General features: G+C 40.4%; 4 protein-coding genes and 1 long non-coding RNA gene across 7 annotated transcripts in view; all 5 read right to left on the bottom strand.

Moving 5' to 3' along the window:
* Window positions 1–9,768: 9,768 nt before the first annotated feature.
* LOC114547724 (mucin-5AC-like) lies at window positions 9,769–11,934 on the bottom strand. The gene is made up of 9 exons (XM_028567062.1): window positions 11,899–11,934; window positions 11,710–11,772; window positions 11,533–11,620; window positions 11,256–11,418; window positions 11,059–11,169; window positions 10,822–10,953; window positions 10,622–10,732; window positions 10,404–10,517; window positions 9,769–10,299 (listed from the first exon to the last, which is right to left on the bottom strand). The coding sequence occupies exons 1-9, from the start codon at window positions 11,909–11,911 to the stop codon at window positions 9,769–9,771; spliced, it is 1,326 nt and encodes a 441-aa protein (XP_028422863.1). The 5' UTR covers window positions 11,912–11,934.
* Window positions 11,935–25,287: 13,353 nt separating this feature from the next.
* On the bottom strand, window positions 25,288–40,830 carry LOC114548064 (zinc finger protein 184). The gene is made up of 7 exons (XM_028567758.1): window positions 40,672–40,830; window positions 38,322–38,524; window positions 37,496–37,597; window positions 36,325–36,420; window positions 35,869–35,979; window positions 33,712–33,835; window positions 25,288–27,460 (listed from the first exon to the last, which is right to left on the bottom strand). The coding sequence occupies exons 1-7, from the start codon at window positions 40,691–40,693 to the stop codon at window positions 25,476–25,478; spliced, it is 2,643 nt and encodes an 880-aa protein (XP_028423559.1). The 5' UTR covers window positions 40,694–40,830; the 3' UTR covers window positions 25,288–25,475.
* A 1,829-nt stretch (window positions 40,831–42,659) lies between these two features.
* On the bottom strand, window positions 42,660–49,216 carry LOC114547855 (ER lumen protein-retaining receptor 2). The gene is made up of 5 exons (XM_028567345.1): window positions 48,937–49,216; window positions 47,233–47,333; window positions 46,883–47,041; window positions 45,456–45,708; window positions 42,660–43,903 (listed from the first exon to the last, which is right to left on the bottom strand). Exons 1-5 carry the CDS (start codon window positions 49,025–49,027, stop codon window positions 43,869–43,871), a joined length of 639 nt encoding a protein of 212 aa, XP_028423146.1. The 5' UTR covers window positions 49,028–49,216; the 3' UTR covers window positions 42,660–43,868.
* Window positions 49,217–49,636: 420 nt separating this feature from the next.
* mettl9 (methyltransferase 9, His-X-His N1-histidine) lies at window positions 49,637–57,559 on the bottom strand. 3 transcript variants are annotated; one of them, XM_028567343.1, is made up of 6 exons: window positions 57,403–57,559; window positions 57,056–57,211; window positions 54,866–55,056; window positions 53,775–53,984; window positions 51,632–51,816; window positions 49,637–51,532 (listed from the first exon to the last, which is right to left on the bottom strand). In XM_028567343.1, exons 2-6 carry the CDS (start codon window positions 57,143–57,145, stop codon window positions 51,312–51,314), a joined length of 897 nt encoding a protein of 298 aa, XP_028423144.1. In that variant the 5' UTR covers window positions 57,146–57,211; window positions 57,403–57,559; the 3' UTR covers window positions 49,637–51,311. The 3 variants fall into 3 exon arrangements, with proteins under 3 accessions (XP_028423144.1, XP_028423143.1, XP_028423145.1); XM_028567342.1 differs by lacking the exon at window positions 57,403–57,559 and having other exon boundaries at window positions 57,056–57,391; XM_028567344.1 differs by lacking the exons at window positions 57,056–57,211; window positions 57,403–57,559 and adding an exon at window positions 55,304–56,214.
* An 8,746-nt stretch (window positions 57,560–66,305) lies between these two features.
* Window positions 66,306–71,442, bottom strand: part of LOC114548710 (uncharacterized) — a 5,531-nt gene continuing 394 nt past the window's right edge. Inside the window, exons 2-5 of the long non-coding RNA XR_003691393.1 lie at window positions 69,179–69,254; window positions 69,008–69,082; window positions 68,798–68,891; window positions 66,306–66,606 (exon numbers count right to left, since the gene is read on the bottom strand). This is a non-coding gene — a long non-coding RNA (uncharacterized LOC114548710). The remainder of the gene's footprint in view (window positions 66,607–68,797; window positions 68,892–69,007; window positions 69,083–69,178; window positions 69,255–71,442) is intronic.

Here is a 71,442-nt window from a genome sequence, read left to right on the forward strand (position 1 = left end):
CGTTATAATATATTTATTTATAGTGACATTGTGGACTACCAGCTAGTCGGTGATAGTCATGTACCCCTGCTCCGTTGTATAAATATCTCTGATGAGAGCAAGCGTATGCCCACTCTGAGTTACGACAGTCCTCACTACACATCGTTGTCACGCCAACTATTACTGATATTCAGATAGAACTACGAGGCGATCAGAACCAACACATCCCTTTCTCATACGGAAAAGTAATTGTCAAACTACATTTTAGACCTGTGAAACATCATTAAAATGATGAGGAAAGCGTGCACAGCCGATGATGGAAGATATATGCACTATTACATGAATCAAGCTGGTGGAGAGTTGCGGGTTTTCATAGGTGCCAGCACACAATATGGGCATGGATTAGGGGATATTCAGAAATTTATTTCGAATGGCTGTTCCACTTTTAAAAAGGGTTTAATATAGCCAAACCCCATCTGAAAACAGCAGCAAGTGGTTTTATTGGCGATGTTGTGACTAATGTCAGGAACGCCGTGGCATCCAGACAACAGGGCAATGGGCTCATGGTGTACAGACGCAAAGCATTAAAAAGAAGCCCGCCAGGATGTGGGCGTATCCGGACTGTGAACAAAAAGCATAAAAACACCACCAAAAAAACGAAGAATTCTCAAAAAGAAAGCATCTGTCAGTAGGCGCAGAGCTCCCGACACGCTCTCTGTCCCTGACAAAAGACATATTTTAATTTTACAGAATCAATCATGGCGTTTATTCATAATCAGTCCGAAGAGTGTGTGAAGACCGAATTGGACCTGTTTACAGTACCGTACACACAAACATCTATCGAAAAATCTACATTTGTAGAAATCCCACCAATGTCAGCTCTAACGGACGGAGGTCCTATTGAATTTTTTCATTTACCAGCGGGAGGATTATCTCGACCTTAACGATTCATACTTGTATACACGTGTAAGGATTACAAACCCTGATGGCACATTGTTGGCTAACGCAGCCGATGTAGGTTTTATAAACTATCCTGGATGCAGTCTTTTTTCACAAGTAGATATAATGTTGGGTGATAGACTGATCACACAGTCTTCAAATACGTATCCTTATCGATCCGTTATAGAATGTCTTCTGAATTATGGAAAGGACACATTGGCTCGCAATTTAGCACAGGGCTATTTTGTAAGGACACAGCGGGCAAAATGGATGAGACCTCTATCACAGGCGATAATTTGGGGTTGACACAAAGGGGTGAATACACATCCGAAAGCCGTATTGTTGAATTAATAGCACCAGTACCGCAGATTTGTTTTTTCAAGAAAAATTGTTGCTAAATGGTGTGGACATGTCTCTGAAATTCATACGTTCAAAAGATGACTTTGCACTAATGACCCCTGGAAATGTCCAATTAAGCTGTGAAAATAATGTCTGCTAGTCTATTTGTCAAGAAAATATCAGTGGCACCAACTGTTAGACTAGCTCATAGTAGGGCCCTACAGCATACTAATGCAAAATATGCTATTGACAGAGTAGCTCTAAAACCTTCTCAATACCTACAGGCACACGTGTTTGCAACCAAGAAAACCTATTCATAGGACAGATTCCTAAATTTGTAGTCATAGCTTTCGATAATGAAGCATACACTGGGTCGTATGCCCATAACCCCTTTAATTTTGGAAACTATAATACAGAATTTATTAGCCTTTATGCCGATGGACAGCCTCACCCAGCCCGTCCTTTTCAGCCCCTTTTTCAAAGAGGGCAATATGTAATGGAATATTATCAACTGGTTGAATCAACAGGGCGCCATTTAAAAGACAGGTCACTAGCCATAACACGAGAGGATTTTGGGGCTGGTTATACTCTATTTTGTTTTAATTTGGAACCTGACGGTGGGGGCTCAGGAAATGTTTCACTGATTAAGAACGGTAACGTTAAACTTGGAAGTTCGGTTCAGAAATCCACTTCCTAGGACTGTGACCCTTATCTGCTATTCAGTTTTTGACTCTGTAATCGAAATATCTAACAGGCGGCAAGTCCTATTGGACCACTACTAAAGATGAATACAATAGAACTCACCAGCGTCCTTAGAAAAGAATGAATAGAGACACAAATTTCTTAGGAGTAATACCATGCGATCATCTCCCAAAAACAGTTGTTTGTAAATTACCCGCCATGCTCGTTGTAAATACACATCCCAGTAATATGCCGGGTGAACACTGGCTAGGTATTTACATTACAGAGAACAAGCATGGTTTGTTCTTTGATAGCTTTGGACATCCACCTACCTTTTTTTCCGCAGGAAATTGGCAATTCCTCTTAAAGAACTGTGTGGAGATGTACCATTCAGCAATCCAAGTGCAAAATAATTATTCTACAACATGTGGCCAGCACTGCGTCTTCTTTTTATGTCATATTCAGAAAAAGATTCCTTATACAAAAAGTATTGAGCATGTATGGCACTAATCTTGTATGCAACGATACAATGGTCAGCCATTTTGTTAGCAGTATACACCCGTTGTGTGTCACGATCAGAAATTTAAATGTGTACAATGTTCATGTTCCACCTATAGGTAGAAATTGTGTAATGATGTTTCTTTTCAAAAATAAAGAATGTGGAATATACTATTCTTATAATGCCTTAATTTTTTTTTTTTTTTTTTTTTTTAAAACAAATTATACAGAAAAAAAATGCATTCAACAGATAAAATTAATGTAAAACATTCATTTAATGTCACCTGTTTACATACAACACAGCATTTTCACGTAGTCGAATAAAGCCAAACACATGAATAGAAAATTTATGTAAAACACATTCATTTTATGTCACATGTTTACATACAACACTGACTTTTCATATAGTTGAATAAAGAAAACACACCTCAAATAGAAAACACGCCCTCAATAGAATAAATACAAAAACAAAATGAATGAAAACACATCAAATAGAAAACACCCCTCTCAATAGAATAAAAACAAAATAAAAATAGGTTTTAAAAAAAAGTAAAATATAAAGTAGTGTAATAATAGAAATAGGTTTTAAAAAAAAAAAAAGTAAAATATAAAGTAGTGTAATAATAGAAATAGGTTTTTAAAAAAGTAAAATATAAAGTAGTGTAATAATAGAAATAGGTTTTTAAAAACAAAAGTAAAATATAAAGTAGTGTAATAATAGAAATAGGTTTTTAAAAAAAAGTAAAATATAAAGTAGTTAATAATAGAAATAGGTTTTTAAAAAAGTAAAATATAAAGTAGTGTAATAATAGAAATAGGTTTTTAAAAAAAAGTAAAATATAAAGTAGTGTAATAATAGAAATAGGTTTTAAAAAAAAAAAAAGTAAAATATAAAGTAGTGTAATAATAGAAATAGGTTTTTAAAAAAAGTAAAATAGAAAATAATAAAAATATGTTTAAAAGTAAAAAAAATAAAGTAGTGTAATAGAAAATATAAAAAGATTAAAAACTAGACCAGCGAGTCTTAGCAATGGGTGGTGTAATACTAAATGTTCTAGGAGTACTAGTTGCTCGTAAAAGCAGATGGTGTACCATGTGTAAAATACAGGGGCCATTCTTATTGCTCTAGGAGTGCGAGGGGTTCGTGGAACAATCATAGGCGTTTGTGTATTAGTTTCAGATGATGCAACAGTTTTAAAAGCCTCAATAGAACAGGCGTACCCTCGTGTTTGGGATTACGGAGAGTGGCACATTTAAGCTAGCTAACGTTTTTAAAAATATGTTCCACCCTTTTGGTCTAGAGTGTTCTGGAACATTATTATGGGTTGTGACACTTTTCAGCAGATCATACAGATGACTTCCAGGCACATTCTTATTTTCAACAACTATTTCCCCTTGATTTGTCCAAGATAACTGGTCATTGTGTCGGGATAATGAAGCCAATATGTATTCTGCATTTCTTTTATTTCTTATAGGCATATGTTTCAACACTTCTGTCTTTAACATATTTTCTTCTTCATCTTTTGAATCATCCTTTGAATCAACTTCAGGTATTGATAATGTAATCACACTTTTCTCGCTTCACCCTGTTTTATCATGACTAAGTACCGCTGTAGAATACTGGAATATCTTTTAGCTTTTTCATATACATCAATGTCAGGCTGTTTCAATATATCACTCATGGCTCGGTCCAATTCACTTTGTACAGACTGTCGCAGAGATACATTTGAGGAGTCCGTTGTTTGAGGAGGTTGTAATGCCACTAATTGATTTTGTGGAACCAAAAACATTTTCTGCGTGTGTTCCATCTCAATTCCTGTTGATAAGACTTGCTATGAATGGGATAGCGGCACCCAGGAGAGGGAGTAGAAACCCACCTGTTTGATTGATTGTCTTTTTTTTTTTTAAATGTTTAACTTTTTTATCAGCTATTAGTCTAATAACTTTCTTCTTCTTCTTTAACAGTTTGTACTGATTATTAGACAGTGGTATGTGGCCTCTTAGGACGTTCAAAGCTATTTCACAAAGCGCATTGATAAAGTCTGGACTAGCGTTGCTCACAATGACACCTCTCGCTCTGGGTGACGCCTTATGTAGCATGTCTAACAATGTAAAATTCCTCTCCATTCGGCTTGACATTATTACACCTTTTTTCTAGGAACATATACAACCTGCTGTGGGGATATCAGAGCTGTTCTGAGTCTTAAAATATCGGGGGTTGTGGATTTATAATCTATCAATAGATAGCCAAAGGTGTAACTAGTGGCGTCTTTAAAAGCCTCTAAAAAATATTTAGAATTTCCGGGAACATTTGCCGTGCCAGCAAGCTTATTTGATGTTGATCTCTAGCATTTTTGAAAATAATCATATAGTTGGTGTTCAAACTGATTGTACGACTAGCTTTACCTTGAATAAACAGATTCTGCACTAAATATATACAACTAAGACGTCGGTGATGGACATACTGTGTGAAAACTTTTGAACTTCCAAATTATCACAGGCTTGATTCATTAAATCGTCTATAATGAGCAAATTATTCTTAGTAGTAGGCAAGAGTGCCTCGTCAAGAAACGATTCCGGAGACCTTGTACAAAATTTATATTCACCGTTTTAAGCAATTGATCGTATATTGGTTGCCAGCATGAATAGATGTATACTATGTTATCAATTTTTGTGAAATAACAGAGGACATGTTTTCAATAATGTCTTTGACAAAATATGTTTTTCCACAATTCAAGGACCACTGATAACGAGGCTAAAAGGGTGTTGAAGCCTACCATCAAATCCTGAAACATCCCTAGTAGCCATAAGGGACGGTTGTATATAGTCTTGGAGCACACGTCGTTTGTTGTAAACAACCTGTACTTTCCTTGTCAAGGTGTCGTTTTTGAGATGGAACTGTTTTTTGTCGCGCTTTATTGTGAATGCTGTTGTGGTCAGACGGCTAGGATGCTGCTGGTTGGTCACAAAGGATTGAACAAGACCAATTAACGATTCATGTGTAACCACTTTGGCATTTGAGGCATTAAGGGTCACACCCTTGCATTTAACTTGTGTATTTCCTTGAGCAGTCCTATAAGCATAGCATTTAGGACCCCCGGAAACAAACTCCGTTATATAATCTTCGTTAGGAGCCCCACAGACTTGAGCGCTATTTAGTTCATCCGTTAAATCGCCAAGATAAGGCCCTAGAGGGGGGATCCACTCGCCGTCTCTGCTTGTGAACAAAATGCTGTCAGTATCCACATATAAAATACGTTCCTGCAGTTTATCCAACAAATCATATAGCTCCATGCGAGCGTAGGCGGTGGTCATGGCTCCTATAAAAACATTCACATCTTTTACTCTGGATGCTTCGCCATCTGTGTATCTCCACTGGACAATCGCTACTTCTGGTGAGATGAATGAGAACTGGCGAACATCAAAAGTGTCGCTGAACATGAGCTGTGTGAAGCGGGATGGTTCCGTTATGAGCTCAGCAGTAGTCATATTATTTCGCATGGCGAATTTTCCCCAAAGACTATTCAGAAGCAGTTTATTTGTATGCCTGACAGCTTTGTTAAAACATATCTTGGACGGATCAAGACGAATGCCTTCATGTGCATAATAGTCATCTATGTACTTTTGTTTTTCGTCTTCCGTCTTGATATGTCCAGGGTATCCTGAAGCTTCCTGCTTACGTTTAAGAAATGTTTTAACATAGGCATTAAAAAGCTGATCAGTTTTTTTTCTGGGAAATGCCAAACTTCAGCAATGGAAACAATCTTGTACCCTTTCTCTCTGGCTTTCTGTAATTCAAACGTCACCCAAACGCCAGACAACAACCGCTCTCTTGATCGCTATGTGTGCAAGGTGTTGTTTGATTCATCTGAACAGCACACGCAGCACATAGGGGAACATCAGTTTACCGTTACAGTGGTAGGGCAACACAGGGTGATACAGGCCTCTGGGGGGTGCTACTGTACATTTCACAATGCCAAAGTATGCGTTTATGTCATCAAAATCCTTGTGTATTATTTGGGGGTGTCCTATTGGATAATCTCTTTTGGACTGAACAGTTGGGTACAAACTTGTGAAATCATAGTATCTGATCTTTTCATCATTTTCTACCTTGTGGTACAGCTTCATTGCATTTGTGCGGCCTCCAAAGAGGGATTCTCGTGGATTGAGACGCCCTGGTTTTTCATATGTTAACATGAACTCCTTAACGTCAGGGTTAGTGTCCACAGCCTGTCTCCAATCACATTCCCACATCACCACAACTTTCAGCTGATGCTTATTTTTTAGAACAGCCACTCTGTTATGGAACTCCGAGCGCAGCTCACCCTGTGTTTTTTTTTTGTTTTTGGCGAGAGGATTGACTTCACCTGGCGCATAGCACTTATCACAGCCGTGAAAGAAGCAGCCATTAAATTCATAACACGTGTGCGTGTCTTCACAATAGCCATCTACAAAGAACTGACCGAATGACTTTTCACCTCTGTTCAGAGCATGTTGTATGTCAAGGCCCTCTCTGTCTGCAACATACTCAAGCCACTGTATTGAAACATCAGAACATGTCTTGTTTTGCCTAATGTAGGCGCCTTCGTATGTCAGAGCAACAGTGTCTTTGGGAAGGAACAGCGTTTTAAATACACCCATACATGAGGAGGCCAATGTAGCGTATGCAAACGGGTCTAGGCCTGTGCACTCGTGGAAGGCCTCTCTGTATATTTTGCATGCTTTAATCAAAACCGTTACATCGTTAACACAATAGCTGTGCATCTCTTTTCGAAAGTCAAAAGGCGTGTCGCGGACCGTATCGTACCACTCCATGAACGTTTTCTTAGAGGTGTCACTCATAGCATCATAACCATATAGAGCTGGTGCAGGATACGGTCCAATATAATTCTCATTCTCTCGCTTGTTAAATTCATGGGGGAAGAATCCTTTGAGAAGATCAGAGAACCCCATTGCTGCCGGAGTTTTAGACAGAGCCATAGGGATAAAACTGAACGAATCGATCCAACGCTGATTGAAAGTAGAATCGATCATCAGAAGCACCCTTGAACCGCATAGTAATAGTTGGACAAAGTTTCTGACTCACCAGATACTCTAAAACTATATAACTGTCAAAACCTGAAGCATTGTGTGCTATAAAAGTATAGCCTTTGTATTTCTCCTGTCTGTAGTTCTGAATGAATGATGCGGCGCAATTTGTTGTTTCGTAGCAGTTTTTTTTGCCCGTCCATATCCATAATGCATACAAAATTAGCTTCATGACGACCACATTGATAACGTGTTTGAAATCGTAAAAAGAGATACTTATCACTACTTTCTTTGCGTTCTACGGGTTGTATATAGCAAGAGTGCTTAGTAGCACCTAAAGGCTCTCTACAATGTAGGCATTTAGGTTTTTACAGCTGTGTGGATTTTTCGACACACGATATGTTGCGTGACAGGACTCGCAATATTTGTATGTATTGCACGGTATAAGCCCGTGTTTCCCATCGGGTTTTTATGGTTTTCAAAACACTGTTGCGATTTGCATATCGTCTACAGTCTCTGCATTTAATGGTCTTGTCAGGTATACAAGCAGTGTAACACACATTACAATCCCAACTACAATGATGTCCCAGAGGGTTCTGGTAGGTCTTGTAACACCCCTCGCAAAAGCGTAAGACGCCCCAAAAAAGCCGTTTTATTTACGATGAGATAATAATGCTCGTCATGCAAATACAACCACGCTGTTTTCACATCGGGTTTGTCGTGCGTTTTGAAGATTGTGGGTTTTTTACATCCAGCTACATGATGGAATATCACAATTTTCATTTTCAAATGTTTCTGAAATCTGTCAACATCAGAGAACGAAACTTTATGTGTGTAGTCAAAACCCAAATCACTATGCAGCTGCTTGGCATAATTCATCTTCTCATCATGCGACAATCTGCTGTTTACATAATGTGCCAGGCAGAGAGAAAAGCAGAGATTGTCGTTACCAGCGTTATTCTTGGGATTATACAAAGCATTACCTTTTTCTGACAATATTTGATCGTAACCAATGCTTCCTAGTTTTCGACGTCCCCCACCATTCCCTCCCGACATATTGCGCGCTATTGTCACAATTAATTCTAAAGAGTCTTCGGTCAGTGAATTATCGTTACTCTGCATCGCCTGTGCTACTTGCTCCAGAAATGTGTCTGTGTTATAGCCATCGCTTGAATTCAACATTGTTTGGATAGGGACATCTACGGCGGGACCCCTTAACTCAACATTTAAAACACTGTCCTGTGTTGCATTACCCAACGCCCTCTCTATTAAACCTGTTAGGGTGCTATACACCCTTTCAGGAACACTACCAATATCCGTCAAATCAATATTTCGCAAGTCAACATCTTGACGAAATTCAGCAGCATTAAAAAGGGGTATCTGTCTGGATGCTATTTCAGATGTTACCTTAGAAACCCGCCCCGCACCACACTGCACACTACCCTGAGGATTTTCTGAGGGTGATGGAGGGGTCTATAAGCGCTTGTGGACGGTTGGGGACCAGTCTGCTCATCTGTACAAGATCGTTTTGAGGGCTGAACACTCGGAAAAATGATGATGGTCTCTTATTACTCTGATCTATGCCTGTGGGGTCTGTATTTGATGATTGTGTAGAGTCTGTATTGGCCTGTGTATTGCTGGAATATACGCTTGAAGGACCATTATGTGACAACTGCGCAGGAGCAGGTCTATCTGATGTGTGTGTTTTCTCACTGTTGCTTTCACTAGGTCTAGAGCGAGGCATAGATCGGGCCCATGCTTCGAATATTTTTGCATGCATTGCACACAATCGTGCAAAATCCTGAGGATTGTTTACTGCTCTTGTGTAATCGTCCTTGCACGGCCATTCTAGTTCCTCATCAATACGAGCATCACACTCCCCTAGGGGTTCAGATTTTTTTGTTTTTTTGGGTGGGGATGACATTTTTTTTTTTATTTATTTTTTTTTATTTTGCACAAACTATAGACTGTTTTAACACTTTTTTACTGCGGGGTCATATTCATTGTGTTTTTAAGGCATACTATCATAGGATCAAGCATTGAATTGAGAGAGCTGACATGAGAGGCAATAGCTGTGCCAAAGCCTGTGACCATATCAACCAAATGCGTGTTAGCTCTGGCCTGAATGGCTAGCGCAGTCTCAAAGTCTGTGACCAAACCGGTCAATTGTGTGTTAGCTGTTTGCAAGACATCTAATTTATTCATAAGACCATTGTTTTGTTTTCGTAATTCGGCTAATTCTGATTGTATTTGTTTATAAGGGTCAGCGACTGCAGGTTGTTGAGGGATGTGTTAACACAATACTCAAAACTCTGCACTCTGAAGTAATGTTAACTGCTCAGGACCTCCTAGTGCCCCACCTTGTTCAAACCGATTGTTAGTAATATAATTAGGTACTGTTTGCTTATCAAGGAATGGAACGTTAACCTCTAATACATTTACAGGAGTGGTTATGGCGGTATTAGCGCTGTTACACTTTTTATCTGCCACAGTTATAACAGAGGTGTGTGGTATACAGCTGACATAATCGGTGCCTTCCTCGGTGCTATAGATACAGTTAAAGAGGTATTCACCTACATTATATTCAGGGTCCTCCTGCAAAGCAGCCTGACACAGTTGGTGGGGTGTAAGCTGTGTTGCTGTTGGTCCAGTGTCTTCAGACTCTTCTCCCGTAGCTCCCCGATTTGTCTGACGTGATGTAGGGACGGGTGCTGTTAGCTCTGTGTCTTCAGACCCTTCGCCTGTAGCTTCACGATTTGTTTGGCGTGATGTAGGGGCTGTCGCTGTTAGTCCGGTGTCTTCGGATACTTCGCCTACTTCTATGGCATGGATTGTCTAGAGGTATAACAAAATATTTTTGGTTAAATAAAGACACACACAAGCACACACACACACACACAAGCACACACAAGCACACACACACACAAGCACACACACACCTCATCAGATGTCTTTTGTTCCCTCTCAATGGAGACACTTGGTGGCTGGTAGGGCGTTGGTGTACTAGACGACGACCGATGCAAGGACTCCAAGTCTTTGCGTGCCGTTAGCTGCTAAAACAAAGGAAAAAGCCTTTTTAACAATATATACATTTTATTTAAAAATCTTTTATAACACAATGTAAATATATTCTGCTAGCTACAAATGCGTTTCTCACCTCTGCAGTGGTGTTAGGAACACCCGATACAGTGTCTGGGTAAGGCGTGTCTGGAACAAAGGAAGGGCTTCTTCTTTTGGGCGGGAGACCGGTCGTGTATGGCTTCACAGGCTGGAATTAGCATTAGATTAGATTAGATTTTTTTTTTTTTTTTTTTTTAAATACAACACGCTATTTTACTGCTTTCCTTTTAAACTCACCTCAATAGATCTCTTCCTAGATCTCTTCTTAGGCTTGTGTGGACATACGTATCTGCTCCATGGGGGTGACTGTGTGAAATCGTCCTCAGGCGTCAAATACAATGTAACTAAGTCTTCCGTCGCCTTTAGTTGCTAAAACAAAGGAAAAAAGCCTTTTTAAAAATATATACATTTTATTTAAAAAGCTTTTACAACACTATGTAAATATATTCTGTTAGCTACAAAAGGTTTTCTCACCTCAGCTGCTGTGTTACTATCATAAGATACAGTGGTCGGGTAAGACGAGACCGGAACAAAGGAAGGGCTGCTACTTTTGGGCGGGAGACCGGTCGTGTATGGCTTCACAGGCTGGAATTAGCATTAGATTAGAAAAAAATCTTTTTTTTTTTTTTTAAATACAACACGCTATTTTACTGCTTTCCTTTTAAACTCACCTCAATAAATTGCTTCTTAGGCTTACGATGGCGAACGTTAGGCGTAGCAGCTTTCACAGAGAGGGGCATCGAAGCACATGGTCTTTCAACAGGATTGATTTCAGCCACATGGGAGAGCGAGTAGCCCTCGCCCTTGCGGATCCTTTGTTCAGGGGCTGATTGTCTAGACAAAGAAAAATATATATATATATATATATATTAGATGGCTACAAACACAGTGATAAATTAAACAGTAATAAATATTACATACTGAAAGAGATAAATAAACCGTAAATACCTGTTTGCTGTGTTCTTATTCCTTATTAGAGTGGCCTTTGGTTTAATGTTCTGGCGTGTTGGGGTCTGTAGGAATGGGCTACACGGAGCTTTTTTAAAAAAACAAAAACAAAATGAATGAAAACACAGTACTAAATCAATTAATGCTGTAGTGTATAATATATTTATAAGTTTTTACCTTGTGGTTTAATAGTTTCGTCAACTAACACAGCCACGTTATCCCAGCTCTTTGCACGATCACCTAATGATGCAAACTACATTATAACACACACAAAAAAAAAAAAAAAAAAACGTTTTTAAGTCACAAATGTCTGAATGAATTAAATACCTTACAATAAGCTTCTTTTTTTTTTTTTTATATACTCACCAAATGCAGCCATTGCTGTAGAACCGAATCCTCTTTCTTCAGAGGACTTTGTTGAGAAAACGAGGGAAAGTTTTAGCTAGCCACGTAGCTACAAAATGCAGGTAACAAAGTGAGCAGACCCCGTCTTGAAACAAGGGGTTTTAAACACCACAAACCAAACCCCTTTATGACGATTTAACACTCACAACAAAAGACCCCACATTTACAAGCTAGCTACTGGTCTAACACAACTTTTCTTTTTTTTTTTTTTTTTAACACTAGCGTCATGTGGTACAACCCACCAGCATTACGAACACACGATCAAAGTTTTAGCTAATTCATGAATGACTGAATGAATTAAATAGCTTTGAACATTCTTAAACACAAGCTTTACTTACCACTTGTAGGTAGCGATGAAAAAAGAATTAAAAAGTGAAACTCCAGAGGGCTTTTTGATGTGGAAAAAAACGTGGAAACAAGCTAGTTACCAGACTAGCTAAAAAAACATCTAAAAAAAGAGCTAAATAGCAGTAAACAAAAGGCTAAAGAGGGCACTGCTGAGAAACGATCCCTAGTTGTTTTTCACCAAAACATAAGACAAACGCCAGATGGCCTTTTGTTGCGGAAAAACGCAACGTGGTAAAAAGGGTACTACAGGTACTATGAAATCTGTGAGAATACGCCTCCGCTCAAGTGCACCAGACCCCTGTAGTGGTGAAGCGGCCGCCCACTACATACGTCACCACGTTCGCGAAATGCACTCCCATATTCGACCACTAGATGGCTATCGCGGTGTTCCGACATTCGACCGCTGCGTCATCACATCCGCTAGAGGCGCCGCGCAGCATCGGCGGCGGGATGCGCTCCCATATTCGGCCGCTAGATGGCACTCGCGGTGTGACGACGTTCGACCGCGACGTCATCACGTTCGCGGTATGCGCGCGCAACTTCGACGATTAGATGCAATACCACATTCGGCCACTAGATGGCGACCGCGAGTACCAACGGGCACCCGCGACGTTACATGCACGCTCATATGACCAGATTACATGGCGGGTTTGCGCGTGCGTGTGATGACGTCACACATGCACGCGCAAAGACGCCATCCTATTACTACTGACATGCACACAGAGAGACACACAAACAGACAGACAGACACACAAACAGACAGAAAGACACAAACAAACAGACACACCCACACGCGCGCAAAACGGCTGAGCAGAGATACGGAGGAGTGGAGAGAATCGCAAATCGAGAAGAGGAAATAAAACACTGAGAAACATCGAGAGACACTTGAATAGCTAGCTTGGAGAAGATCTAAGTGGAATAACGAAGCTGAAGAGGTGACACTACGACACTTTTCTTGTCCAACAGCAGTGGTTTAGAACAAACGTTGTGCTAGTGTGCCTGGCTAAAGTTGGAGCTAACGGCAGAGAGTTGCTAATTCGGAGGACGCTGATTTTGGACCGGAGAGAACAACAGCGTGTTTCCCTGCTGAAGAGGACTTTGCTGTAGCTGGTGACTGGTTTCGTGTTTGAGCTGTGTTTCTTGGACTAACAGCTAACTGTAAGTTGGATTTCTGTGTGTTTGCTTCACTGAAGAAAACGTCGGACGCATCACACACGAGCTACCATCAACCCTGCAACTTTCTTTCTTTTCCCCCGTGGCGCAGGCGCGCGTGTGTGTGTGTTTGTGTGTGTGTGTGTGTGTGTGTGTGTGTGTGTGTGTGTGTGTGTGTGTGTGTGTGTGTGTGTCTGTTTTTCTGCCAGTCTTTCTGTCTGTCTACCGGTCTTTCTCTCTGCATGTCTGTCTGTCTGTCTGTCTCTCGCTCTCTGTCTGTCTGTCTGCATGTCTGTCTGTCTGTCTGTGTGTCTGTCTCTCTGTCTGTCTGCCTCTCTGCATGTCTCTCTGCCTCTGCTTGATTGATTGATTGATTTTATTTGACACAATAAAGCCCAATGACGTATTTCCATTGTGGTCCCTATAAGGGCAGGGGGAGAGGACAAGTGGCAGCAGATCGCACATCAATCATTCATCATACATTAAACAAATTCATCCATGTTATACAAAAAAAAACCCCAATAAAAATAGGTAATGACTTGCTTGTTTAAAACGGCCTATGCTTCTGCCTGTCTTGAGTGTACCAGGTAACCGTTCCAAAGGGTAGTTCCAGCATAAAGAAAAGACTGTTAGTCTACTGTTAGTACAAAATCTGTTGAGCTACCCCAAGTGGAGTACCTATGAGCTTCATTTACTCTATTAAAATAATTTCTAAAATATTTGGGAATATCTCCATAAACAATTTTATGTACCATACCCAGCTGCAACTGAGATACTCGATCCTCAACTTTCAACCATCCCATCCCTTTCAAAGTGGGAAGATTCCAGATGAGTTCTTATGGGGAGGCCTCCAAAGGGGCTGCGCCTTGGCTGACCTGCTCGGCCTCCGGAGGGGCACTGCCCTCGCAACGTCTTGTTTGGCCGCCAGAAGGTTTCGCCTTCGCCGACGGCTGCCCAAGAGTCCTCGACATCTTGCCTGGCCGCCTGAGGGGCTTTACCCTTGCCGTCCTGTTTTGGCCGCCAGAAGGATTCCGCCTTCGCCATCGGCCGCCGAAAGGGTTCCCCTTTCACTGCTGCCAGCAGCCTTGCTGGCCTAAGCAGATCAGTCCCCTGTTCCCAAGTGCCCATGGTTCCCTGTGCCCTAGTGCCCTCTGTCCCCAGTTCCCGAGTGCCCTTTGTCCCCAGTTACAGAGTGCCCTCTGTTCCTAGTTCCCTAGTGCCCTCTATTCCTAGTTCCCTAGTGCCCTAGTTTCCATAGTCCCCAGTTCCTGAGTGCCCTCTGTTCCCTGTCTCCAGTGCCCTTTCTCCCCATTGACTCTCTGCCTCCCCTGGACCCACTGCGCCCTCCTTGGGCCGTTTTGTTTTTCTTGGACATTTGTTGTTCCTCCTCCGGTCTTCCCTCTCCGCCCTCCCAGGGTTGTTTTTTGTTTTGTTTGGGACGTCTGGGATCCGTCCCTTGAGGAGGGGGTACTGTTGTGGTTTTGGACTTTTCTGTTGGGGTTGTTTATATTTCTGTTGCCTGTTATTATATTCTGTATGTTTTTGTATATTGTTTCTGAGGATCGTGTATATTTCTGTTCCCTGTTGTGTATATTTCTGTTTCCTGTTTTATTGTGAAAGTCTGTTTTTCTGTCCTGTCTTGTCTAGTTTTATTTCCTGTGTTTTCCCGCCTTTTTTGATTGTCCTGCCCCGCCCTAATGTGTTTCACCTGTTGTATCACCTGTTCCTTGTTTGCTCATTAACTCTTGTATTTAGCCTCTGTGTTCCCTTTGTCTTGTGTCAGATCGTTTTGTGTCCGTTGGTATGTTTCGGTCTGTGTGTCTGTGTGTAGTATCTTCCCTGCGGTCTCTGTGTTCCCGCTTTTTTGATATCCTGTTCTTTTGTTTGATATTCATTCTGGACTTAGTTTTTGCCTGCCTCAGTTTGTACTCCTTGTGTTGTTGGTTTTTGCATTTTTGGCATTTTTGGATCCTTTTTGTATTTGCTCAGGTTTTTCTGTTATTAAAACGTCAAGCAACGAAACTTCTGCCTGATCTCTGCTTTTGGGTCCTCAAATTCAGGGCCGGCGATTGCTATAGGCGACCTAGGCGATTGCCTAGGGCGTCAAATATGTTGGGGGCGCCGTGTCGCCCTTAGGTCTACTTCCCATTAATAATAGAATTAGAATGACAAGCGAAATAAAACGTGTTTATTAAACATGATCATCCTAAGGCGCCCCATTAGCCACACGTTTACTTGTCAACCTTTCATTACGCAACGTTTCCAGTCTACGGGTCAGACTCAAACACACAGAGCTCTGAAGCAGACCTGTGCGTGCTTAGTGTCCACTCTCGCTGTAGAAATAGAGACGAGCAGCGGCACAGACACGGAGCTGCTGCAGCGCACCTTCCCTGGTCTGTGCAGCTTCAGGTTTATTATCTGCTGTGGGCATGCTGCGGCCGTTGTGTCCCTATTCCTGCCTAGTTTTGTGTTTCTACCTCCGATGTAGAGCAACGTCCCAAACAGGCCTCTGTGTCTGTCAGGAGGTCTGAGATCTACCGTATCAGCAGAGCAATCACGTAATGCACAGCAGACTATGGTGCAGGTGGATTCTTTTCTGAAATATAGTGACTTTATTCTTGTAATAGCCTATTGTATTATCACTTAATTTTTCTCAAAATATCACGACTCCTCCAAACCTCAGAGAAAACAGATGAGATATATTTTGATTGTGCACAAAGTTTTGAACATGAGCAGAAATCTTGCTCAAACACATCTAAAATATTACAGTCCAGGGGTTTATTAACTTATTAAAATGAATTCATAAATCATTCAGTTGAATAATTGTCACATGCACATTTAAGGAGGTTACTTCCTCAACAAAAGAAGCAAAAGTGGGAAGAGTAAATGTTGCCTAGGCTACATGTGTGCTGACTCAGATATAATTAGTAACATCGATCCAAAGGAGAATAAATAGATGAAAGCAATACAGAATGCCTGAGAGCATTACTGCAATATATTCCATTATGTTTTTATATTTGGATTGTAATCTGTTTCACTTTAGATAAAGATATTTCCAGCATAAATTGATTCAGAAAAAGGTAAAGAAAAATAAATGCATACATATTCACCAGAATGCAGGAAATGAAGTATTTAATGCTCAGAATTTTCACATCTGGCAATGCGAGAAAGGGGGTTGCAAAACTCAATCTTGCCTAGGGCAACCACAGGGCTAGAACCGGCCCTGCTCAAATTCCCCGTCTCTTGACACTTTCAATAATATTTTATCCTTGTCAGAAACAACCAGCGCAGAATCATCTGCATATAAAAAAACACTGGATGAACAAGCAGACTTTAGGTCATTTATATATAGCAGAAAGAAAAGTGGACCCACAACGTTCCCTTGAGGTACCCCACAGTCCATTCCTTTTGGTTGAGACATTTTCCCCCCCAATGTCCACTACTTGCGTTCTATTCTCCAGATAGGAGCCCACCCATTTCAGTGCTAGTTCACTAAAACCCATGGCTTTCAATTTATACATTAAAACACAATGGTCAACTTTATCAAAAGCTTTTTGTAGGTCTAACATGACCATGCCACAGAAGTTTCCATTATACCTCTTTTTTTATATATTCAGTTAGAAACAGTAATCAGAAATCCGTATAGTGTGATTTACGAAAGCCAGACTGGCGCTCATAAAGTAGGTTTTGTGATTTTAAGTAATTATCAGTCTGTTCAAAAATTGTCTTTTCAATTATCTTTGACAGACAACCAAGAATTGAGACAGGTCTATAATTACCAGGGTCTAGTTTACTCCCTTTCTTATATAGTGGAATCATTCTGGCAAGCTTGAGATCATTGGGAAAGTATCCTTGTTCTATCGACCTGTTTACAATATGAGTAATGCTTGGAGTAATGATCTCAGTGGCATCCCATCTAGATTTCACAAATCTAGATGGAATGGAATCTAATCCTGGAATCAAGCCTTTTCAGCTTCTCAAGAACAAGTGCCTCCGACACCTTTTCAAAAAAGAAACTCCCCGCCTGGACACCTAACTGAGAGTAAAAGTCATGCACATAACTTTTACCATATTGACCAGTCTGGCCAGGTAACTTTTCCACAAGCTTCCTGGCAACAGATGAGAAATACTTATTAAAGCTATCTGCCACTATCTCCTTCTCTGATGTAATGTTGTTGCCAAGATCTAGAGTGATGCTAGTGTTTTTTGTTTTCAGCCTTTTACTGTAGCCAAGTTGCTTAAGGGATTTCCATAACTTTCATTTCTGTATTCAGCAATTCTTTTTATTGAAATATGCCTTTTTAGTATTGACCACTAATCTATTAACTTCATTTATTGCCTTTTTATAATCAGCCCAACTCTGCTGATCCTTGTTTTCTCAGAATTTACCATACTTCCTATTTCTTATCCTAATTGCCTCAAGGAGGTCATCATTTACCCAGGCTTCTGTTCTCGGCTTTATTCTAATTTCTTTACATGGGGCTACTTTATCTACAGCGTCTAAAAACATACTTTTAAATGAGCACCATGCTTTGTCCACATCAATACATTGCAAAACCGTAGACCAGTTCATTTTATTTAAACAGCCATTCACTGCTTCTTTGCTATACTTATTCAGTGACCGGGTTTTTATAGAAGTATGACAGTTGAGCACTGCTTTGCTTGATCTTTCTAGTACAGTGCCAGTCCATATGTCTTCGCTGTCTTCATGCATGTATGCATGTCTGTCTGTCTGTCTGTCTGTCTGTCTCCATGCATGTCTGTCTGTCTCTCTGTCCGTCTGTCTGTCTCTCTGCATATCTGTCTGTGTGTCTGTCTCTCTCTGTGTCTGCCTGTATGTCTCTTTGCCTCTCTGCCTCCCTGTCTCTGTCTGTCTGCCCATCCGTCTGACTTCATGCCTGCCTCTGTCTGTCTGTCTGTCTCTCAGTGTCTGTCTGCCAGACTGCCTGTCTGTCTCTCTGTCTGTCTGTTTGTCACTTTGTCTGTCTATCGATCTCCTCCGCTGAGTCTGCTCCGTTGATCAGTTGACTATAGGCAAACATATTTAAGATATAGCAACGTATTTCTCAAACATCTTCTAAACAAGTTGATTTAAATTAAAAACTATTCTTTAGGACACAGAGGTTGGTTTCTGCAGATTAAACTGCTCAACACTTTATAAAGTACTGTGCTCCACCTCAGCCAACTACAGCAGCTGACATATGAAAGCATTAGTGATTAAAAAGCATTTAATGACACCAGGAAAGGAGCCAAGCAGCACAATGAGCACTTTTACTTGTTGATTTACTACTTTTACTGAAGCAGAACAGGGTTTCCTGCCCCGCTGCTTACCAGAGAGCAGGGTCACAGCTCCAGTCTGCAGTGCAGGTAGATGTCACTGACTATCCCAGAGAACTGGAACAGGTTGAAGGAGAAGGAGTTGGATGTTTCCAGTCCGTTTCCCTCCATCCTCACCGTCTGGTCAGCAGAGTTGGGGCATCTGCTCAGAAACAGAAAGTCAGACACCATGACATCAGTTTCATCAGCAGTTGATCCTTACAGCCGCTGACAAAGCCTCTGAGTCTTTGCTCACCTGTTACTGATGAGGTCGTATAGTACACTACTATCAGCTGACGGCTGATACTGAGAAAAAGGAGGTTAAACATGCCGTAAAAACTGCCAAGCTTAAATATAAAAGAAAGTTGAGCAATCATTAAGAATGGGAACCTTCGTTCAGCTTGGCAAGGTCTGAAAGACCGGTCATTCATATATTCATTGGGTTGAATGTTATGTGGAGCAATTGGAAATGCTCTCCTCACTGGATCAGTGGCTGCAGCTGCCCCCTGCGTGGCCCAAAATGGCAACCAATTGCCGGAATCAGCGGATGGTGGAATGTAGCGCCACGTCCAGCATCCCATGGACAGAAATGCTCTCCTGACAGCGAGCTCAAATGGAGATGCCCAACCAAATTAACCTTGCCTCTTCTCACCCTTTGATGAGCTTGAGACGCCGCTGCCACCATCCCGCTCTACCGCCATCTGTAGGAAGATGTTGGAGATAAGCGTCAGGCAATTTCCTGTTCATTTTCTAATCATTTCTCTCTGTCTCTCTTATGGGGCTGGGTGTGGTATTGCAGACTTAGACTTACTGTAGAATATTTAGTCTTGCTTTACCAGGACATTAATTGCCCTGTGTTAAAAGAGATGTTTTGTTTCATGCGTTATTTTCAAGCCTTTGTGCCCCACGGTGCTTAAAGTCCTACAGCAGCACCAGCTGAGAAATCAAAGGCACTGGAGAAGGTTCCAACACGCTTTGAAAATCACAGTCTGTAATCCTACAAACTGGATTTAAATGCATGGCCAAAAACAGTTCAGAGGTGCTTCTGCATCAGAGGTGAGTGACAACTCTACAGTGATGGAAGAAGCCCTGTATCATCGCAATGTGCACACACCAGGCTGTTGTGACTCAATGAGGTGGAAAAATCATGACATGGCTCCCTTTTCAGCACCATACAGCCCCCGCCATGTCCTCGCCTCTTTAGGAGACTAGCAGTAGGTCTGTGTGATGTGATTCCAACAGGTGAAATGAACGTGAACACAGATTGAGTGATTCTTTTGCCCCATAGTCAAAGTAAATATTGGAGCCATTCTTCACTATTCTGACACTAAAATTTCATTTTTCAGACGGACACATCAGGAGAAAATGAACTTTGTTTGAGACCTGTTTCAGTCTCAGGAACAAACTCTAGCGAGATCTGACAACACAGAGAAGCTAACTTCAGATAATTTGTGAACGCCCTAACAACACTAATCTCTAGCTGTGTAAATATCTAACGTTAGCAAAAAACAATACAAATATAACTTTTCATCCATCCACACGACGTTCACTACACGTTCAAATGAGGCCACGCCCCTTAGGAGACAGGAAGTGTGTACCGTTTCATTCCATTGGTGCTGCTTGAAATCAAGGGGGTAAGCTTCGCTTCAGAACTCGAGCCATCTATGGTGCCATTTTGTTGCTAACTGGCCATCACCTCCTGTTAGCATTCCGCTGACCGCCATTTTTTTTTTACGTCACTTGACTGCAAATAACTTTACATCAGAAATGTTTGAAGACTATTTGTCCGTTGTTTAGTTCCAAAGAAACACGACAATGTATAAAAGGCTTCATTACCTTGTACCTCACGTTATGGCTCCGTAGCAGAAGTTTTTGTAAAAATAAGCTAACGATTCAGTTGGAGGCTGCGCAGTAAAGCTAGCCATCACCAGAAAAGTGCTTCTAATAGCCTTCACTGGTCTCCGTCCAGAGCAATGGGGTCTATTGGTCCATTATATACTGTCTATGCTTGAAATGCGCTATCTTTAGTATAGAGGATCTTTGGTAACAATGCTCCGTTTCAGCACAATTGACCGTTCGCAAAACCCCGCCCTCGAACGGTCCTCGTCCAATCCTAGCTCAGCAACTGTAACTAAGGAGAAGGACCCCCGTCAAACATTGCGATTTCAGCAAGATGGTGAAACGATGCGCCTTTGGCACCTGCAAGTCTGACACCAGGTACCCCAAAAGTTTAGAGGGAGGGGTCGTTTTTTTCGCCTTTCCAAATTCCAAGGCCCAAGCGGAAAGATGCCGACAATGGATTAAGCAGTGTGGGAGACCTCACTCACAGCTAAATGCCTCGAAGATTAGCTAATAAGCATAGCTACATATGTCTGCTCCAAGGTAAGTAAAGCTAGCGAGCTAACTTATGGCAGTTCGTGTAAATGTGACGTTATTTGAATCTATTGATACGTGTTCACAGAGACAACACGAAAATGTGATGTAATGTATTTCAATGGGAAGCGTATTTTGTGGCCACAGCACGAAAATGGTAGGGAGTAATATAAAAAGCCGAAAATCCGCGGCGCGTCTCCCGGCGTTTAAGGCGCCCTTTCCCCGTAAGTTTTTTCCTGTCTCCGTGAACACGTATCAATAGATTAAGAATAACGTGGACATTTACACGAACTGCCGTGAGACCGGGTTGCAATTATCAATAAGTAGTTTAAGTAGCTAAGTACATAACAGTTACAATCTATAAAACGGGACTTAAGTTAACAGTTGTGGTTCTATATAGCATTATTATCGAAAGTAGTAAAGTTAGAACATTAAATACTTTATTATTCAGTAGGAAATTCAGGCAACCTGATAGCTGTTAGCCTGTCAAGCACATGTTGCTATCGACACAGATAATTGAAGAAAAAGAGAGATTAAAGAGGTTGACGGTCGTTGAACACATCCCTCCACTGCATATTGCAGCCCTTTCTGTTGTGCCCTGGAGGATATGTCTGCTGCATTACTCCAAAACCAATCACTTATACCAACAGGTATGGAGCTCAGCCCAGCCATGGCTATGTGTCTGGTTCTCAATTGTTTGACGGGCGTAGTAACAATAAGTAGGGGGCGTGGCTTTTGCGAACGGTCAATTGACAGTGCTCTTCTGTTTTAGTAACAACGCTGTTTCCGCACTATGGACAGTCCACTCTGTTTTAGTAACAAGGCTCTGTTTCAGCACCATGGACAGCCCCCCGTAACAAAACTCCGTTACAGCACCACGGACAGCCCCCCTCTGTTTTAGTAACAAGGCTGTTTCAGTACCATGGACAGCCTCCCTCTGTTTTAGGCGTTTCTGTTGCGTGTCAGCTGCGTGGCAGCTGCGTGGATTTTTCTGTCTTTACACACCAGAAAAGTGTCTGACGCGGTGCTGCTGCTGCCAATCTTGTCTGGACACATGTATGTTTCCCATTGATAAAATTAAATACCATGTTAAACTGATTTGATTACAGCAAAGATAACGTTGGCAGAATTGACGGCAAAATATTCTACAGCATATTTCCTTCTATATTGACAGGTGAGAAACTTTCAAACATCAACATGTCATTTATTAATATTTATTCGTGTCTAAATGACATATAAACATCTTTTCCTGTTATATTTTGCCTGGAAACGCTTCCAATACGCTTGTGTGTTGCGTGAAAAAGAGGCATTGGTTCTATCTCTAGCAGGCGCGCATTTTCAGCGCGGCTCGAGCCGCGCCTGAGATGTGCGTGTCACACAGTCAGTGTGTAAGCTCTAACCTGTTAACATGGGAGCCGAAATAAAAACGGACACGCCACGCATCTGACACGCTCACGCGACGCAGTCAGTAGCTAAGTTTCCATCCACTTGTCAATCGAATTATCTGAAGTTCGGTAAAAACAACTCATGCGAATAATGCTGGTGAAAGTGTGTTTCCATCCAACAGCTTTAAAGCGAATAAAAACCTTTACGTAATGACGTCACATGCTTTTTTTGTGATTAAATCGGTATATTGAATTGATTTGAGACTTTTTAAGGTGTTTCCATTCATTTTCGCACTGAATCGCACAACATTCAAGCAAACATTTGCGAACAAAGTTTTCCTAGACAAAAGTAGTTCTTGTTAATATTAAAAGCCAAGGAAGCTACAATGGGCCTTTGGATCTGATCTGAGCCGAGGATCTGATCCAAAGGTGGAACTTGCCTTTTATTTTCCCTCCGGCACCGCTGCGAAACAATTCTCTTTTTTGAGACGTGTATCGCTGTTTGAGCGCCTTCCATTTACTCCGCAGGACGTCCCACGGCTTGTCCTAACCTTTGTTGGTCATTTCCTTCGCAAGTTCTTGATAAATTATGGCATTTCTTAGATTTTTGCTATCTAAAATAGATGTTATATTTTGCTCATAAATTAAATTCAAAAAGTCTCTTGTCTCCTTGTTCGTCCACTTACACCTGTCATGTGTGCAAACAGAGCGGAAATATTGGACGGAAATGAACTAAAACTTATTCTTCTTTGTTTTGTGGCGGGTTGCAACCATAAAATGACCTAAAACTTAATCGCAATTCATTAATTTATTCGGCAAATAATGTTTCCATCAGCGTTTATCGCATAAGCCGTATATCGATCAAGAGAAAACCCGATGAGACCGATCGTATTTCCTTTGAGTCGATATTCATGAAATTCTATCGAATTTTACTGTTTCCATAAGGCCTTTTTCATTCGATATCACTTAATTTGGATAAAAACGTGTGGATGGAAACATAGCTAGTGTGTAACCAGCCTTAGTAACAAGGCTCTGTTTCAGCACCATGGACAGCGCCGTCTATACACTCTCCTACGTGTGTGTTCTAATGTCAATCGCTGGTCTTAAATCCTGCAAGGTGAAATTATCTCATATAAGCCGCCTTTTTTATCTTGAGGGCTTCCAGGGATTTAAACAATCACTTGTTGTCGTTCCAAAGATACCTTTCTTAAGCAAAGCAGAACATTCATTACCTTATACATGTAAAAGCTGTACATTTACACACACACACACACAACTGATGCTGTCGTACAAGGAGCCACCTGCTCAAAACACACATTCACACTAGAGGATGGATACCCGACCTGAGCCCGACGGGACCCAACGGGCCGGGCCGGGTTCGGACAGATATGTAGAAATGATATTCGGGTTCGGGTCAGGCTTGGTCATGTCTGCGCGATAAGGCATTGAACATTTTAAATTTAAAACAGTTTATTTCTTGCCATTCCAGCCGGCAGCAGTAGCAGTGAGCGCAACTTCAGTGCTGCTGGCAGGACCATCGAGCAGAGGAGACAAGCCTCGAAGCCATCCACAGTTGATGCAATCCTTTTTCTGCATAAGAACATGGATTAGCCTAAACTTTGATGGATGGATTATGTAAATAGATCCTATGTTGCAGTTTAGTAGCCTATACAGTTTTCGAGGAACGTTAATGTTACTTCGCTGGGGACACTTGTTTTGTTTTGAATTTCATTAAGAGACCTAGGTCCAAAGAACCTCGTGTGTGATTTTTTTTAATTTTGTTCTGTTAGCTTGGGCCATTTTTGGTAGGCCTATGTTAATTTCATTTCAATTGGCTATATGATTGGACCTCTTGTGCGCGCCTGTGTTAAGGTGCGCTTGTTGCCTCGTGTGCGCTGATGTGCTCATCTGTTGACATTTCCGAATGCCTTCCTACAGTTGCTTAATAAAAGCGGGCTTTCCACACAAACTTACATGTGTCATTAGTATGAGAAAGAAATTTGATTTTAACTGTGTCGGGCTCGGGTTGGGTTCGGTTACTGCTGTGTCGGACATGGGCCGGGCTCGGACAGAAAAATGCGGCCCGATCTGCACAACGCTATTCACAATTCGCCACGGGACTGAATGGGGATTGAACCACCGAGCTTCTGATTGGTAGGTGACGACCACCTGAGCCACAGCCACCCCCCACACACATGGATTTAATGTATGCTTATATATGTGTATATATATATATATATATATATATATATATATATATATATATATACACACACATACATTAAATAAATATATATAATCATAACTATATATATATATATATAAAACTATATACTGTATATATATATATATATATATATATATATATATATATATATATATATATATATATATATATATAAAAATAATTTATATTAAAGCCTTTATAACTTCATAAGACGTATGAAGTTTGGCAATATTTTTTAGCACAGAAAATGCATAAATGCATAGTGCCGTTAAGTATCCCCGACCACTTTTCTTTTTCATATTTTATTTACTTTTACAACATTGGATTCATTGAGGATGTTCTTTAACACAGGGTCCCCAGATAAAAATGATTGTATGGCTAGTGAAAGCAAATCAAACTGTTAGAAATTAACTACAAATACAAAGCACAAACACTGAAGACAGCTTGTTGTAGGCAGATTTGGAATCTTACAAAAAATGTCAGATTTGGAATCTTACAAAAAACTATATTTTCTGGTTGTCTACAGAATACAGATTAAAGTCAACATGATTGAATTTTGTGCAGAATCTTTTTAATTTCAGTTTCAAATATCTCATATTCTCAATATGTCAGGAAAAACAGAAAACAAAGACTAAGCAAGATCAGATTTGACTGATCCAAGACGTATTCTTGGAATAACGTTCAAAAGGTAGCAACACACCGTTGTTGAACTTGATCCGTGTTCATACCATGCAGGGTTAATGCGCTACTAACGTATGTACAAGTTTTTTGTGTCTTTGCATGCTGTAGAGCTTGGGGAAAGCTTTACCGCAGATATGGCAAACAAATGGTCTCTCTCCTGAGTGTATTTTAGCATGTGCGTTGAGAAAACACATTCTTACAAAACCCTTACCACAGACATCACATTTATATGGTCTCTCTGTACTGTGGTGCATAAGGACATGCTTCTTCACTTCACAATTTGACCTGAAGTACTTGTCACAGTCAGGCGCAGTGCATTTGAAAGGTTTCTCTCCCGTATGGATTAATTTATGTCGAGCGATTGTTGACGCTGAGAGCATCTTTCCGCAGTACGGGCACGGATGACGGAACAATTCATTCAAGTGTTTGGTCCTCTGGTGTTTTTTCAGGGCTCCTTTTTCTTTAAAGGATTTCTCACACTCCGTGCAAGAATATTTCTTCTCATTTCGAGACTCGCCGTGGATCAACTTCAAGTGCCGCAACAGGTTGGACTTTTGGGAGAAAGTCTTGCCGCACTCTGCACACAGGTAGGGTTTCTCTCTTGTGTGGACTCTTTCATGGGAAACGAGATCTCCGTCGTTTTTGAATCTCAAGCCACACTGAGCGCACTGGAACGGAAGATGACCCGTATGTTTCCACTCGTGTGCGATTAAGATGCGCAGCTTTGATAAAATTTTCGGACAATGGTTGCATTTAAACGGCCTGCTTATTTTATGGATGTTTTCGCAATGCCTGAGCAAGGGCTTAAAAACAGTGAAGGCCTCCTCACAGCGGCTACACTGAAACAGGGTGTGGGAAGCCTTGTGCCTTGCCAGTGTCGCTGCGTCTCGCAACACCTTCCTACACACACCGCAGTAGAGCTCGTTGTGGGTCAGTTTGTGCCGTTCCAGTGAAAGTTTGTACCTGAACGCCTCTTGGCATTTGTCGCATTTGTTGAGATTGTTGGCTTCGTCCGGCTTCTGCGGGTCGACGTGTTGCTGACTGTACTCGAAGCAGGTTCTGTTCAGGTGCAGCTTAAAAGATGAGAAGAGTTTGAACCTGCCGTCGCATCGAGGGCAGGCGTAATCCCCGGTGGGGAAGTGGGTTTTCATGTGAGCCCTCAGGCTTGTATTCACCTGCTTCTTGCATATAAAACACTGGACTTCCCAATGCTTTTTTGGAGTGCTGGCTTTGATGTTGGAGATGCCTGGCTTCCGGCTGGTAGCGGACACGTCTTTAGGACTGACGAAGGAAGGGCCCTCATTTGACAACAAATCACCTTCAGTAGAACTACTGGCAGGAGTCACAAAGGAAGACTCATCAGAATAGTTGGACCATGAATCGGCCGTACTAAGACTACTACTAGTAGTATTATGGCAAGAGTCGTCATCGGAGTAGTAAGACCATGAGTCGTCGTCACTGCAAATATTGATCGGAGCCATATACGAGTCTTCGTCTTCGCTCAAGCTGCTTGGCTCCTCGCGGTCCGAGACGTGTAAAGGAGCCCTGTTGGAGGGTTTGGTTTTCCTAGAAGCTGATTTATAGGCGTATTCGCAAATACTTCTTTTCTCTTCCAACAGAATGCTTTTCATCCTCAGGCCTCTGTTTCGTCTCACAGGTCGAGTCTGCAAAGACAGTGGCGTGTCCAGTCTTTTTAGCAGAACACGGCATTGTTTTAGAAGGCGAGGAGCATCCTCCACTTGACTTTGAAGGAGGCCTACATTTTCTTCATGTCTTGTTATATCTCCCAAAAGCACCTCTGTTCCTTTCCTCCCAGGGGTCCAGTTAGTTCCATCAACCGTTATCTCACTGGTCTGATCTTCTGTGGTTGTTTCCGTGTTCATCTGTGTTGAATGAGACAGCGTTAAAGATTCCTTCTCCAAACCTGATGTACATGACAGCACAGTATCTGAGATGTTGGTTTGTGGTTTCTCAGTCTCAGTTCTTTCTACAGAGGGAAGTTTGAGAGCTGAAAAAATGAAGGCGCCATCCACGGACCCATCTGAAAAGAGAGAAAAAAACATTGTAATAAAATGGTGAAATAGACTAAAAGTCAACAGCCACTGTTAAGTGTCATTGATTATTCAAATTGCATGCTATATGGAATCTCTACAAGCCAGTGGAGACAGTAAGTAGACATCAGAAGTGCATCACTCAGAGAAAGCTCACACTTAATTATTAACTAAAAATATTCAAAGCTGCTTTCATTTATTTTGTTTGTTGTATAGTTTTGGCCACTTGGGGGCAGCATAACAAGCTAAATGCACAGTACTAACATTATCACCCTACAAAGTAAACTTCTGAGTCAGGTGATAATAGTCTGTGTACGTCACTACGAGCCACAGCTTTGACATTACACAGTCCTGTGATCCACTGCTTATATAAAACATACTGATTAGTGCAGGTTTAATTAGTCAGTGTTTAGAGCAGAGTCCTCGGAGGTCTGAGGGCATTTTTAGACAACTTCGTGAATTCTCCTTTTAAGGGTTTTTGCATTTAACCTGATCCCTGTGTGTTTCATATCAAAATGCTCAGAACAAACTCAGCTTTCTGTATAGTGACGCCCAAAATTGTTCCAAAAGATCATTTGGCCATAAAGCAAAATTATTTGTCAAATCTCTTGTGAAAACATACCTACACTCAACTGTTTTGGTGCTTGAAATGAGTTTACAAAAGTCTTGGGTTCACAAAAGTAGCGTAATATATGAATAAAATAGTAAATAAATGTCTAAAATCAAATTTTGTTATATCGCTTTTTAAGTAGGAGTGTTGTCAAATATCGCTTGGACTCGCCGGTGCGTCATTTGTCCTCAGAGGGTTAAAGACATTTCATTCTTTAAGAGTGATTTATTTAAGAGTGGTAAATAAATACCGTTTTTATTTATTTGAACACTGAAAGTGCCCATTTAGAGTCTGCATTGAAGCGATGTCAGTGGAAGAGTTCCACACAGATCCACAGGCGATACAGTTTAAAATGATGGACACCCATTAGACTTCCCAGCACCAGAGCAACGATCTAAGGCGGGCTGAGGGGAGATGTACCTTCAAAAAAGTATAATGGTGAGGAAAACACGTCAGTTTGAGGACGTGCTGACGTGTAAGGTGAGCGTATTGTGTCACTTCCGGTGTTCCTGTGTTAACAAACGTTAGTTTGCTGCTCCGGCAAAAACATACTGAACTCTGCTTTACTGTTTAAATTAGCGGCTATTTGCCTGGATTGCATTTGAATTACAATTGTAATTGTAATTGTAATTGTAAGCTTCACTTACAGTGACTGACTTGCTGAATTTACAATTATTAAAACGCTGTTAGCTACTTTAGCTTAGCCATTAGCAATGGCTAATTCCTCTCCCTCTCCTGCTCTTTCTTGCTCTGTGTGTCAAATGTTTAGCTATTCCTCTGCGTCCTTTAGTGATAACGATACATGTAATAAATGTAGTATATTCGCTGCTCTGGAGGCAAGGCTTAGTGAATTTGAGTCACGGCTCCGCACCATGGAATCAGAATCGTATGCTTCCGTAGCTAGCCAGCACCATGTAGTTAATGCGGACCACCATACTGTAGCTTCTTTAACTTCTGCTAGCTGTCCCCCGTCAGACCCCGAGCAGCCGGGTGAGTGGGTGACTGTCCGAGGGAAGCGTAGCGTTAGAGGGAAGCGTAGCGTTAGATCTAGACCAGGGAGTGCACATGATGACGGTCGCTCTAAACCGGAGCGTCTTCGCCTCTCTAACAGTTTCTCCCTACTCAGTGATACACCCGCTGAGAAGCCAATTCTGGTCATTGGGAGCTCTATACTGCGATATGTGAAGCCGGCGGCCCCAGCGGCTACAGTACCTACGGTCATGTGTGTCCCCGGGGCTAGAGTGGGCGATATAGAAACCCATCTAGAGCTGCTGGCTAAAAAGAACCGTAAATACAGTAAGATCATACTTCACGTAGGGGGTAATGGTCGTAAATCGGAGATCACTAAATTGAATGTTGAGTCACTTTGTGCATACGCAAAGACAATGTCGGACTCAGTAGTTTTCTCTGGACCCCTGCTAAACCTGACCAATGATGAAATGTACAGCCGTACGTCATCCTTCCACCGCTGGTTGTCGGGGTGGTGCCCAGCTAATGATGTGGGCTATGTGAATAACTGGGGGGCGTTCTGGGGAAAGCCTGGTCTGATGAAGAGAGACGGCATTCATCCCACCTGGGACGGAGCTGCTCTCATATCAAAAAATCTGACCGAGTTTATCAGACATAAACCATGACAACCCAAGTTTGATATTAGTAATCAAGGGTGCAGTACTACGCGCCCCCCTGTGCTTCCGTTGGAGCACTCACCCACTCATAGTCTAATAAGCACGGTGTCTGTTCCCCGACTCAGATCGGTTAAATCAAAGGTAAACAACAGATGCGCTATACTTAACAACCTAATTGGAATTAAAATGACTGCAACGATAGAACAAAATAGGAAAATTAGATGTGGACTATTAAATATTAGATCTCTGTCTTCTAAAGCATTATTGGTAAACAAGTTGATATCAGACAATAATAACACTGATTTATTTTGTCTTACTGAAACCTGGCTGGGCCATGAAGACTATGTTAGTCTAAATGAAGCCACTCCTCCCAGTCATATTAATACTCAAATTCCTAGAGGCTCAGGCCGAGGAGGGGGAGTTGCAGCCATCTTTGATGCAAGCCTGTTAATTACTCCTAAACCTAAATTAAATTATAACTCCTTTCAAAGTCTTGTTCTTAATCTTCAACATCCAAAATGGAAAACATTAGAGCCAATTATATTCGTTGTTATTTACAGGGCTCCAGGTCCGTATTCTGAATTTGTATCTGAATTCTCAGATCATGTTTAGTCCTTAAATCAGACCAAGTACTTATTGTAGGTGATTTTAATATCCATGTGGACGTTGACAATGATAGCCTTAGTACTGCTTTCAACTCATTACTGGATTCAATCGGTTTCAGTCAGAGTGTGCACAAGGCGACGCACTGTTTTAACCACACCCTCGACCTTGTGCTGGCATATGGTATTGAAATTGAGGATTTAATAATATTTCCGCAGAATTCGGTATTATCAGATCATTCTTTAAATCACTTTCGAATTCTTACTACCTGACTATATTAAATTAGATAAAAGCTTCTACACCAGATGCCTATCTGACAGTGCTATAGCTAAATTTAAAGAAGATATTCCAACAGCATTTGACTCCATGTCATGCCTTAACATAACAGAGGACCTCTATGTTAACCTCAGTCCCTCTCAAATTGATACATTTGTAGACGGTGCTACGACTTGCCTACAGACGACCTTAGACTCCGTTGCTCCCCTGAAAAAGAAGATAATGAAGCAAAGGAAATTAGCACCTTGGTATAACTCCCAAACTCGCAAATTAAAACAAATCTTGCGAAACCTTAAATGTAAGTGCCGTTCCACAAAAGTGGAAGAGTCCCGTTTGGATTGCCAAGAAAGTCTCAAAACCTATAGGAAGGCCCTAAGAAAGGCCAGATCAGACTATTACTCATCACTAATAGAAGAAAACAAGAACAACCCAAGGTTTCTTTTCAGCACTGTAGCCAGGCTGACAGATAGCCACAGCTCTACTGAGCCATCTATTCCTCTAGCTCTGAGTAGTGATGACTTCATGAGCTTCTTTAATGATAAAATTACAACAATTAGAGATAAAATCCGTCACCTTTTGCCCTCAACTTCTAACGGTTCACCTTTAAACGCAGAGTCGCTAGAAATAACGACTAGTCTCGACATATACTTAGACTGCTTTTATCCTATAGACCTTCAACAATTAATGTTAAAGATATCCTCAGCTAAGCCATCTACCTGTCTCTTAAACCCCATCCCAACGAGATTACTCAAAGAAGCGTTACCCGTGGTAAACACTTCATTACTAGATATGATCAATATGTCCTTATTAACAGGTTATGTACCGCAGTCATTTAAAGTAGCTGTGATAAAACCTCTTCTGAAAAAACCCACCCTCAATCCTGAGGTCTTAGCAAACTATAGACCTATATCTAACCTTCCCTTTCTATCCAAGATCCTTGAGAAGCTGGTTGCTAATCAGTTATGTGATTTTCTACATAGCAATAGTTTATTTGATGACTTTCAATCAGGATTTAGAAAGCATCATAGCACAGAGACGGCATTGGTGAAAATTATTAACGACCTTTTAACTGCTGCAGACAAAGGATTTGTCTCCATTCTTGTTTTACTAGATCTTAGTGCTGCATTTGACACTATTGACCATTCAATCCTGTTACAGAGATTGGAACACTTAGTTGGCTTAAAAGAAATTGCTCTAAGCTGGTTTAAGTCCTATTTCTCTGATCGATCTCAATTTGTTAATGTTAATGATAAATCCTCCAAGTACGCTAAAGTTAGCCATGGGGTTCCTCAAGGCTCAGTGCTTGGACCAATTCTATTCTCCTTATATATGCTTCCTCTAGGCAATATTATTAGGAAACACTCAATTAACTTTCACTGTTATGCGGATGACACCCAATTATACTTGTCAATCAAACCAGACGAAACCAGTCAGCTAGCTAAATTTCAAGCGTGCATTAAAGATATAAAATCCTGGATGACCTATAATTTTCTGATGTTAAACCCTAACAAAACTGAAGTTATTGTACTGGGACCTAAACACCTCAGAACCTCATTATCTAAAGACATAGCTACTCTGGATGGTATTGCCCTGGCCTCCAGCACTACTGTCAGAAATTTAGGAGTTATTTTTGATCAGGATATATCCTTTAATGCCAATCTAAAACAAACCTCAAGAACAGCCTTTTTTCATCTTAGTAACATTGCCAAAATTAGGAATATCCTGTCTCAAAACGACGCTGAAAAACTAGTCCATGCATTTGTTACGTCCAGGCTGGACTATTGTAATTCCCTACTGTCAGGTTGCTCAAATAAGTCCCTTAAGACTCTCCAGCTGATCCAGAATGCTGCAGCGCGTGTTCTCACAAGAACTAAGAAAAGAGATCATATTTCTCCTGTATTAGCTTCTCTGCAATGGCTCCCTGTTGAATCCAAGATTGAGTTTAAAATCCTTCTCTTGACCTACAAAGCTCTAAATGGTCTAGCACCATCATATCTAGAAGAGCTCCTAATACCCTATTGTCCCACTAGAGCACTGCGCTCCCAGAATGCAGAGTTACTGGTGGTACCTAGAGTCTCTAAAAGTAGAATGGGAGCCAAAGCCTTCAGTTATCAGGCTCCTCTCCTATGGAACCAGCTCCCGATCTGGGTTCGGGGGGCAGAAACTGTAATCGCTTTCAAGAATGAACTTCTCTTCTATTTGATAAAGCTTATAGTTAGGGAGTGAGGAGTTGCAGTGTTCACCTAACTGGCCCACCTGCTTCTCTTCATAATTGTTAGATTAATAATACATAACAAAGTAGAAGGAGGCAGGCCAGCCAAGCCCGATCCGGCAGGGGGAGAGTTCTAAGCCCGAAAAAGCTACCTCTCCTTATGAACTGTCACTCTTAGTTACGCTGTTATAGTTACGCTGTTATAGTTCTAGACTGCCGGGGGACTTCCTTCCTTTGACACACTGAGCTGCTCTCTCCTCTCTCTTTCTATTACTATTACTATTACTATTTGTGTGTATCCCGTCCCAGAAATGCTTGTTACTAATCCTAGCTTCTGGGGAGTTTACTCCCCGGAGTCCTTATGTTTTTTTCCCCCAGCGTATTTCCTTGGAGAACGTTGGCACCAAGATCCTGGTTCCAGCTGTCGCCGTGGTCCTGCTGCACTCCCTGCTAAGCTCAGCGGTGCCCTACAATGTCATGCTGCTTCCTGCTGAACCCTGCTGCGTCCTGCTGAACCCTGCTGCTTCCTGCTGAACCCTGCAGCTTCCCGCTACATCCAGTCACTGTTCCATTATTAATGTGACTACTATTGCCACTCTTCATCACACCCCCAACCGGCCCGTCAGACACCGCCTACCAAGAGCCTGGGTCTGTCCAAGGTTTCTTCCCAAGAGGGAGTTTTTCCTCGCCACTGTCGCACTACTTGCTCTTGAGGGAATTACTGGAATTGTTGGGGCTTTGTAAATTATAGAGTGTGGTCTAGACCTACTCTATCTGTAAAGTGTCTCTGAGATAACCTATGTTATGATTTGATACTATAAATAAAATTGAATTGAATTGAAAAGACTGCATAGGAATGAAAGACCAAATAAAGCCATGGGTCATTGAAATGAATGAGTAACTAGAAAGGCTTGCCATTGTGATCCAGCTGGCTGAGGCCTGTTTGATACTGCAGCAGGGTTCGGAGCTCCTCACATTGAGACACAGAGTCCATACATTCTTCCAGAACTGAGGACACCTCGCCAAACGTGGACACAACCTGAAGAAAAGGAAAGGTAGGAAAAATTTTCAAAGAAATGTACTTCTGTAGCAGGGGTCGACAACCTTTTTAATATGTAGTGCCATTTTAATATGTATATCAGTGTGCCGTATCAACATTAAGCCTGCCATCATCTACCGAGCCTGCTCAGGCAGTGTTATTTTTATTATATTCTGTGAAGAACTAGCCAATCAGAGGCAGAGTAGGGCGGGTCTTTGCAGAATGCGGATGGGGAAACACTCAATCAAAGTACCGTAAATAACAGGCAGTGCTCCTGCCAATGGCTGTAAAAGAGGTCATTTGAAATGCGGATAAGAGTGCTCCATAAATGCACGTCATTGTCTAATACAGTTTAAAATCCAACATAGGCTTCATTGTTCCAAAGAAAGACTACATTAAATATTTTGTAATCTCTCCTCTGTGTGAAGAAAGTGACACTGGCTCAACGGCGCTTCTTGGTAAATGGAATTCTCACTGCAAAAAAAGTGTATCCTCTTATTCTGGAAAAAAAGAAAGAAGTCCCAACACTGAAGTTAAAGATGCAGTAGGTAAGTCTTATAAAACTAACTTTCTGTCATATTTGCTGAAACTGACCCTATGTTCCAGTAGAACTACATGAATTATGTAATATAAAAAAAATCCAGCTCCTCTGGCGTGCGATTGGCAAAATTCCACCGCTCCTGGTTGATTTTCTCCAATCAGGGCCACAGGGGGTGTCTATCTGCCTGTCAATCACTGCTCAGGCACGTACACGCATATAAGAGCGTTCTCCCCTCCCCGCGCACGAGCTGCAGAAAGGTTTCCCCAAACTCGGGTGAATATTGGAGTGGCTTTTCAGAGGTGGCGTGAGCTGCGGGATTTTAAAGATCTGAAGAACGATGCAGATGTAGCCACATTTCTTCTCGACAGGTAACATAATTACCATGAATGATTTATCTTTCACTTGGTTATTAGTAGTCAAAGCTACAAAGCTACGTTGGTGAGGATAATTGTAACGTTTGCACAGTGGTCGGTCAGATATGATGCTGAAATGGCTAACGCTAGCCTGCTAGTTAGCATCGTTTTACTGTTGGTGAGTAAAGTTAACATTGTGTTAGTGTTATTGAAAATGTTGTCTGACATGCCGGCAGTTCTGTCACACTCCCTTGTGTGGGCGGGGCTTAGGAGACGGTTTGGGCTGCAGCAGAAAGGGTGGAGGGACTGAGAAGTTGTCGATGTTCAAATTTGTTGGCAAAGTCCTGGATCTTCACAATCTTACCTACAGCAGCTTTAAGGCTCACGGAGATGATTGGACACACTCCACCTTGAGAGGATCCGGTTCATCCTTAAGGACAAACTAATCTGATTTTACAGGTCAAGCCGAATCCTGATCGCAGTCCGGGGTGGGTTGGTGTGGGTAGGGATTTGGGCCTAATTTTCTTCCTTAAATATGTTTATGTAACAAAGAAGCACTGTAATAACATTTTTGGAACTTGATTTTTGAAATTAAGCTTCATAATAAAAACAACAACAAAGTAACAAAATACAAATACTTTGTTACTGTATTTAAGTAGAACTTTCACGTATCTGTACTTTTCTTCGTCATTTATATTTCACTTTTCCCCTCAGCGTTGTTGTTACTCTTTACTTGCAAAAAAAAGGTTTTCGTACGTTGGAGTGAACAAAAAAATTTAAATTCTGTTTCTGTTTTTCTTTTTGTTGATGTCAGACTTGATATTTAAGAAGGTGTGGAAACCCTGAATATTATGCTTCACTATAAGGAAGCCACAATAAAGTTCATAGTTACTTCTAATTAGTGCTGGCATTTAATGTCATAAAATTACTTTTGATACTTAAGTACAGTAAATATCAGATACTTTAAGACTTCTACTCAAGTAATATTCTAAAAAGGTGACATTAACTTCTACCAAAGTCATTTTCTGGTAAGATACTTGTAATTTTACTCAAGTATTGCTTTCAAGTACTTTATCCAAGACTGGTGATGACCGACATGACCCTAGATTGTAAACACTTTAGGTCTTTTCTTTATGAACCTGTTGGAAAGTTTGAAGAGGAAGAAACTGTTCGAGTCTGGACAGAAACATCCACATCAAGGTGTGAAGTGCGTCATCATAAGTTGGACCAAACTCTTCAGGGAAAACTTTCTGAAAGACATGACAATACATGGTATAATATTTAGTTCCAAAAACTACAATGTTACTCAAGTCATTAAAGAATCAGAAATACAAGATTTTAGACAAAGACACAAGATTCAAGGGCAATAGTCTGACTTCAATATACAGAGAGACACTGAGTTGACATTAATTCAATACACATTACAGTTACATTGGAATATATTGTTGTCATGGACAGGAATACACACTCAAAGCAAGGCTCACTTCTACAATGCTGTGGGTGTCATTGAAACAGTGAATCTGGATGACCTGTCAGCTATTCATCTTGATTTTTTATAAACAGAACAAATGTAAAGGTGTGACAGTAACACTGACCTGAAAGAAGTGGCCCCTTTCGTCTGGATTTTTCAGCAAGTTATACACTAAATCCACAAATTTGGAGTGTGGCCCTTCCATATTTGCAGCACCAGCCTGCATAACATGACATGAGCATTATAAGGAAGCTGCAGGGTTCAAAATGTACTTTTTCATCCACCAGCCTGATGGCTAGTAAACAGGGTTCAAAATTAGCAACATTACCAGCTAAGTACTGGTAAAAGTACTACATCAAACTGTTCTCAACATAGTATTATACAAATCTAAAGACTAAAGAAAACATCTTGGTTCAGATCCTGACAAAAATCATACTTTAATCATTTTAATTTTAATATTTTTTCAATGAAAATGAGAATAATGACACAAATCATTCCCTCCAACATCGTGAATCATATCGCAATCGCAAGATCGGTCAAAATAATCGCAATGAGGGGCCAAGTTAGCTCAGTTGGTAGAGCAGGCGCACACATATACATATATATAGAGGTTTACTCATCGACGCAGCGGGTTCGACTCCGACCTGTGGCCCTTTGCTGCATGTCATTCCCCTTCTCTCTCCCCTTTCATGTCTTCTGTCCTGTGGAATTAAAGGCCTAAAATGCCCCAAAAAATAATAATCGCAATGAGATATTTTCCTCATGTTGTGAGTGAAGCAAAATCTAGCAGGAACTTGCATAGTTTAGTGCGTAACTTTTTGATATTAATGAACATCCGTTACATTCAAGCCATTGCCAAATGAGTTGCTACAAAGCTAATTAAGCCTATCAGCTCCACACAACTCTCTCTGGATTTCTCAGTATGACTATGTTCAGAAGATTGTGGTGTCCGGTGACTTTCCCGCGCAGAAACTCAAGTGAAGATAATGACCTCTTCTGAAGAGTCCATCCATTAATCCTCCGTGTCCTCCTTGGCTACTAGTAACTGCATTGAGGGGGAGGGGTGGGGCAGTGCGCAATCACGGAAGGCTTGTATCATGTAGACGCGCCGACAGTGTTGCTGTAATTACTTATAATTCCTCATGGGGGAGACAGAAACTACGCACAATATATTTAACCACCATTTGGCTGGTAGATGGTGCTCATTTTGAACTCTGGGTGCATGGTTATTTTTAAAGACAACTTTATCTGATTTCTTACAAAGGAATAAAAAAATGCCAACACATCAGACTCACCTCCATTGCCCATGCCTGGCTAAGCGTTTGCACTCTGTCCAGGTGTGGCTGAAGCAGCTCCCAGCCAGATGTAGCTTCACACTGACACAGCTCCAGAATCAGCTACAACCACAGAGCAACATGGTTTCAGAACCACGGTGGCAGAAAACACTTCCTTTAGAAAGATCTCATTTGGCAGTTCCTGCCACAGTTAACCTTTTCGTAAGTTCAGCCAAGTCTGTAAGCTTTATACGCATTACTACATTTACTTCTATTTTTATTGAACCAGTCATTTTCCTAGTGACGAGAAAATTAACAGGTCATTATAAAATAGAATTATCTTGAATGTATTTCTATCTTGGAGAATTCAGACACCAAAGCTGCCTCACAGGTATGAAAAAGGACACCATGTTAAAATTAGGGCTGCACAATATATAATTTTTTTATCGTCACTGCTATCAACTGGCACAATAAACACATCGCAAAAGACACTCAGAGATTTTAGTTGAAAGAAAATATTAGTAGAAAACTGCACTTTTATATTTAACTGTCATTCTGTTTTAGTGCTGCCTTTTATATTCAATTTAATGATCAATTTGTTCAATAAAAGAAAGTTGGAAATGATTTCCTTTCATTAGTTTAAAATCCAACAAGCAGTTTGTTGTATTTTAGCAGAATGCTGAAAGCAGCAGAACTGAGTACACTGTTTATTTATGGCAAGTTATATTGTTATCAAGATATTCAACAACGTTATTGCATATTTTCCTGATATTGATATTGTGCCGCCTTAGTTAAGATTTAAACCCAAATCCCCAGCAGTTCCTATATGACGGCTGCGCCTCCTCACCCGTGCTCTGAGGCCCAGGAGAAGTTGGGCCTTCTGGCGAGTGCTGAGTAGCTCTGGAACAATGTCTGTAACCATGGAAACAAACTCCTCGAGCATCCCATAATCGGCCACAACTTTCTGCTGGACGGTCTGCCAGATGGCTGCTGAGACCAGTCGTATCGGGGGGACCAGGAGTCTCAGAGCAGCGATGGGGAGAGGGGCACCTGCATGGAAACAGCAGTGGGTTATCTTAACACTTTGTTAGGGCTTTTATTTTAGGCCAGGGGTGTCAAACTCATTTCAGTTCATGGGCCACATCCCCCTAATCTGATCTCAAGTGGACCAGACTAGTAAACCTCTCCAGAAAGATCAGAAACGTTATCTGCCTCAGAGTTTCTTGTCAGCTTGATGTTGGCAAACACAAGTAGCTTCTGCTACGACAGAGTTCTAAATGTCACTGTAGGAAAAAAAATGATGTTACGGACCCGGGAGAAAGGGGTAATATTCAGAGAAAATACTCTCTCTGAGATCAAAGTGGTAAATTTGGATTTGGAATTAATTACTTCTCTGCAATTTCCACACTTTGCAAAGTCATCCAGTGGACCTTATTGGACCCTTTGGCGGGCCGTTTCTGGCCCACGGGCCCTATGTTTGACACCCCTGTTTTAGACCCTTTTAGACCAGCTGCAGCTTTAATAAACACATTATCAGCCTAAAAGGACACCAGATGCCCAAAGTGTGTACATTTCAACTTCTAGGTATAACTTCCTTCAAGACTGCTAGAAGTAGGCTGAGTATCACTGTATATTTACTTGTACACCCATGGTTGAATGCACTTATTGAATCAGAATCAGAAAAGATGTGTTGCCAAGTAAGTAGCACTTGCTAGGAATTTGCATTGGTTAGGTGCATACATATAAACATATTTAAACATGAATATAAAATAAACAAATAATAAATACAGAAACAAATAAGACATAACTAAATAAGATTAAGAAAGAAAAAAGAGGATGCATGGATTAGTGCAGGATATGCACAAATATATGAGTGATGTGCAAAGTTTAGGATATAGTTTGTACAGAGGACAGGATGTAGGATTAGAGTCAATGTCAGTGGGGGTCCGGGCCTTGTTGATTATATATCTATATATACACACAGTATCTCACAAAAGTGAGTACACCCCTCACATTTTAGTAAATATTTAATTATATCTTTTAATGGGACAACACTGAAGAAATTACACTTTTCTACAATGTAAAGTATTAAGTGTACAGCTTGTATAGCAGTGTAAATGTGCTGTCCCCTCAAAATAACTCAACACACAGCTATTAATGTCTAAACCGCTGGCAACTAAAGTGAGTGCACCCCTATGTTAAATTCCCATAGAGGCAGGCAGATTTTTATTTTTAAAGGCCAGTTATTTCATGGATCCAGGATACTATGCATCCTGATAAAGTTCCCTTGGCCTGTGTGTGTGTATGTGTATATATATATATATATATATATATACACACATATATATATATATATATATACACACATATATATATATATATATATATATATATATATATATATATATATATACACACATATATATATATATATATATATATATATATATATATATATATATATATATATATATATATATATATATATATATATATATATATATATATATATATATATATATATACATATATATATATATATATATATATATATATATATATATATATATATATATATATATATATATATATATATATATATATATATATATATATATATATATATATATATATATATATATGTATTATTTGTCAGTCACTTTTAATCAGTCAGCTAAATAAATGTAATGCAGATTTTCTGGGTTCGCGGTTTACTTTTTAGCACTTCAACTAATACTTTAACCCTGTCCTCCACTTCTTATTTAACTGCCAGTAACATGTCTGTCAGTAACATGTTCACACCAGAAATATTACCTTTATCATCTGTTTCTATTGTTCAAACTCAAACGGTCATTTCTAGGGCTCAACAGCTAAGACAAGTTTCCTTCACTGTTATCATTTTAGAGTATATGGTATGAGGCTTCTTCATAACCCTAGCCGAACGTTATGTTTAACAACCATAAGAGCTGGTTATGTTTTGTAGCAACACAGAATATTGTTGTGTAACGTTAACTTACCTGCAAAAGAAACAAAATATGAGCAATATTAGCTAACGTTATATGTAAACTAGACGGTAGGCTATATGTTTTCCTCAACAATAAAACAAGGTGAAGTGTTTTAACGTTAGCTATTAAGTCAAACTCAGTGTTTCCGAGAGTAACGTTAACGTACTATAGTGAATAGTTACTCCCAATTACCCTTTGAAATATTATCTTCCATCCTGTTCCTCTTCTGCACTCAGATACCGTACGTTCTGGCATGTGTGAAGATATCCCATGGATGGGATGTAGTTTTATATATGTCAATGGATGTAGAGCATAGACAGTAGAGGCTAAGTGGTACGACTGTGTTTTTCTTCCGGGTTACCCGCACGGGAACGTTTAAGGTGCCTCGATGGTTCCCAGTTCAAGTCCCGACCAACCCACTTCCGCGTCAAATGACAAACAAACGTGTTTTAATATCACTGGTTACTAACTTTATATATATATATATATTCCAAGGAAGGAGAACATGATCGTAAAGACCCTTTACTGGTGTGACCATGTTCGATCTGAAATAAAACGTGCACTTACATAAACTTGTTTGTAGCCGTTCAGAACCCGAACACACACAAAATATTGTAAAGGTGGACTTCGACGTCTACTCTAAATGCGCTCGTATTTATTCAGAATACAGATAAACAAGGCATTTTACAAATCCACTTCAAAAATAGAGCTTTTGCCTCACGTCGAGCATAAAAACAAAACCTAGGAGCTTCTACATAATAAATCAACATAAAGAAGACAATCAATTTAAGAGAAAAGAAATAAAAAGGACTATTTCAAATTAGCTTTTGAGTTTCAAATAAAGATATCAATTTAAGGCCTTTTTTTGTCCTTAACCCGTTTCAATGACTTACACAAAAGATTTATCTCATTCTTCCAATGGATCAGGGAGGGTTTGGTCTTAAAATATCTACATTTATGTATAAAATGTTTTCCTAATAGCACCAACTTGTTGCGAACAAAATCTACCTTCTTATCTTCAATAAAAACACCAAACTGAAATTAGATATAACTTTTCCTTATTTTTTTAACCCCTAAGTCTCCAAATTCTTTCAACACATATTTTCTTCTTATTGGGTTAGGGTAATATTCCTTTAATATAATATTTCTGATAACTTCGATGGTACATTTATAGTCATGGAAATCAATTCCTTGGATGCAGAGCAGCTTCAGACCAGGAGAAACTTTGGAATACCTAATGTCTTCTCTCACCAGTGATTTTAAAGACATTGGTATAGCTTTCGACCATTTATCATAATGCTTGACATTACATTGAAGTTGATATTTCTCACAAAACTCCTGTAACAAGATTCCATTACCGTCCATAAAATGAGAAATTGCTCCAACTGGAGTATTGTAGAGGGGTGGCAGTAGCTCAGTTTGAGGGAGTTGGATTGGGAACCGGAGGGTTGCTTGTAAAGTTCCCATACGGACCAAAGTACGGAGTGTGGATTGATAGCTGGAGAGATGCCAGTTCACCTCCTGGGCATTGCCAAAGTGCTCTTGAGCAAGGCACCATACCCCCCCCCCAACCGCTCAGGATGCTGGTCCAACACTAGCAGACCACTCACTCTGGCATCTGAATAGGTCCTGAGCGTGTGCGTGTGTGTATTTCAGGCCTGTGTGATTTCTAACAGTGTAAATTGTAATTTCCCCAATAATGTATTTTATACAATTAAGTTGCATATTAAACTGGGCCGAATGGATGAAAAGAAAAAGTTATGTTTTAATGTTAAACATACATTTGGAAGACAGTGAATCCTTAAATGCAACTGTTTGGCTATCATAGTGGCTACCTTACCTGTAGTAAGCTTATCTTCAATGTGTAAAAAAAAAATGTGTGCCAATTTATCTTTGCTATTAATATGTTGGATTCATATTAATATTTATTTTCAGACATTTAAATTTTTGAACGAAGAAACTGTCAAAAACATTTTTTTTAAACCCCTGTACTAACTCTGAGGACCCCCTAGGGGTCACTGACCCCCTGCTGAAGATCTCTGCATTAGAGGAAACTGTACAAACTGATGAATGTCCTTGAGTTTGTTTTCTGAAATCTCCAGCAATGTTGTAGGGATGCACTGCTAAATCAGTGGAGTACTTTTTTTAACATCATTGTAACCACAGCATTGAGACAAATGTTTCCCAGAAAGTCTTTATTTGTGGTGGCAACATCATGCAAAAGCTCTGGTAAGAAATTAAAAGAAAGCTTGGAATGATGCGTGGAAACTAAAATAGAAGCCAATATGTCTATTTAAGATTGAGTGTAACAGCTATCGTAGGATTGTGCTCAGATGTTATTCTGCTGTTAAAATGATGCATGACTACGGACTCTGTCTATTAGATAGCAGGAGGACGATAAAACATAAATACATCTGCACCTAAAAGAAAAATGAAAGACTTTCATTTATGTGGTGATAACTCACATACAGCACATTACCAGTGAATTCACACGTCTCAAACACTTAAAAAGGAGCCATCTGAAATGAATGGGCTGGACAGTGATGTATACTTACAGGCGATATACTGTCCTTACTGGCTAATGAAGAAAGCCATTTACACTGATGGGAGTTCATTGGTGTTCAGTTTCAACCCTTTACTTTCATTCACACAAAAGCAACTCATTAACTGTCAATTTTGAAGTCATTTGAACAAAACTTCCTTTTTCTGAAAAGAAAATGTTAAATTATGGCATCTATATTCAATTTATCTTCTACCAAGGGCACGGGAAATTAAAATAGATCGTCTTTGTACATGGGAATGCATAGTGGTCAAAAATAGAAGAGCAAAAACATGAATAATTTGACCACCAAAATTATGAGGATTCAACAAATTCCTCTCCAAATTGATTCAGGAATAACAACGCACATTTATTTAAATTGCAAATACTATTACAAACGCTTGAGTCAATAATATCCCACCACAAGAAGTCCGCTTCAATATCATACAATGCCAAATCAAAGGCAATTTTACATCTTCAGCTCTTATTCACCAATGTGTCAAATCTTCAGAGTACACATTTTTCTGTAGAAAACTCACTGTTTTTTTTTCCCTTCCTTTATACAGAGTAATAAAAAAAAGTTAAGGCAAGATGCATCAAACAGAAATCCAAAGGCCATGGACCAGCCTCTGCAGGTGTTCTGATTCCACCGATTCTGGATCAGAAGAAGGTGCAGCCAGCAGCTCCCATTCGCTCTCTGTCTCAGGCATCTTACACTGGCGGGAGGGGGAGGGGAAGAGGAGAAGCGGTGGTGGAGGGTGGGGTTGGGGGCTTTCGGAGGTGTCCACTGCCACTCCTCCTCCCCTCTGATCCCCCTCCATGAGTCTGCCAGAACCCTCTTCTTTGGCACTTAAGCTGGCAGACTCAGCTTCTTTCCTTTCAGTACTGAAACGAGACAGGACAGCTTCATGTTTAACCCATCAGACGGACCTGCATATGCCGCATTAGTATTTGCATATTTTTTCACTGCATGCAGATAGTTATGGTTTTATGTGCTGAGACAATGGTTTCCAACCTTTTAAACTAGCGACCCTTCATTGCAAGTAGTGTTGGGTACCGAATACAACACTTTTTAGGCACCGACCGAATTGCCTCTAAAGTATTGAGTATCAATCCCTAAGGCCGGTTACACACTAGATGCGTCGCGCAAGCGTGTCAGCTGCGTGTCCGTATATATTTCGGCTCCCATGTTAACAGGTTAGAGCTTACACGCTTGCCTGCGTGAGAAGCGCGTCTCAGGTGCTAACCCTAACCCACTGTCAATACAGAACGAAATATTCTGTAACCGAAAACAACCGGTATGTACCAGAGGGAATGACAACTCAGATTTCGGTGCCTCATTTCGCTGACACTTAAATGCCTGCGCTGCCCTCTGGTGCTCCAAAACAGATGTTACAGGCAACAGAACACATGACACTTGGCAGCAGGTGATGTTAGCCTACCGTTAGCTAGTAGCTGGCTTAAACAGGGTTTAAATGCTGACAGCTAACTGCTCTAACTGTATTTCACTGGAAAGAATTCCAACAGCGGGACGTCCAACAGTCTGCAGCTAAAGACACAGAGGAGACTAGCTGACCTTTGAGGCCACGGCCACGGTCTGAGTTGTGGGCGAAAACACGACGGAACTTAATGGCGCGTTCAATTGCACATCGGAAGCTCATGGTGCATTCAATGTTGTTGTAAAGTAGCCTTCTGCCATCTAGTGGTTCTTTTTGTCGTTGCACATCAGACTGCTGAAATAAGTTAATTACATTTTAAATACATTATTTAACTTTGACCATATGGCCTTAGTAACAAACAAGCTGTTCTTTAATGTCGTTTAATGCTCTTCTTTTTTTTTTTTAAGTATCGGTTCAGGCACCGGCACAGTTTTGAAAGTATCGTTTTAGCACCGGTATCAGAAAAAACCCAAACCAACCCTAATCGTCACACAACTTTTACAGACTCTTTTAATGTTGACAACTGAGTTCATAGTGGTGAATTCCTTCCAGGAGATGTCCCACCTCTATATGATGGCAGGTTTCTCACTCCGCCTGCCAGTGAGGCCTTTCGGATCAGGCATTAACACTTTTGATTTCTGACGCAGCTGGACAATACACGGTGCAAACCACATCTTTCCTAGTATAACCCTCTCTCAACTGGGACATTGGTCTGGGAAAGAGCTGCATTTTTCAATGCATTCCATTCAGTATTTATTATTATGATTACATTAATTAAAATGTTACCGTGCATACTGGGCTGTTAAAAATATTAAAGATAATTTTTGACATTTGACTGTCAGTGTTTCCGGTCTCCAATTTGTCCTCCACAGTAAATACAGCTTTCAGTTGATTAACGGTTAAGTAGCCATTCTATTGAATGTGTAAAGTAGAATTGATTATAAAGCAGCATTGCTCAATTTTTTCATAAAATTGAACAAAAATGCAGGAGCACTCACCTTTCGTTACATACAAATAAAAGAAGTCACAGTAGAGGATGGTCTGTACCACCCCAGCAACGATGGCGATCATGTCAAAGAATCCCTCAAAGTAGAACCTCCATATCCAGTTGATGAGGTAGAGGGCTCTGTAGAGTCCCAGGAAGAACAGGTAGTGGGTGGTGATGGTCTCCGCCTCACCAGTCTTGCTGATCATAAAAAGCTGTGGCAGAATGGCCACCGACTCCAAGTAGATTGAGAACGTCCACAGAATCTGGGCCAAACAAAGGGGAAGAGCGAGTGTAAATAATGGAGCGCTGATATGTTTTGACTGAATTCAAATGCATTTGCATACTTTTTTTATCATCTCCAACGGAACAACATGGCGGTGGGCAAGAATCCTGCTGGGGCACTAGCAAGAGTAGTTTTACTGGATCAAGTTTCAGGCCAGGATGCACCAATGGTCTCTTCTGTGTGTGTGTCATGTATTTCAAACGCCCAGCAAGTGTTGCCTTTAAGCGTTTCATTAGCCTGGCATGTATTATCACTTAACACTCAGGGCATTTTCACACCTGTAGTTCATTTGCTCTGGTCCGATTCAGTTGATGAGTTTGTAAACTCCAAGCGTACCAAAATGTGTCATTAAAAACCATGTGAGAATGATTTTTGTCCATACATGCCCAAACAAACCGTGCCGAGCTGGTAAGCGCTCCAGGGTTAGATTCAACTGAACTAAACAGTGCAGGCGTGAAAAGGGCTGCCACTTCTTAGTCGATTAGTTTTGGTCTTAGTAGAATAAGATTTCTTTAGTCCATTAGTCATTATTTATGCTTATTCATGCTTAATTACTTATTTCCAAGAAACCTCTGAGCACATTTATGGTAAACACAAGATTTAAAGTGGTGCTTTTACAGGATTAATTGTGGAGAAACTCAGTTTTAGAGATGGTTAATTAACTACATTTATATTGTGCTTTTCTAGTCTTAACCACCTCTCAAAGCGCACAGCTCTGTCAGTTAAATCAACTAATCGATTAGTCGACAAAATCGTTTAAGTGTTAGTCGACTAAGAATTTCTTTAGTAGAGGACAGCCCTAGTGAAAACCCCCTTAAACCAAACAGAAAATGGGTTATTGGCTATTAGAAGCTACTTAGGCATGAGTGCAACCAAATCCTGTGTAGACCCACTATATATTCTGGTGATTGTCAGATTAGTTGTTCTTTCTTTGACATGTCATACAAAAAGGAGAGAAAAAGGTGAACCTTAACTTTATTGTGTAATTATGTCATGTAAATCTGTGTATGACTTGACTTTGCCTACAGCTGACAACCAGAGATTGACCTGTGACATCCGTCTGGTATGAATGGAGGTTAACGGCACATTCAGAAACAACAGCATGTCTGCTGTATGAAAGGGGTGTCACAGTGTGTCTGTGCGGTATGTCTGACCTCCAGGGGAGAGAAGTCATGGTTGACCAGGAAAGCCAAGCCACCGACAGGGACAACCAGGAACTCCACTCGGAACGTGTCATGGTTGCCATCATAAGTCGCCTTGAACTTCGCGCAGATCAGGTACACAGTGGCGTACGCACACCCAATGTAGATGATCTGAAAGGGACAGACAAACATGAATGAATACAATCAAGGAGCAACGTCACACAAGTCCATTACATCTCGCTGGAAACCCTCATCCTTTAGCAAACACAGGTGTGTCGGCTTGGTGTACTAGTTAAGCCTTAACACTTGTGTGTTAATTGCAACAGGATTGAAGAATGAGAAGCCACGTGCAAGTGTTTCACCTTCATGGTGGTGTTGTAGAGAGAGATGAAGGAGGTGAGAAGGTCCAGGTAGCGAGTGGTGAACACCAAGGCAAACAGAACCTGACTCTTTCCAGAAATACCTGTGAGGAGACAGCAGAGGCCATGCAAACATGTTTACATCCCAAAAACAGGTTTATCTAACTTCTTGACATTTAAAAACGGGTAACTCACGGAATATACTCTCATCTAGAGGGCAATCTATCCCGCCCAGACAGTTTTGATGCGACTTGCTTATGTTTTTAGGATATCTGCTATAGCTTGTTAGTACAATACACAACATAACATTTGCTTTGTTGTGCTTAAACTTCAAAGAATTACATTTTGAAGCAACATCTGTATCCAAATACATTACTCAAAGTAGGCTAAACCATACACTGCCCCAGAGCTCTCTGGTTCTTTTTTTTTTAACAACGTATGCCAGGTCACTTTATTTCCGTTGCATATTTTGCCAGCATTTGGCTGGTACTAAATTCATTCATAATCCAATGGTCACTTTCTGCAGCCAGCTTGTGTACAGACAATACGAAATATCAGAGCCAAGACTAAGAATACAGAAAATGAAAACTTTAAATTGCAAGCTAAAAGTTTTTCCACATAATCGTAGTTATTTTAGTTAAGGAGCATGTGGTATTACAACGTTACACTGTAGTCTAACAAGGAGTTGGTAGTGCGACTACACAGTCTTCTCCCTCACCTACACCTGTAGCAAGCCTATCCGTGTTTCTGATGTGTTGGCAAGTGACAACACATTCATCTCAGTCACACCCACTGTCAGACTAGGCGGGAGGGGGGGGCATGATCAATGATCACTACATCATTAGTAGCAAAAGAAGTAGTCTAGTGCTATCAGTTATAATACATCATATACACCCGTAGCTGGTTGAAATGTAGTACTTACACTGAAGTCCAATATGCAACTGTTTAGAACAGCAGAGCTTGAACAAGATATACCCGCATGTAGAGCTATCTGCTTTGATCTCAAGTAATACAGCAGTAATGACATAACTCAGGTGACTGCCTGTCTTGCAATGATACAGCCCTAACCTTTGACCGTTGGAAGCACAGCAAGGTTTCAGCATGATAACACTAGCAGTGCTTGCAACAATCAACTATCCCCCTGCAGCCCTGCTGGGCAAATGTCAAAGCATGTATTTAGTGATTTTGAATCTCCAACTGTCAACTACTTAGTGCTGCCACGTCAGAGAGGTCACTGGGCTAACGTAACGTATGGGAATAACTGGGGCCGACGTGAAACGTGAAGCTAGCAATTTCCCCAACATTGAAAATGACGAGGCCCAACCAACACATGCTGTGGCCCTCTGGTCCCCTTATTGCCCCTATACCTGACGTTGTTACGGGGCCCGCTACACAGCCCAGGCTAGCTAACAAGACAGCTGCTGCAGCTGCTGGACTTTACAGGTACTTCTTCCCGACGTGAGCATTTATCAAGTTTCACGTCGCAGTTAGCAATGTTACGGTGACAGAAATGACCAGCTAATGTCAGCGTCACTAGCCAGTCGGCTAATGTTAGCCGAGAAGTGGTTAACTAGCTCCAACTAACCTTACAGAAGAAGTTTCACAATAGAATTTTTTTTCGTCTAGCTAGTTAAACTGTACATTTACACGACAGGACACACTATGTGCAAAGAGGGGCGGTGGAAGTAAAGCTGTGCGACTACTTACCGGCACAAGACCTGGTTTTCCATATTTTTAGCAGCAGGATGATGATTGCTGCTAAATGGGAGAGATCGCCGGTTAGCCGGAAAATGTTCATGTTTATGGGAGCTCCGGCAGAGGTAAGACCCTATAAAGAGCTCCGTTCGTCTCCGGTAACGATGAGTGTACGAGCTGACACCGTGACACTAGAATAGACTGATTCTGGCTTCAGAAAATGGGAAAATGGCGAGCAAAGCGCGACGTGGCTTGGGGACGTGGCCAAGACAATAGTACCCAATGCAAGACGGGAAACGTTCGTGCGCCCAGCCAATCAGAAGACAATGATGCATCATTTGCATAAATTATGCTATATGAATGCTGCCTCCAAGCTCTATGGAAAAAAATTGTAAATGCGTGATTCCTCTTGCCATGTACAAGGAAATGCACCAGGAAATTCCTCCCAGCTATGTGAAGGAAATACAGGACGTCACATGAACAGAGTAATATTTTAATTTAAACCAAAACAGAACTAATGTTGCATCACAGAAGTGTCAATATGTTATATTATGAAACAACTGCCTATCTGCGTGGGGTCCCTGGAACTCGGTTTGGATCCACTGCTACAAACTGACTAATTCACACGACAAGTCTACAGTATCTAAGATCATTTCAAGTAATGACACATCACATTCATTCAGTGACATGGAAAAATGAGCTGAGAAATGCAGAAAATTATGTATTTTTTTTTTTATTATGGAACCCATATAACACACTTTCAATGCAAATATTGCAATAATTGTGGCACCTTTTTAATAATCCGTTGTGCAGCACTGATGTAAAGCGAGACCATGTAACTTTTAAAAGATTAAATAATTACGTCTCCCTCTAAAAAGTTGAATTCCAAAGTAATAAAACACATCCTTGCTTAATTCAATACACTCAGGAGTTTTGCTGCTACAGTGCTAGCAGTAGCTTATGGTGGCGAACGTTGGTTAGCTGTGTAACTGACAGTCAGTTTGGCAGCTTTACGGCTTTTTTCTACTTGTTCTACGGTTACACTGTTTCAGCATTAAAGCTGCACTAATCAGTATGTTTCATTTAACAATGGGTCAAATGACTACATGTAATGTCAAAGGGGTCGCTCGTAGTAGGTGTATTGCCGGCGTGAACCTCTCCCCCATCCCCCAGCTTTACGGCGTTTGGGCCATTCCACCAGCAACTTCAATTCCAGCTGCAGCTGTATTTCAGCTAAAAAACGCAGGGTTTCCCCCCAGAAAAGTTGTATAGCCCGGTGGCAAGTGTATTTTTTGGACGAGGGCCCAGCTGGGGCCGGTCCCAGACTGATGGCAGCATTATTCTAGGCCCAATAGTTTCTGTGATACCAAATAATGGTCGGACTCGCGAAATTGATAATTTAAAAAAGCTATAAGACAGATGCCATAGGGCCCCACATTAATAAGTCAGTGCTAAAAGCTAACTGGAGATTTGAAAATATATCTAAGTTTACAAAGTGAGTTGCCCCACTAACTGTAGTTAAATGTATTAAAAATACATAAAAAATAATTCCCAGAAACTTAGATTCAGGCCACCGGGCTTGCACTACACTGTGGGGGGGACACTGAAACAGCAGACAAATAAAGTTAACAAATAGTTGATGAACAATTGCCTGATTTTCACTGCATGGTACGACCCGACTCAACTCACTTGGAACCAATCTTTTTTTGGCTTTCCATTGGCAAAAGTTGTGTATAGTACCTGGTACTTTTTTGTTACCACTGAGGTTCCAAGCGAGTTGAGCCGATACTAAAAGGTGAAGTTAAAACACTGCAGAGCAGCTTTAAACATTTTTCGGCAATGCACAGGTTCGCTTTAAGAAGGCCTCATTTTATTTTGGTTATAACTAATGAAAAGTAAAAAAAAATTAAAGCATTAAAATACAAAAGGCCAAATTCGGAATGGTTGAATCAAGTATGTGCATACACTGATACTTTGCATCAGAAACTGAAATAATTAAAGTGCTAACTCAACCATGATTATTCCAGTAGATATTACAGAATGATCAAACAGTAAACACTTCCCACAGATAACAGACTTTAAAGAACAAACACCTACAGGATGGCGATATGACCTAGATGATTTGATTTTTAGTGGCATTTCAACATAGGCAAACTGCCATTCAGTTATTTTTTGCTTAAAAAGTAGAGGTATCACCGTCATACAAGATGGCTGGAAAATGGAGGAACTACAGTACCTGAGCTTCACAGCTGACACCATTTCTAAAGAAATCCAGTCAGAAATACTGTGTTTTATGAATAATGATTATGAAAATTGGGTCTAAAATCCACCTACCAAGATAAAGTAAAAAAAAAAAGCCTCTGACGTTCCCACAGTGCATTTGGAACTCAGGCAGACTTATCCTCTGAGGCCTTGAGGACAAAAACGGCATCGTCTAGGACGTAGTAATCGTTATACATGTCCCCTTCACAGAGGTATGGCAACCGGGTCACAGCCTCCACCTCAAACCCCGCCCTTTGGAAAACATCATTGGACAGGTTGGTCACTTGCTCCTCCCATGTTTTTCCTTTTACTTTTATATGTTCTTTGGGACGCTGCCATCTTCCTCCTAAGAACAAATTGAGACCGAATGGTTTGATTTGGAATCAAAGAGGATGTATATCAAATCGTATACGTATGAGGCAACTTGTACTGATTCCCAACTTACCGACTTCCACATACGGCTGGAAGGGAAGCACTGCAGCCAGGATGAGTCTCCCTGTGTTGGGAACGAGCGATTGCCTGATGTCCCGCAGGAGATGCAGAGGATCGTCACAGCGGTCCAGCAGGTTCAGACAGCTGACCACATCGTACTGGAAACCAGCCTGCTGCCACTCATCTATACCCAGCAGCCTAGGCATGGCAGAAAAAAACCCCAGCATTTTCAGAAGGTAATAAGTTACTTTTAAGGGTACAATAAATCATAGTTTTACCAGTTTTTATTTATTAATTCTAAACGCTTTTTCAAAGGTGTCTTTTGTTTATTTTTTACTTTAAATCCAATTTATTACAGATTACACATTTTGTCAGTTTCACAACCTGCATCATCACTATACAGTATATTGTGGAACCATTTACAGTGAAAATTGAAAGACACAGAACAGAAGACTTATCTGCCTTTACAAGCTTTTACGTTGAACCCTGTCCTCATATTTATTATACAATAATATTGTATATTCTGAGTGTATTTTAAAAGGAATAGTTCAACACTTCCTAGACTGGAAAAAGCCAACATGCCCTGTCCAATTAACACATTTTATTATGTTCGTTTAATCTGTACAAATGCAACAAACGATGTCTTGATCTTTTCCAAGACGCAGGGATACTACCCACGACTATATGTTTGCACATCATATGTTAAGCCACTGCACATGTATATGTATTTCCAAGTGTGCAGGGATTTGTCAGGGCTTTTCCAAATTGATTTTTACACTTGTCCAATTAGGTAATTATTGCCTCGTAGTTTACGTTGGTGTCTTTTTGATCACTGTTAAGCTATTGTAAATTAAACTAAAGTCTTCTAGCCCAGACAGTTTATCTGCAGGAACTGTTGAGTTTAATCAACTGTTGCTTAACAGCAATAAAAAAAAAAAAAAAAACTAGTACTGCAAGCAGTTATGATGGGGTCCAAGCCTCCCCGGCGCGAGTCGCCCGGAGACTACGGAAATTAGTTTGTTCATAATTTGGGCATTTTTGAACAGAGGAAAATTCTTTTGATACATTTTTGTTAGGGCCATGTGAAGATGCTGTACGCAGAGTTTTCGGCAGATCAGGCGAAAACCCCAGGAGGAGTTGCAAAAAATACGTTTTGCACATTCCACGATTTTGCGAGAATAAATTCTGCGTGGAAATGTGATTTGGCTTCATTCATGGAACGCGTGGCTGTAAGGTTTTTAAATGTGAGAGTTATAGGCCAAAACTCATATGCCTTGATTATAGCGCCACCTAGTGGTCCACATGTGTAATATTCGGTATGTGAGCAAACGTCATTGTATGTCTACGCTGTAACTTTTCACATTATTGTAAGGGGTTGAATCCAAAAGTGGGTCAAATAGACCACGCCCAATTTGACGAATCAGTACACCACTGTAGCCTCAGGAGTGGCCCTAGATGGTACCCTCCGCATTTCGTAAAAATCGGACGAGCCCTCAATGAGATACAAACTATTCGTATCTGTAGCGCCCCCCCCATTGGCCGATCTTTGTCAAATTTGGTCCAGAGCCACCGAATGGCATGGCAAACAAGAAATGTAAGTCTCACGTTCTTAGCATTTCATTTGGCCGAAATATGTAAAAGTTTGTATATTAATTCCACTCCCGACAACACCACGAAAATGATTTTTTGAAACAATAATATTTCTTTAGATTACTTTTTGTTAGATTGGACGCACGACCCGAGAGGAATTAGAAAAAGTAGGTTTCTGATATTTTTTTGTTCAAACTGTCGCTATATCCTGACAGTACTACGTGAATCCGATCACGTTCCTCCGCCTCCTCCTGGTGCTCCTAATGGCATCACAGAAACAACCAATCAGAGCCCAATGACTGCGGTCTTGTGTACTGTCAGGATATGACAGTTTGAGCCAATCTGACAAAAAGTTATGTACTGAACTTTTAACACCGAACCAAAAAAGAGCAAAGTGGAAGCGACAGAATTGATTAGTGAATGCAACAGTATTTCTGTTAGAGAAGAGCAACAGAATGATGGATATGACATTAATCTGTTGTACTGATGGAATTAGTGCACTGGATTGAGATTGTTTATTGAGAGTTTAAATCTAAATCTAAGCCTTCCTGGTATTTACTACTTACTTGTAATTCCTCCTCTGAAGATGCCATCTCATGGGTAATGAGACCTCAGTTGCATAGACATCTCTGAAGTGGGCTCCCATCACCTCTGTGACCCCTCCATCCCCAGCGCCGAGGTCCAGGAGTCTGTCAGCCCTCCAATCCGGGCTGATGCCGAGTAGCCTCTGGAACTGCTCCTCAGAAAACACAAACATAGAACCGCGACCCAGAAACCTGGAGACAGAGAACACGTCAGAGGAAGATACGCTACCGGGGAAACAGAGACCAAAGGCAGATTTATGCTTCTGTAGTGGCTTTAAGCCTGATTTATGGTTCTGTGGAGGCTCCACGCAGAGCTTTCGCCGTAGCCTACGTGAGTGGCCTGATGTTTATACATGTGCGTTGGTGTCTGCATCGATCTAGCGAATAGCAGGGCCAGCATGTGTGTACATAGGAAGTGTGTGTGTGGGGTAGAGCGAGTGAGAGAGTGACGGCGATTATCTTCAGAGCGAGTAGTGACTCTAGAGTCATAGTGAGAGAAGCCAAGTGTCTCCCCTGTTCTTTCTGACCACAGTGGGAAATCTGGAGCAGGAAAAGTTAACCCTCTCCTTGATTTTATGTTGTTTATGGAGAAGGAAAACCAGGAAATGAGTCAGGGGAAATGCAACGATAGCATCTCACTTCTGTTCTATCTTTGTTGGGAGTCCCACATGCGCAGTAAGTACTGCTAGCTTGTCAGTTGCAGAGCATGAGGGAGTGCTATACTAGCAGCTAGGCGAGCATTATAACGTGTGTTACAAAGTGACCACGTTTGTCTCTGAAGTAAAAGGCTGGATTACAATAGAGCTGTTTGGAGCAGTTTGTGAACAGTGTTTTCTGTTGGAGATGTTAAGTCCCTTTGGGGTGGACTTTGGGATTTTTCACAAAAAAGATATACAACACAATAAAGGAAATGGAAAAAGCCAAAAAGCATAATATGAGCACTTTAAAAGAGATTGACGCACACACCAACGCACAAGTATAAACTTCAGGCCACAGCGAAAGATCTGCGTGGAGCCTCCACAGAACCATAAATCAGGCTTTAATTGGCCTAAAGATGTGCCTGTACTACTCACCCATTAATGGAGGTGCGTGAGACCAGTGGGCTTAGGACTGTTGATGCAAAAGAGTGGTAGAGCTGGGTGAACAGCCAACCAGACTTCTCCACGCTCTGCTTGAGAAAAGCCTTGGTGCCTGAGTCCAGGTGGCTCTGGACAAACATGGGTCGCACCGATTCTCCCAGCAGCTCAGGACCGCACCGGTACCACTAGGGCCACGGGGGAAAAGATCCATTCAAATTTTAGACAGAGAATTGAAGAAACTAGGACACTTGGATCTACTTCCATAACACTTTGTACCTTCGTAGCTTAAATGTGGATCAAACCTTGCCTGCAGGCTTATCTTGCAACTGTATATATGTGTTCCTTTAACCGGATTCCTTTTGGGTTTTGTGCGATTGAATGATTTTAAAAGTGCATGTTCACATCAATGTTTATTAATGTCACAATAAAAACCTTAAGGGAGTGCAACTTCCAGTGTCTGAATCTCTTCTGAGTTGTTGGTTTCAATGGGAGTGCAGTAGGACTGGAAAACGACATATTAGACACATTAGACAATAACTTCTTCACTAAAATGTGAGACTGGGATGTGCCAAGATAAGAGAAATATATTTAAAAACAACCAATATTATTTTGTATAAACAAAACAACGTAACAAATACGTATGTGAAGGTGTTTAAAATAAACCACTTTTTGGACGATACCCAGCCCTATAGCTGTTTAACATGGACAGCCTCATGCCAAAATCCATTTACAAATGTGACAAATGTGTAGCTTGCTAATTGCAAAAGGTGTGAGTCTAGTCTTCACAAGTGAACTGGCTGTGGTTAGTCTCTAAGAACGGGCACCAGTTCTGACCATGCAATTCAAAAAAATGCCAAAAAATGCATTCAGTCGGGCAGACTAATCATGAAGAATGCTTTTTTTATTTTAATTTGTTTTGTTAGGCTTTTATTTAGACAGCATTCAAAGACATGCAGTCAGAACATAAAAAAACAAAACATACATTATGTCAGGGGGATTGCAATTAAATAAAAAAAAATAAAAAAATAAGTGTATGAAGATCTTGATTGACGGTTTTAATAGCTTTTTTGTTTTTCGAAAACTGAGTAGACCAAATGTAATGTTTGAGTTCATTTTCGAATATTAAAAAAGATGGTTTGTGGTTGGCAAATTAAGAGCTAATATGAAATTTAGCAAGTAGAAACTGTATCAAATTAATGGGTATCTATTATAATGTGTAGGTCATTTCTTTGTGTTATAAAAGTTCTATCAGAAAAAGTATCGTTCAGGAACCATTATCAAAGTCACGGTATTGGTATCGAAACTAGAGGTGTTGAAATTAATCGAATAATCGATGCATCGAATCGTGGACATGAACAATGCTGCATCGATAATCAGCCGGCTCATAATCGATTATTTCTGTTTACAATTTAATGTAGGCCTAACTGTTCTGTTTACATATTCTGTTATGTTTTGCACATTCAGGAAGTGCCATGTGCTCAGTGCTGTAGGTTTATGTATCCAATTTATTTAGTATTAGAGCACGGCAGAATGTTTTGTTTTTTAAGCTTGAAAAGCTATTAATTAAATATCCTACATGGCTTTAATAGAAAAATGTATTTGACGCATCGTGATGTATTGAGATATCAAATTGAAGACATGATAATCGTAACCGAATCGGGTAGGGCTGTGCTCGATTGAAGAAATTCTTAGTCGACTAACACTCATTCAAATGTATCAACTAATCGATTAGTTGATTTAATCGACAGATCTGTAAATTCTCCGCAAATAGTCATGCAAAAGCACCACTTTAATTCTTGTGTTTACCAGAGATGTGCTTGTACGTTTCTTGGAAATAAGTCATTCAGCATGAAAAAAAGCATAAAACATGACTAATCGACTAAAGAAATCTAAGTTGACTAAGACCAAAACGACCGATTAGTCGACTAATCATCAGTGAAGATTCACACCTCTAATCGAAACCGAACATTTTTTAACGATACCTAGTCCTACTTATATGTGTAACATGGACAGCCTCATGCCAAAATCCATTTACAAATGTGTGTGGCTTCTAAATTACAAAAGGTGCACACAGGAGTCTAGTCTTCACAAGTGAACTGGCTGTGGTTAGTCTCTAAGAACGGGCACCAGTTGTGACCATGCAGGTCCACCTGACCGACTGATCGTGTAGAAGGCAGAGCCTACCTCCTGGGTCTCCGCCGCGTCGTTCTCGCTCACCATGTTCATAAACAGGGAGCGCACGAAGGGACTGCGGACGTACTTCCCCGTCCACATCCTCCTGATGGCTAACAGAAAGGCGACGTAACCCAGCAGCCACGCTCCGAACACCAACGTCCTCAGCTGTAGGGGACACATAACGTTAATGGACAGCGGACAGACAGCGACTGCCGTCCTGAAGAAGGGGACAGACTGGCCTGGTGACAGCACTGAGATGTAACGTTAGGAATGATGATAGAGAAGAAGGGAATGGCAGCCAATTGTAAAGCAACACGCCGGCAACAGGGCATGTCTCCGGTTCCAAGACAACAAACCTGAGGGTGCGGTGGGTTTAAGAGAGCCAGCTGCTATGTTTACTCGCCCTCTTAGTCCTTTGAATCCATTGTCTTATCATTTATTGACTTGGGTGGTCTCTGCCCATTGTGACAACAAAAAACACTTCCGCATAGTCTGCATTTCCTGAGTTACCGCTAAAAGTGTCCCCTCCGGAACTATCTGAATGCTTTTTTATTTTTTTATTTTTTTAAAAAGCACCAACATACAAAACTCTCTTTGGGGAAAAGATATACATGCTTATATATACAATACAAATGTTGTAAATGTACAAGAAAGGATTACCTGAGAAAAAGAAACAATAAAGAATAAAACAAAAAGGGGGAGCTGCTTAAAATACACAAGTCAAAAGCAAAAAGGCTAGAGAAAGTAAAATTAACATTTAGAGCGGTAGGCCTACACAAGGAGAGACTAATCAAAATAGTAGTTTCCTAGATATGTCACTACACATTTTCCTTGCAATCTTAGTAGATTTGATCCTTTTAAGTGAGGAAAAAAACTATTTAAAGTAATTTATAAACCAAACAAAGGAAGGCTTAGATGATCTCCACTTACTGCAATGAATATGATATTTACCCATTAGAATAATCATATTGATTAAGTCTGATACTGATGAATCTATATTATCCATATAAAAGAGGATGTGTGGCAAGGTCAGATTAGGGATATTATCCATCTTAAGTGACAGCCAATTATGTATCTCAGACCAGAAGCAGTTGGACATGGGGCAAAAACAGAACATGTGATCCAGAGCCTTATCAGCCACCTCACAAAAAACACGAGGGTCTACATCAAATTTGAATCTTCTTCTAAGAAAGTCAGCGACCGGATATATCTTGTAGATTATTTTAAAGTGAGTCTCTTTGACTTTTGGGGAAATGGGCCATTTAATGAATTTAAAATGTGCTTTTTCTATGGACAATGCGTCCATGTTCGGAACTTGTACACACAATCCTCTGTTATAACCAAAACATAATTTTGATTTCAAAGCACCACTAATATATTTATTATTACATTTATTGTCAAATAAAGTACAATCATTAATGACTAAATTTGGTAAAGTTGGTAAAGGTCTTGTTCTTGCATATAACAATGTGTTTTGAATTAACTGTAATAATGGTAAAGGTATTGCTTTACAGATCTTATTGTATTCTCTATATGTACAGTTTAAATTATATTTGTCTAAAAAAGCTTTATATTCCGAAAAGTTACCATTATCATCTATAATATCATTCAAAAATACAATGCCCTTTTCATACCAATCATACCTGAACAATGATTTCCTATAATGACCCTATCATAAGGTGGATCCATGAGGAGAAAAGGTATGGGTAAATATCATTTTCCAATATTGGAGAACTTGTTTGTGGAAGTTTGACAACTTAACAGGAATTTTGGTCACCTCAAAATCACATTGCAGAAGAAAATCAAGCCCTCCTACTTTCTTAAATAGATGTCTGGGTAGGTGAAACCACATAGAATCTGTTTGTGATAGATATGTTTTCAACCAGTTAATCTTAAAGGTACCCAACAATAATTCAAAGTCCAATGCTTTAATACCACCCACATCATACTCTTTAACCAGCTGTGATTTCTTATATATTTCTTATATATAATGGGTTCTGTTTTTCCACAGGAATTGGAAAACAATTGAATTTGTTTTCCTAACATTACCGGAAGAAACATACAGGGAGTGACATGGATAAATTACTTTGGAAATACCTTCTGATTTAGACAGAGTGACTCTACCAAAGATAGTGAGGTCTCTGCTAAGCTGGTAAGATTTCTTCATATCTAAATGGTTAGAAAAATTAACATCTTACCTTCTAATAGCATTTTTAGATAAAACTATTCCTAGATATTTCACTTCAGCTTTAACCTCAATTGATGAGATGATGGTGGGGAGCGATGTGACTGTTATCGAGGCATAGTATCACTTTTTCTTTTAAAGCCAACCCCTTTTCTCCCCCTCGATAACCCTCGCCCTCTATGCCCTCTTCTGCTGTACAGCCGTTACAGATACTGTCAGCGGAGCGGATGGTTAAGCCTATATTAAAGGAGTTATTTCAGATACTTTCCTATATTTAATACTGTAGGTATTGAAACATTATAGGTTCAAATATTATAAATATTATACTATAAATTCTAAATATTATATTATCAGTAATATTATAAGTTCAAAGGAGTTAGTTCAGATACTTCCCTATGGTTTAGATTATTTTTAGAGAGACACACACACACCCGCAGTTACGTTTACCCGCGGTTAAAGAGGAGTCTCCACACTTCCCCTTTTAGGGTGTTCCCCGCTCACACGAGGGAAGTGGAGGACAAGGAGAAAAAAAGGAAAAAAGTCTTCTGAAAAGGAAAAAAAGACTTACAAGGTTTTTTGGGTCCCCTTGCTCAAGACGCACAAAGGTGGTTTTATTTTATTTGAAGCAAAAAGTTGACAAGAAAAACAAATAGGCAAAAAAATGAATAAATGGAAAAATAAACTAAGTTCAATCTCCCAAAAATGCTCCAAGACACAGGATGCCCATACAGCAAGGGTACAGGTCAAGAGAGCCAAAAGCCACGAGTCAAAAGGCAAGGGCTAAGAGCACTTTCGTTTGCAAAGCATCTATTTATATGTACATTTTCATAGGGTTCAACCCGTCATCACAGTGAGGTCTGTTTTACCATCTTATTTTACCTTACATGGCAATACAATCTTAATGCAGCTATCAGGCTGGTCATACGTAAAAACATCTCCTGTGACGATATTTTCTATATACATATGCAATTATCATCTTAACATACAATCTAACGGCTCAGTTCATCACTAGGTCAATGCAGCCATCTTACTCCTGTGTGCAGCTGGGGTACTTCTTCTTTCCAGCTGCAGGTTCAAGCAGACAGTTACACAACACACCTTATCTATCTGAGACCTCTTGCAAATACTTCCTCTCTACGGCTGCAGGGTCAAAGGGCAGTTACACACAGTAATTCACACTAAGATGTCTCTAAGCATGTTTTATAATAATATCAGTAACTCAACGTTTAGCATGATTATATTTCTAAGCAATCATATAGTTTTAGAAGTGAATCAACACTCACAAACCAATATCAAAGGCAGTATTATAGTTTCAAGAGCAGAAATATATTTTAGCTGTTTTTGGATTAATACAAATACATTTCAAAAAGCAAATATATTTCAAAAAGCAGGAGTATAGTTATAGCTGTTTTTTTGGATTTTCACATACTGTTGTTCAACAATGGAATCCGTTGAGTGAATGGGAAGTAGCTCACATTTTTTAATATTGAGGGTTAATCCTGAAGCTTTAGAGAAAATCAATACTGAATCAAGGGCAACATCAACCATGAATTTATTCCTTGCAAATTGACTAATTTTAAATTCCTTGTCAAATATTGAGATCACTATCTGAATGCTTCTCCACTGTAACTGCAACTTCGTCGTTTGTTGGCATTCATTTTGCTGAGAAGAGCCAAAATATTCAATTCAATTCAATTCAATTTTATTTATTGTATCAAATCATAACAAGAGTTATCTCGAGACACTTTACAGATAGAGTAGGTCCAGACCACACTCTAATTTACAAAGCCCCAACAATTCCAACAATTACAGTAATTCCCTCAAGAGCAAGCAGTGCGACAGTGGCGAGGAAAAACTCCCTCTTGGGAAGAAACCTCGGACAGACCCAGGCTCTTGGTAGGCGGTGTCTGACGGGCCGGTTGGGGGTGTGATGAACAGTGGCAATAATAGTCACATTAATAATGGAACAGTGACTGGATGTAGCGGGAAGCTGCAGGGTTCAGCAGGAAGCAGCAGGGTTCATGCAGGGTTCAGCAGGAGGCAGCAGGGTTCATTTGTTCACTGTAAATGAGCATTATATAATTGGACCTTTAATATCAGTCTATTCTCCTGTTTGCCCAATCACAGCACATGTATTTTTCTATTACCTGGAGGAGCGTAGGACAAAATTCTTGGCCCCGAAGAAAGGCATTCTCTATGGGCCCCTCCCCGCATCCACAGCTATTTGTTCTAGCATCTTTTTCTTGGTACTCCACCCCCGGTCCAACACCGTGGTGAAGTTAGTTTGATGTTGGATATTCGACAGATATTCGGATATTCATTTTGGGTTCATTAGCAGTTCCTGCTGTGCTTTCACTCAGTCTTGGCAGAAAAATATAGGACACCCATTTACTCCTAACTGTTTGCTCCTGCTTGGTTTTTACTTAGGGACCGTCAATAAATTACGTTCTGAACTTCATTTATTTCCGATAGCTTGTATATCAGATGTTCTAAACACCCCAGACAAATGCATAACTGTTCTTCAATGTGGTACCAATGAGACACACTAGACTATAAATTTATATTTTGCATCTCCTTTTTTTATGAATTATTTTAAGAACCCCATTCATTTCCTATGGAAAACGGCTTTTTGCTGAAGAGTTTCCATGTTATTGGACCCAAACACTCCAGACAATGCAGAACTGTTCTTCAGTGTGGTACCAATGAGACACACTAGACTATAAATTTATATTTTGCATCTCCTTTTTTTATGAATTATTTTAAGAACCCCATTCATTTCCTATGGAAAACGGCTTTTTGCTCAATAGCTTCCATGTTATTGGACCCAAACACCCCAGACCAATGCAGAGCTATTCTGCTATGTGCTTCAAATGAGACACCCCTCTCTATGAATTAATATTTTGCACCTACTATTTTATTTACATCTTTTTAAGAACCCCATTCATTTCTTATGGAAAACGGCTTTTTGCTCAATAGCTTCCATGTTATTGGACCCAAACACCACAGACCAATGCAGAGATATTCTGCTATGTGGTACTAATGAGACACATCTCACTATGAATTAATATTTTGCATCTACTATTTTATTTACCTTTTTTTTTTTTTTTTTTTGTCGCCTTTTTTGACATTTCTGTCACATTTTCCGATTGTTTTTTTTTTTTACAACAATGTTTCTGCCTAAATATGAAGGGATTTCTGAGTCTCAAAGTCGGCAAATCTGCCAAATTCTGCTTGGAGTGTCGTGCAACTGCAGTTAAAAAAAAACCACATTCCCGCGTTTTTGGTTTTGGCGCACAACTAGGTGGGCCAAAATCTATTGTGAAACTAAATTAATATGCGGGCCAGATCATAATCTGCAAGGGGCCGGATTTGGCCCGCGGGCCTTGAGTTTGACATGTGTTGTAAAGAAAGCAAAATATGAAGCTATCCCAGGCCAGTCTCACGGCAGCTTGTGAAATGGTCACGTTATTGAATCTATTGATTCATGAACAGGACAAGATTATGTTGTTTTTTTCCGTGTGGTGATTACGAATTTTAATTTAATGTAATTTAATGGGAAGCATATCTCGTGATCACAGAACATAGTTGAGCATTCGGCAGCTAAAAAGCCAGATATTGCTCTCACGAGTAGGCCTGTAGCAATAGTCAATACATGGACTAAGCGCACAATATATGGAAATGAGCTCGGAAGCTTTTGGTGACGCAATATATTGCAATCGATAATTTGTATAATTGAAAGATTTATTTATTTTGACATACAAATGAATGTTACCAACATTTTAGTCGATCACTTCGGTCATCTCGTCTGCTATCTGTGTCGGAGGAAGAGGCCGGTCTCAGGCATATCATTAAACCAAAACTACATGATTTATTGATTATTCCTAAAACAAAAAGTAAACTGATAATTGATCTTTACCAAATAATTTAAGTTTGTAGCTGATTTGACAATAACCAGTGTATATTCAGCCCAGTCTCACGGCAGTTCGTGAAATGGGGACGTTATTGAATCTGTTGATCTGTGAACAGGACACGATTATGTTGTTTTTTTCGTGTGGTGAGCAGGAATTTTAATTTAATGTATTACATATATGTATTGTATATGTAATTGGAAGCATATTTCGGGATCCTTTCCCAGTTCTTCTTTTCCTAACCTCAACTGTCCCGTTGTTGTGGCTGGCGTGTGGCGTTTCATGTCCCTGTTGTTGCGTGCCACAGAGACCGCGTGTGGCGGTCCGTCCTGTTGTTGTCGCCGGCATGTGGCGTTTAATTTCCCTGTCGTGGCGTATATTTTCCCCATCATGGCGTTTCTTTTCCCTGTTGTTGCATCCCCCAGAGCAGCCCAGTGTCATGGCAGTTTGTGAAATGGTAACGTTCGAAAATCGTGACCTGTACACGAATCAGTAAATCAAAATAACGTGACCATTTCACAAACTGGCGTGAGACCGGGTTGCTATATTTTAAAGCATTTCTTCTTCATAAAACTCTGTGTTTGAAAGGCTCTGTGACACTAAATAAACCTTTTTTGTCTTAAAGTCTAAAGCTACACAAGACTCGTAGTAAACCTGCAAAATGTCGGTTTGATAGGTCGAGTTGCAGCAAAAAAGCCATCGCTAAGATGTCAGAATAAGAAAAAGAGGCTTGCCTGGGCCAAGAAACATCGTCAATGGACTACTGAAGACTGGAAGAAGGTGTTATGGACTGATGAATCAAAATTTGAAATCTTCGGTTCATCACGCAGGATTTTTGTACGCTGTCGAGTAGGCGAAAGGATGGTTCCTCAGTGTGTGACATCAACTGTCAAACATGGAGGAGGAAGCATGATGGTCTGGGGCTGTTTTGCTGGATCCAGGATCGGTGATTTGTACAGAGTGAAAGGCACCCTGAACCAAAACGGCTACCACAGCATTTTGCAGCGCCATGCAGTACCCTCTGGTATGCGCCTAGTTGGTCAGGGGTTCATCCTACAGCAAGATAATGACCCAAAACATAAGTCCAAGCTATGCCAGAACTACCTGAGGAAAAAAGAACAAGATGGTAAGCTTAAAAACATGGAGTGGCCAGCACAGTCACCAGACTTAAACCCCATTGAGCTGGTTTGGGATGAACTGGACAGAAAAGTGAAAGCAAAGCAACCTACCACACATTTATGGGAACTTCTGCAACAGAGTTGAGAATAACCTTCTGAAGAATATTTGATTTCCATTGTAGAAAGAATGCCACAGATGTGTTCAGCTGGTATAGCTGCCAAAGGGGGCTACTTTGATGAGTCAAAAATTTAGAATACATTTGTTTGACCCAGAACTCAGGGCATGTTGATCTTGCTTCGTAGTACAGGCCTCTGTACTAAGATCAACATGGCCTGGATTTCTTTCAGTAATCCGGCTTCACTAGCCCTAACAACTGCGGTCCCGGATAACCGGTGTCACGAAGGTGGTTATCAACTAGTTCAATCAACCCAGGTTTGTCCAATCTAGAGATGCGCGCGTTCACATAAAAGAGGCGGTGTTTGCGCACCACAACCAATCGCAAACATCTACCAGAGCCGCATGTTATATATAAGAAGAGCAAATTATAATTCTACATAAATATGAAGGACACAGACTCGGTTTTCCAGGGAAAACGCAATACAGTCACTGCTTCCTAAAACAGGAAGGAAAGCTGGCAAAAAAAATAAATAGCCGACGCTGTGGATGTTTAAATCATAACTCCAATATCACTTCCCCATCAGTCAGGACCAAGTTCTGGCCATAATTACACTTGGGCTTTCCATAAACTGTCGTTGCTTTAGCCTATTATTTCAGTTGCAACCCTGGCAGTGGGAAGCGATCGTGAGAGCAAATAAAAAATATAAAAACATAATTCAAACCGATGTGCGCATTGGCAACACACGGCTCAAGAAGCCGATATGTAATTCCCTCCCATTAAAATATATAGGCTATATTTCATAAAAAATACCCATGTTAACGGGGTTGTTGGTCTCTAAATGTTTTAACTTTTATGAGCGCACCTCTCTCTGCACCGAGCTCCGCCTGATCCTCTATAAGAACGGTGACACCGTTATCAATCGACCTATTGATTGGTCAGTAGGCGGTGCTTTTACACCGGTTGATCTCTGATCTCCAACTTAAACTGCTCCCGACCAGGTTAGGTGTTCAGCATGAGTAACCACGGCGATTGAACCCAATGACAACTGATCCACCTTCGTAGTACAGAAAATCCTGGGTTGAGCCTTAAATTAGCTCGTTAACGCCAAATCCTGCTTCGTAGTACAGGCCTCTGGGCATGTACTCAGACCAAACTATTTTTTACTATTTGTATGTATATATACACAGTATATAATATACTTAAAGTACTCATTAAGCAGATTCTCTATATTATTTAGATTATAACAATCTATGCATAATGTATACATCCCTTTATGTTCAAGCTGGTAAAGGTAGAGATTTTAACTACTGTATCTGCTGGGTAGTTTAAACATTTGCACCGGGTAGTAGATCAATTTAATCTTAATCTATATTATTACACCATCATTTATTTGTATGTAAACATGTAAAGTAACTACAGTTGACAAATGTGAAATAAGAAGTACAAAGTGAGTTGAAGTATAAAGTAGCAGGAAATCAAAATAAAGCAAAGTACCTCAAAATTTTACTTAATCTGAATTTCACATTAGCGTAAAAAATGTGGTCATTGTTTTGGGTGCCTAAATAGTCCTGGTAAGACATGAAAACATCAATCGGAAAAAAGTGCTGCATCTAACAATATACACAAGTAGTTCCCAAAGTAGTTTCTTACAAGACTTGAAACATTTTCAATGATTTAATATAGTTCTTAAAACATTTTAATCAAGCTGCTTAGACATTTTTAATAAAACACTTTGTGAGTAAGTCTGTGGGTTCTTAGCAGTAGCTTTGCCATGCTATGCTTGTTACGTTTTTGACAGAATAGAACCCAAATGCAGACACAACGCAGAGCCGGAGTAGAGTTAACAGGTTTATTCCAAAAGTTCAAAGTTCCAGGTTTTAATAAAAGGGGATAACAAGTCCAGGTCCACAGAGGGGTACAGGTCCAGGGTTCAGAGCAGGAATAATACCGTGTAGTCCAAGTGGTGGTGTCGAGTCCGTTGAGGTCCAGTTGCGGCAAGCAGGATAGGTGGGTGGGTGGCAGGAGTGAAGTGGAGGCAAGAGTCAGGAGTCAGGTTCCAATAACGTGGTCTAGACTATGATCCGACGAGGAGTGGTAGGTTGACCAGGTATATGTAGCAATTAAGGACAGAGAGGGGAGGGGGAGAGCAGAGACAGAGAGCTGTCTAGCAGCAGCCACAGCAGCCTAACAATGCTCTGTTCCACAGCAGTCTGCAAAGCCTGTACTGTGTCTGTGGATGACAGACAAACCAGAATTAAAAAGAAATAAAAGTAAAACATGTATCCACCCAGATTTTGGTCCTTTACTAGTGCAGTTGTGTCCTGGCACTTGATCTCATGACATTTGATCTAGTCAGCACAAGGAGTCTCCTGCGTCTCCGCTGTTCAGCATGCAGTAATCACAGGTTTGCTAGATGAACTATTTGAAAGAGACCATACAGACTACCATTGCCCCCAAACTACTACATAGACGCCATTTGAATCCTGGGGCCTGTTGCACAAAACCAGGATAAGGGATTAATCCGGAATATTCAGGTTATCCTGGATGAATTTAGCTTTGATTTGGTTGCACAAAAGCAGGTTGAATTAAACCCAGCCAAGTAACCATGGATATTTATTATTTGTAGCTAGCCTGCTCCAGAGCAGGCTAACAGGCAGGCTAAGATTTATAGATTTATCCTTTAGTCTGATGTGTTAAATCAGCTGCCGCTCTGATCCGAAATAAACGTGTTTAACAGTTATTCCGTTGTCTTCTGAATGTGTTCTGCTTCATTTTATTAACATGCATTACTTGTCACTATTCCTGTCACGAGTTTGATTTAAATCCTACTATTGCAGTTGTTTAGATGGTAAGAAATGGTTGCACTGGCACCCTGAGATAAACTGGGACGATACGTAGGAAATGGGCTTTTCCTCCGCTGCTCTCCCCGTGAAATGTGCCCCGTGCAATGCGGGGAGGCAGGGGGATCCTCCCACACCGTGCAGTGGGCTCTAAAAGGGGACTTTTAGCGTCAATAACAACAACAATGGCGCCTGATCAAACGTCCTTTTTTTTTAACCAAATGGGAGTGAGAATGTGTTGGAATGCCACAAAGCTTCTTAATCATTTTATTTTGGTGCTGTCACTTGTCATCTTCGAGCTTGGGAGTGAGAAAAAAACATGAATAATAACGGCTACATTGTTTTACAGATATGCTTACAGTGTGTATTGAAGTCACTTCTTTTTCTAGTTTTTGTCCAGTCATGCTTGTTCTGTATGAACATTAATTATAGAAAGATATTTAGAATTAGACCTAGCTTATGGAGATGTGTGCATATGGTTGTAAAACATATTCTCGCGTTATGAATAAGGGTTTGAAGTTAAGCCTAGTCCTTAGGGTAAATTTCCCGAGGAACAAGAATTCCCTCTGCTCACATTTAAGGCAAAGTAGGCTAAATAATACATTTTATTTATATAGTGCTTTACAGGCTACTCAAATACACTTTACACTAAAACCAGCACATTTAGCACATAAAAACATACAGCAATAAAACCAACACATAAAACAAGCATATTAAAGCAATTAAAACAGAATGTACAACTTTGTAAAAACTTGGAGTGACTAAGTAGATTTTTTCGGTTCGCTATTGTCCATCGGGCTTTTTTTCCCCCGTTAACTAGTGATGGTCAAATGAAGCTTCGCGAACCAGTGTCTTTACTTTCTGAGCTCACTAGATGGTGCTGTCTGTTCAACAAAGGGTTTGAAAACCCATTGAATTGCCATTCATTTAACCTTTTTTTTTAACAGAGAGCCCCATCTAGTGAGCTCAGAAAGTAAAGACACTGGTTCGCGAAGCTTCATTTGACCATCACTACCGTTAACAGCCGTATTTCCCTTTTTGCATATTAGGCCTACATGTTTCACCTCCTCGTAATTTTCCATTAGAAGCTGCTGCTCAGCGGGTGAAACATATGCTGCACCCGTCTTTTCCACTTCTGCATCAGTAAATCTGTGATTGATACCGTGGTATATTTAAGAAAGCTGTGAACGTGCAGTTATCCCAGCTATGTACACCTGGCTTGACATAGCTTCACCTACTTATCCTGGCTCGGCAAACGTGCAACCGATTAAGCCGCGATGAGCGGATCACACTACGTCAAGCTGCGCTTTTTCAGTTATCCTGGATATCTTCATTCTACTTTTGTGCAACAGGCCCCAGGAAACGCGCTCATACCCAAACATTCAACATTTTTATTTAACTCTGTGTTTGGTTTTTTTTTCCACAAAAGTGCTCTCATCTGGTCCAAGCCTCCGTGAGAATATTTGTACGGTTTGCTGTGTTATATTTAATAGCAGTCCAATAAGATTGCATTTGATTTATTTTGTAGTAAATTGCTAAACAGACAAAAACAAACAAGATCAAGCTGTGGTTTGTACAAACCCATTAATTTATTTGCATGATCCATCAGGTCAGGGAGTACCTCCTCAATACTGTAATAGGTTTGGCTCATTGCATTGAAGAGTTCCTTGGCCATCTGAGAAACAAGTTTCAGGACTTAAAAAGCAGATTTAAAAAATAAAAAACAAAATACATAAAGGATTATCACTATTACTGTATGCTGTAAAGTAGAGCCGACTTAAGAAAAACTACCTGCAACTGTACATAGACCTCCAGATCTGCCACTTATGATATGGCATCATATACACTGGCATCCACGCCAGATTCCTACAACACACAAAAGCAAACGGCAAAAACGTTAGCAAATGAAGCAGATGATATAAATATTAATTATGATTTAGGACTGATCTTGTGCAAGATGACCTCTGTGGAGCCATGTATAGGCTCTTGTGCCTTAGCTTCTCTGTTGACCTTGGACTTGCCATTCAGTTCCTTCACTCTGCCAAAGATCAGAAAAATGTTTCAAGTTTCATCTCCCCAGGGAGGATATTCTTTTCATATTGAAATGTAGGAGTTTCTTTCACACAAAACACAATGGAATTAAGACAAACGCCATTAAGATAAATATGTACCCGTCAGCATAACGCAAGTGTGTTAATCGTGTATTCAGATGAAGTCATGCCTGGAGACGCTATAGCAATCTATGAAATAAGAGAAGGGACAATATGTGTACACATACTGTATGTTCTGTACTTAAACCCATATGTGGCAAGGCGGGCGGCGCTAGGGGAGAAGCCGCCACCCGAGTCTAACTAACCGACAACGGCACCTGGGGACTTCCACCCCAAGATCGGTTTATTTCTAGTTCAGCAAGGAAACACCCCAACCGTACAAAGGCTACACAGGTTCACTTCTGAAACAAGAAAGACGTGGTTACAAAAGAAATATTGGTTTATTAATGAATAAATGATAACTGGAAGTGCCTGTAAAAGAGGATCATTAGAAATGAGAAGGTTTAATTTAATTTGCAATTTAAAATGTAGAAAAGGTTTTATTACAATATATATTTAGCATTCAGGTTGATTATTTTAAAACAATACACTCCCAGTTATGGCTTTTATTTAAAATGACTTTAAAAGAAGTGGGCAGAGGCCAGCTGTGGAGAGGCACTCTACTAAGGGTGTGTTCCAGGGATGCACCAACTTACCCACCGCATGTGCCCACTGCAACAGATCGTCACTGCAAACCAATTCACTACAAATCGTGTCACCGTGTTATTACAGACCACACACACATCTGTATAAAGTGAAGTCAATACAGCTCGACCTCTTGGGTTTTTGGGACAGGAGTTTGATTTTGAGATAGCGGATTTTTGGTGACGTAGTGACATTTATAGTGCGATTTGTTTAGTTATATTTAGGCTTACATTTAAATTTACACAGACTGATAGGCTAGAGACAGACAGAGTATACATACAGTGACACATTAATAAATTAAGATCGATAGATAGATAGATAAAAATGGAAACTCCGTTTTCATTCAGAGCCAAGAATGTCAACATCAGGCCCACCATAATCAACATCAACACTAGTAGAAACACAGGACAGTTTATGGGAACGTTTTAATGAGCTTATCCGGGAAACCCAGATGATACACAATGCCACAGTGGAAGTGAAAAAATACCTCAACGATGCGTTTTTGCCCAGAACTCATAAGCTCCTAACTTACTGGAAAGAGAGAGCAGTAATCTTTCCTCATTTGTATGTCCTTGCTAAAAAATATCTTTGCATGCCAGCAACAAGTGTCCCTTGTGAGTGGATTTTTTCAAAGGCTGGAGAAATTATGTGTAAAAAAAGAAGTAGGCTAAGTCCTTCCACAGCAGAGAAATTCATATTTTGGAATAAAAATACGATACAACTTTATTGTCAGCCAAAGGCTGAAATTCTTTGTACATCCCTGGGTAGCTTGTTTAAAAATTAGCACGTAGACATACAGTACATCCAAAAACAGTGAATGACATACACATACATCCAAAATGAGGACATAGACATACATCCAAACATACATGGGATTAATAACACCAACAAACATACATGAGACATTACCACAGATGACATAAACTCCAAAATAAGGAAACATATAACAACAGTACATGACATAAACATACACACAGACAAAGTCTTGGAGATGTATATCCCTGAAATAAATATTGCACTGAGTTTAATGTAACCGGTTTAGCAATAGGATAGATTTATGTATGAAGGAGTTTTTAAGTCTAATACGATTAAAAGAATGAACTCTAAAATGTCTGTTTGAAGGCAAAAGCTGATATTCACTGTGCAAGACATGTAAAGAGTCATTTGAAATAATTTTGGCTAGTCTAAGCATACCGTTATTGTGAGCCTCCTGAAAGGAGTGCACTACCGGTAGTCCTATAATCTTTGCGCAAATTTTAATCTGATTAAATAGCTTTGTTTTATTTTTAACTGAGAGGCTACTTAGCCAAGCAGTACTACAGTAAAGCATGATACTCTGAATTACTGATGTGAAAAACACAGAGATGATTTGACTGCTAGCTCCAAAAGATCTCAATCTACGAAGAAAATAAACACGCTGTTGTATTTTTTTGCAGATAAAATCTATATGAGAAAAAAAAAATCCATAAAAAAGTGGGACATTGTGGCTTG

The sequence above is a fragment of the Perca flavescens genome, chromosome 21 (genome assembly GCF_004354835.1).
Source record: "Perca flavescens isolate YP-PL-M2 chromosome 21, PFLA_1.0, whole genome shotgun sequence".
Classification (NCBI taxonomy): domain Eukaryota; kingdom Metazoa; phylum Chordata; class Actinopteri; order Perciformes; family Percidae; genus Perca; species Perca flavescens.

Coding starts and splice junctions, on each gene's coding strand:
- LOC114548064 (XM_028567758.1), bottom strand. CDS start 40,693: ATGGAAGATAATATTTCAAAGG. Junction 38,525..40,671: donor GGAAGATAATATTTCAAAGG/GTAATTGGGAGT, acceptor GTTTCCATGCAG/GTGCCCCTCTCCCCATCGCT. Junction 35,980..36,324: donor AAAGGGGCCACTTCTTTCAG/GTCAGTGTTACT, acceptor CATGTCTTTCAG/AAAGTTTTCCCTGAAGAGTT.
- LOC114547855 (XM_028567345.1), bottom strand. CDS start 49,027: ATGAACATTTTCCGGCTAACCGGCGATCTCTCCCATTTAGCAGCAATC. Junction 47,334..48,936: donor GAAAACCAGGTCTTGTGCCG/GTAAGTAGTCGC, acceptor GTCTCCTCACAG/GTATTTCTGGAAAGAGTCAG. Junction 45,709..46,882: donor ATGACTTCTCTCCCCTGGAG/GTCAGACATACC, acceptor TGTTTGGCCCAG/ATTCTGTGGACGTTCTCAAT.
- mettl9 (XM_028567342.1), bottom strand. CDS start 57,226: ATGTGTCCCCTACAGCTGAGGACGTTGGTGTTCGGAGCGTGGCTGCTG. Junction 51,817..53,774: donor CTTCAGAGGAGGAATTACAA/GTAAGTAGTAAA, acceptor TGCCATGCCTAG/GCTGCTGGGTATAGATGAGT. Junction 51,533..51,631: donor CCAGCCGTATGTGGAAGTCG/GTAAGTTGGGAA, acceptor ATTTGTTCTTAG/GAGGAAGATGGCAGCGTCCC.
- LOC114547724 (XM_028567062.1), bottom strand. Junction 10,954..11,058: donor ATAGTAACACAGCAGCTGAG/GTGAGAAAACCT, acceptor CCTTTGTTTTAG/CAACTAAAGGCGACGGAAGA. Junction 10,518..10,621: donor TTCCTAACACCACTGCAGAG/GTGAGAAACGCA, acceptor CCTTTGTTTTAG/CAGCTAACGGCACGCAAAGA.